The sequence below is a fragment of the Nannobrachium achirus genome (genome assembly GCF_963921795.1).
Source record: "Nannobrachium achirus genome assembly, chromosome: 3".
In the NCBI taxonomy this organism is placed as follows: domain Eukaryota; kingdom Metazoa; phylum Chordata; class Actinopteri; order Myctophiformes; family Myctophidae; genus Nannobrachium; species Nannobrachium achirus.
The window spans coordinates 15,270,169-15,342,257 of NC_137812.1; the positions used below are offsets into that span (position 1 = coordinate 15,270,169).

The 72,089-nt window shown below is 42.2% G+C and overlaps 4 protein-coding genes across 4 annotated transcripts; 1 reads left to right on the plus strand and 3 right to left on the minus strand.

Moving 5' to 3' along the window:
* Nucleotides 1-19,036: 19,036 nt before the first annotated feature.
* LOC308282006 (GPI-linked NAD(P)(+)--arginine ADP-ribosyltransferase 1-like) lies at nt 19,037-20,334 on the minus strand (the record flags this gene model as incomplete). Its single annotated transcript, XM_080722355.1, has 2 exons — nt 19,037-19,786; nt 20,260-20,334. The coding sequence occupies 2 exons, from the start codon at nt 20,332-20,334 to the stop codon at nt 19,037-19,039; spliced, it is 825 nt and encodes a 274-aa protein (XP_080578481.1).
* A 14,220-nt stretch (nt 20,335-34,554) lies between these two features.
* LOC308281667 (lactose-binding lectin l-2-like) lies at nt 34,555-36,513 on the minus strand. Its single transcript, XM_080721900.1, has 2 exons — nt 36,425-36,513; nt 34,555-35,308 (listed from the first exon to the last, which is right to left on the minus strand). Exons 1-2 carry the CDS (start codon nt 36,468-36,470, stop codon nt 34,863-34,865), a joined length of 492 nt encoding a protein of 163 aa, XP_080578026.1. The 5' UTR covers nt 36,471-36,513; the 3' UTR covers nt 34,555-34,862.
* Nucleotides 36,514-40,353: 3,840 nt separating this feature from the next.
* Nucleotides 40,354-47,048, minus strand: LOC308281270 (uncharacterized protein). The gene is made up of 5 exons (XM_080721408.1): nt 46,890-47,048; nt 44,823-45,011; nt 44,134-44,208; nt 41,954-42,112; nt 40,354-41,005 (listed from the first exon to the last, which is right to left on the minus strand). The coding sequence occupies exons 2-5, from the start codon at nt 44,992-44,994 to the stop codon at nt 40,815-40,817; spliced, it is 597 nt and encodes a 198-aa protein (XP_080577534.1). The 5' UTR covers nt 44,995-45,011; nt 46,890-47,048; the 3' UTR covers nt 40,354-40,814.
* Nucleotides 47,049-58,723: 11,675 nt separating this feature from the next.
* LOC308282008 (stomatin-like protein 2, mitochondrial) lies at nt 58,724-59,851 on the plus strand (the record flags this gene model as incomplete). The annotated part of the gene is made up of 1 exon (XM_080722357.1): nt 58,724-59,851. The coding sequence occupies one exon, from the start codon at nt 58,724-58,726 to the stop codon at nt 59,849-59,851; it is 1,128 nt and encodes a 375-aa protein (XP_080578483.1).
* Nucleotides 59,852-72,089: the final 12,238 nt, after the last annotated feature.

The following is a 72,089-nucleotide window of genomic DNA, read 5'->3' on the forward strand; positions in this document are numbered from 1 at the left end:
TAGTGAATTATGCTATTGACTTTTCTTTTTTATAGATTTTACCAATAGGCTATTGAAAGTATATTTTACATGTTATCCTGTCAAGAAAGGACAGAATAGATGAATGGAGGGTGGGAAAAAAACAAAACATTTAGATTAGATTGGACCATTTTTTATTGTCTGGTTTGAACTTGTAACTGAACTGTAAAAACAAACCCTCCAAGTTGAATAAAGCTTCTCTTGATCCGGGCGGATGAATAGAGAAATGGGATGAGGTCGTCGTGTTTTCCGTTGTCTTCTTTACTATCCTCTTGTACTCGGACAAGAGCACGTTTGTTATTCTCAAGTGCACAGCAAAATGCAGAGTGTTAATCATAATAATAACCCTTGCGGGGCCATTTCTGCACTCTCAGAGTTGAACCAACACTCTGGGTTTTGACTGTGTATGGAGTGTGTGAAGCAGACAATGTGTCCATTCAGACAGTCCTGACTAGGGATGGAGCTGGAAACAAGGGCCGGCTACAAACTCGATAACACATTTATTGAGTACCCGGTATCAATAAGCTTTGGGCTTCTCAAGCTTGTTATCGAGCATATAGCGGCCCATGACGTCATGTTTAAACAATCGAGACAAGAGGCGTTCAAGAAATTATTAAAGTACTATTCATGAAATCCATTTAACACTTATTGCACACAAATCTTCATAGATGGTGGTCAGCCACAAACTCACGGTCACAGTGTCATACATATTCTGAAGAAAACCTGGAGACTGACATTCAGAAATTGGGTCTTATGATCAAAATAAGAACATTTTAATTATAATGTTATGTAAAAACTGGGGCTGGGACAATGGCATTAATTTGAGGCTTTGTAATTACGGTAATTAATTGAAATTAATCACATCTTTACAACCTATAACAATGCATTTTGGTATACAAGTGAATCAAAATCCATTTAACACTTTATTGGACACAAATGAATGATTGTTTTAATGATATTTAATGATAATATGTGTTACTTTTGTCAATTGTCATCTTCATAGATGGTGGTCAGCCACAAACTCACAGTCACAACAACTGGCCATTAGAAAAAGATAACAGAAACATCTGAATTTGTCGTCTCGAATTTCCACAAAATATTAGAAAACGCTCAATTGCGGGCTCAATAAAAGCCCGGCTCAATAAGCAGAATTGATAAGGTGCTCATTATCATTTATCAATAAAAATCAACGAGCTCCATCCCTAGTCCTGACCACTCTTCTGAGAGGAACGTCTGTCTGTCCATGAGCAGTAATTTATTTTATGCTTTCGCTATTGAAAAACAGCAGATCTACAAGCTCACAGTGCTGCACTCGGTGCCGCGCAGCGAGCTTGTAGATCTGCTATTTTTGAAAGAATCTTGAAAAGTTTAGCAAAAAAATATATATATATTTTCTTCAAAGCAAACCTTTGTATCTCAAATCTCTGCTTCTGGGGGGTCCTTGGAACAACATATTTTGAGACAAAGTATAACGTTGCTGTTAGGCAGAAACCTCTTATCTCCATATTTTTAAGTTTTAAGTTTTTTCATAAATTAAACGCCCTACTTGATCATACAGCGTCACACAAAAGCATCGAAACAAAAGTATAACACATCTGCGTGCTCGTTCTGAGCTTGTCGATCTGCTGCTTTTGCTATCTTTGAAAAGTAACAGTTCTTTGGACACATAGGTTTCCACTCAACAGAAGACGATAACTCAGGCTTAAAATGTAAACACCTCAAAAAAATAAACGCACGAGTCATAAAAACCGGTAATGGCCAGATTCTCTCTTAATGTTCCCTGTGTCAGTCCTGGCCGATCTCCAGAAGTGGCTACAGTTTCAAAACACAGAGATAGCATTAAATGTTCTTTGTCGCGTGCAACAATAGGATTTTAACGCCCGTACAGGACCCGCCTCGTAATGTGACACGCATGCGTTCACATGCAACACCGCTGGACAATAATGCCCTTTGTACCAGGATCACTTTACAGCTGGTTTGGCGGCCACAAGGTTCACACTCTACCACGGTGTCACGTCCGCAAAACAGTTGACCTTTGACAATTGTGGTTGATAAATTTTTTGTTATGGTATTTGTTTGTTTCATTCTGAAAAATGCATAATGCATAAATTGCGTGCTGCAGCAGTCACACAGTTTCCGCAACGCAATCACTTGGGAAATGGACACATAGCACGAGGATGACGGCAAGCAAATACAACTTATAGAATATTTAGGTATTTCCACTGTCTTTAAGAATCGAAAGAGCTCTGAAAAGAGAGATGAAAACTGCACCAAGCAAATGATGGAACATGATCAAGGAAACATATGTAACTCACTGCCAATATATTAAACCTTACAGTATATAAATACTTCAGTTCAGTGAAACTCGATCTTGTTACACACTCTTTATTTTTATGTTTTCACATGGTCAAGGTTTCACCATGCTGGCTTGAGGTGGACATACACATGAGCGGACAATAATAGGCCTGTTACCGTGTCCATTTGGTTCCATTGGAACACTCTCAGAATGATGGGGATCCTTGAAAAGTCTAAAAGGTCTGTAGTAGTGGACACCTAATGTGCCAGTGCCATAGTAGATCAGTATCATAGGCTACATATTCTGAAGAAAACCTGGAGACTGACATTCAGAAATTGGGTCTTATGATCAAAATAAGAACATTATAATTATAATGTTATGTAAAAACTAGGGCTGGGACTCCATTAAAAAAACAATCTAATTCATTTGAGGCTTTGTCATAAATTAATTGAAAGTAATCACATCTTTAAGACCAACAGTATTAAAACTAATTTTGGTATAGAAGTGAATCAATGAGTGAGTTTTTTTTATCTAAATTTACCATCCATTGGGCTAAGCAAAGCGGTCTGATTGGCGTCTTCACCCGTTGCGTGCACTGGGGTTTGTTGCCTGTAGGTTGGTGCACCGCTATGATCAGTATACGCCTGAAACTCATCCAGTGAGGAAAAAAAAACTAAGCATTATTAAAATGTGTTTTATCGCTTTTTTTTCTGTAATTAAATAATCAAAATGTATCCGTCCCAGCCCTGGTAAAAAACTAAATCTAACATTTGCCACGGACATTTGACCGTGTACGGACATATCGATGACCCCTGCTTATCTCTCTACTCTATCTGTACCTACTGTGTTTCATGTTTACTGCTGTTGCTACCGGTATATGACGCCTGCATTTCCCCATGGGTATCATCACTAATAAAGGTCTATCTTATCTCATGGTGTGGGCTGTGAACTATATGGAAGAGGACACCGTGGCTACTGGCTATTGTTATTGTGTAAAGTAAAACATAACAAAGAGAGGCTAATATCCAGAGCTTTACATGTCCTAGATTTATTTTTAATAAACCAAATCCCTCTGAGCTTTAAACTGGCTAGGATGTAGCTGACAAAAGAGGATTTCCATCACCCTGCTCAATCATCATTAGCCTAATTGTGGATCTGCACTTCTCTTAAAGCAATATATTTTTGAAATATTTAACTGTTTCCCTGCACAATTTTCTAAAAAACATTCCAAACAATAATAAAACTAGAACTACGTCACTCTGGCAAGGTGCCAACTTGCGTCCTGCACGCAAGCAGAGCGCACCATGAGGTGCGCAAGCAGAATGTGCCGCGCAAGTAATTAAGACTAGAGAGATGCAATTCTGGGAAATTGCAAGTGTGGTTGCCTTTCACAAGGAATCCGCTGGAAAAATGCATTTGTCCCTTTCATGCCCATATATGGATATCTCTGTGTCTGTCTGTCCTTGTCCCTATTTGAGCGGTGCTAACCATTCCGTCCTTGTCACTTTTATGCCCATATATGGAGATCCCTGATGTCATCACTATTAAGCCCATATCTTGGAATGTCCATATATGGATGGACATACTGTGTCAGTCTCATGTAATGGATGACGTCAGACATCTATGATATCAACCATGTCCATATTTGGGAAAAGTACATTTTTTGCATTTTCCCATTCAAGTCAATAGAGAAAATTAATTCACAAATGAGTTAATATAAATTAAACTAGAACTGCAAAACTTGCTCCATGTGCACTGTCGCACAAGTAGGCCTGGCTGTTAATTTTTTGTATTTGTATTTATTTATTTAGACGGGACAATGCATATTAATGAACACTACATGAATGCAATGTAAATACACCGGAATTAGCAAGAATGCTAAATTTCATCCGTAGTCCCCACATGAAGACAAAAACAAAACAAACAGGTTGATTTGATGATGTTGCCAGAAATTCTGGTCCCTGACTGGGCTACGGGCTTAAACAAAGAACCGACATACATACCCAGCCGATCGCAGTACTTGCATGCTCTGCTGCAAGTCATTATATAAAAAGTATCTCTTTGCAAAATGCAAGCAGACAAGTCTCGATAAAGCCGGTCGATTTGACCATAATATGGCCCAAGTGCGTGCATGCCACCAAAACTGTAGTAGCGTATGTCTGGAGGTCAATTTTAGTTTGATACCAAATCCAGGAGAAATAACAATCACAGAGACAGTCATCACATCGCACAAGCACAATTTAACTCTGACACGTGTTGCCACGATAAGCCATGGAAATCCCCCAACACAGGAGAAATTCAGGAGAAATGACAATTTAGGAGCACCGCAGGAGATGAGGTCAACATTCAGGAGACTCCTGCTGGAATCAGGAGGGTTAATTGGCAGCCCTGCAATATTCCCTGGAATAAATAATATATGAACTGTACTCTGTAGAGGTGCCAACTTGCGGGTTGTGCACAAGTAGGCCATGTATGGCCTACTTGTGCGCCAGCAGAGCGCGCCATGAGGTGTTTGAATGTATGTGTGTGGTCAAGGTTTAATGCATTCCTGGCATCACCAGGAATGCTGGTCCCTCATTGGCTGTTAATGGTGACGTTACCAGAAATGCTGGTCCCAGATTGGCTACGGGTTTAAACACACATGGCTACCTACAGTACCTACGCACCCAACCGCAGTACTTGCACGCTCTGCTGGCGCAAGTAAAAAGAGAACACAAATCTTTCAAAAGGTGCCCCTAGTATAGTCTAAGGAAAATATATGTACAGGTATATTTAAAAAGAATTCCTGCAAGATTAGGCATATTTGTGAAACTGTAATAAAATTGTCTTCTTTAACATAGGATATTATTTTGCATATTTCTTAAAAAATAAGATCCACAAGCTGACAACATGTTACATTGCATGATGGATTTTGAAATGTTTTGAAAATGTGTAAGCATTTTGCATGTCATAGCAACACTGGGTTCAAGTGATCAACACACAAACACACACAAACACCTCCAACACAAGCAGGTTCACATCACTCCACATCACGTTGCTCTAACATTACAAGCCTTTCTGTCCGTTCATTGTTGGAATAAAATCCCAGATGGAAGTGTGGAAGGGAAAGGCATCTTTTTTACGATCCATACCCTTTGTCCACCAAAGTCCCTGAAGTTCCCTGCCAGTGTATAACTTTCATCTCTAACACTAGACTGGCATGGCATGTCTTTACCCTATAATGTCCCTGTTTGACTCACATGACTGCACGTGAGATCCTTATCGGAGGAGGACAATGTGCCGCTCTGCCCGGCTTTGATGGCAGTTGGATGATGATGACGTTGTTGGTACAATAACACATGGATGTGAACGTTAAGCACTTAAACCACAGCATCCGTGTTATTCTGGGGGGAAATCTCGCAGGAAAATAACAGATATTTAGAGTAGAGCTTAAAAACCTTGGGGAACCTTGCAGTCAACCAAGTATGGGGCTTAAAGGAGGCATCCAGACCAAAACACAAATAGGGTTAAATCAGCCTTTTATCAGATCCCGTCATACATGCTGCAGTTGTTTTTTTCATATACATGCCCCTGTTCTGCATTCTCCTCACTCCTACACAGCTAAAACGGGGGTATTTGAAGAGGTAGCTACTCGCTAAAGCGGCTATTTCTATCGCTCCAAACTTTTTTTTATGGATTGCGTATTTACCGTCTCATGAGACTCACAGATGCACTGTTTGTCCCTCCCTAGCAGCCGTTCATGCAGAACACGTTTTAGCTGTGTATAGGGTGGGGTGAATGCAGAACAGGGGCATGTATTTAAAAAAAAAATTGCAGCATGTATGAAGACCTGATATAAGGCAGATTTAGCCCTATGTGTTTTGGTCTGGATGCCTCCTTTAAGTGGTTTAGCGGTCCAGAGATTGCACACGCACTCTCGGCAATTTATTCTATTCTAGTCTATTCCTACTTAGATTTTGTTCATATTTTATATCTTATGCTTATCTCTCAACTCTTACAATACCTGTACCTATACTGTATTTCACACTTGTAATGTTACTGCTATGACACACCAGGTAAATGGTGCATTTATATAGCACCTTTATCCAAGGCGCTTTACAGAGATTGTGCATTACATTCACACACACATTCATACACCGATGTCGGATGATCTATCTATCTATCTGCACCATCTTTAAACAAACCTTCCCTTCAGAAGCAAGCAAGCTCGCATTGTTCCAGACGTGACAAAGGTTTCCTCAGATTTCCTTATTATTCCAAGACAGACAAAAGTCCAAGAACATGCATGGACGACACAAATCCCCCTCACGCCCCCACACCTCAGCTGACCCCAGAGAGGTTCCGCTGGGATGGCCGTGCAGGATTAGAGTGACAATTGGTTCCAAGCACGGAGGCTGATGTCAATCAGAAGTTGTCAACTGATGGTATCGGCCAACTTGACACCACTGACCTAAAACAACCTAATACACACCAGAGAGGACATTCCAATCCCCTGCACTTCACACAGGGGGATAGATAGATAGATACCTTTATTATCCCAAGGGGGAGGATATTCTTCTCACACTGTAAAATCCAGAGTGTTAAGTGAGCTCTGACAGGGTAATAAAATGGACCTGTCAGGACTTAAACTGTGCAGGGTGGGTCCTGCATGCTCTCACCTTCCACACACACACGGATTGTTTTGGTTCTAGAGCCCCAGGGGGGAGCATGCATGCACGCACGTTCTGGGCCCTGGGTGCAAGGATTCACAGCGGGCCCCTCATGAATGTTCTTCATGGGGGGAGGGGGTTTAACCCATTTAGACTGGGAACACATTATTTTGTGCTTTAACTATTGAAAAATAGCAGATATACAAGCTCACAGCCAGCTTGTAGATCTGCTATTTTTGAAGACTCGTGAACATTTTGTGCATTATTTCAAATCCTTCTATGGTTTTTTGAAAAACCAATGTTTCTGTCAGTGGTGCTCAAGCCTTTTCATGTGAAGGACCACCAAAATGATATGTATTTGGCCACGGAGCTCCATCTCAAAATATTTAGTTCCAGGGACCCCCCACCCCCAGAAGCAAAATTTAAGTTACAAATGTTCGCTTAAAAAAAAAAAAATCAAAGATTTGCACACATTTTCACGACTTTCCAAAAATAGCCAATCTACAAGCTCGCAGCCGCGCTGTGAGCTTGTATATCTGCTATTTTTCAATAGCTAAAGTACAAAATAATTAAGGCCCCTCCACCTTGGGCCCTAGTAACTCAGTCCCACTCCCCCCCGCCCACTTGTGACGCCCCTGGGAGCATGGGCCTGGAAGTGGGAAGGAACCTCTACTAATAGTGAACAGACTGATTGGTCTGTCTGGTCTGTCTGCTTCTCCCTCCCTCCCCCCATGGCTGCAAGGTGACCACACCTGTACAGCTATAAGTGACCAGGGAGGAGTCCGTATAGAGGCAGTCCTGACGTTAGGTTCTTCTTCTCTGTGGTCCAGGCTGGACTCTCTGCTGCAGGAGCCTTGGTTTTCAACGTGGATCCATCGGAACTTTCACAGTGAGTCCACTATCAGCTAACCTTCCTCCTCACAGCCCCCAATCTGCTGTGTGTGTGTGTGTGTGTGTGTGTGTGTGTGTGTGTGTGTGTGTGTGTGTGTGTGTGTGTGTGTGTGTGTGCTTTTTTTTTTTAACTAATAGGCCTACTAATAATTATTGCTAATAATACTACTAACAATAACCTACTCAACTGGGTTATTTTTTGGTGATCTGGCCTTTCATCACCTGTCACTTGTGAACACTCCCTAATAATGCCACTACCTCTTGGTATAAAATTATGTATGTTTGATAATTTGGGGGTACAATGCAGTCTCAACGTGACCCATCTTTGAGGCATTCAACATATAACATAATAATTCATTTATAAATATCATTCAGCAGGATTATAACTGTAGGGCTTGTTGGCACTTGGCAGGTCTAATTTGATTAATTCATTAGTTCATTATTATTCATTCATTTATTTAGATTATTTTTAATCAAATGATTATCTAATATCTATGATGATACATCATCATTTATCAGTTGATTATGTTTTGTTCTAATATCTAGAACGAAGTTGTCCAGAACAAACACATCTAAATCTGTTAAATATCTAGTCGCTCAATCTGTCCAATAATAAGAAAAGGCAAGACAAGTAAAAAAATCACACCCGTGTGAACAGAGCGGTGGTTTACCCCCCCCCCTTCCCCCCTGTGTGTGTGTGTGTGTGCGCGTGTGTGTGTGTGTGTGCCTGGTCTGGCCTGGCCTGAAAACAGCGCCCCTCCCTTAACATGTGTGGTCAGAAAAGGTACTACACCACAGGCTTGAGGCTACATACGGACGCACCCACCCACCCACATACATACACGTACGTCTACACACACGGCCACGTATAGGAGCGGCGTGACCACCGCTCAAAAAAAATGCCTCTGAGATGTTGGAGTAGAAGTACAAGAAGTGTGACTAATTACTGTACAGTACAATTGTTAGTTTTTTTTTTTACTTGAGTATTTCCAATTGTTTTTACTTCTACTCCACTCTCAGATGGAAATATTGTACTTCTACAATTAAAATTAAAACTTTAATGATTACTTTAATTACCCTACTTTGTAGATTTCGATTATTATTCCAAAGCATATACATTAACCACTTGGTGGCCTCCCCTAAGAAGAATCCCTATATAGATCTTGGCCATTTGAAAATAGCAGATCTACAAGCCAAATTTTCAAAAGATTTGTCATACAATTAAAACTTGTGAACTGAGAACTTTTACTTTTGATATTTTTATTTAAGTACATTTTGATGTCAATACTTTTGAAAACGGGATTCTACTTGTACTTTGCCGTATTGAGTATCGATACTTTTGCTAAAAGGACGATTTCACCACTTCATATAATTGGTCCTCACTATAATGTTCATGATAAAATAGCATCATTTATTTTTTTCTACTCGGCCTGTGCCTCAGAGGAGGGCTGTGGGCAGGTCAGAAACCCATCATCTTGTGACATCATCGATGGGGAATCCAAGCTAATAGAAAATGCAAGCTTTCTATTCTTGAAAAGTTGTAATGTTAAAGTGATAATAAAAATAAAAATCTAAATATTATTTTTTTCAAAAAAAGAAAAAAATCTGTCAAACTATGATGTCACAAGATAATGTATTTCTGAACTTCCTACAGCTCGTCTAAGACAGTGGTTCTCAACCTTTTCAGGCCACGACCACCAAAATAAAGTTAGAGGTATTAAAAAGTCCTCAAATTGTCACTTTAGAAATGTGCAGATACCCTCTATATATTCAGGAGCACCAGAGCCAGTGAGCTCTTTGTTTCATTGGGTCTCACCACCTTCATGGCTCTGTTGAGGAACCTGACTTACAAGTTCACTTGCAGACTGGATCGCTCCTTGAATGGATTAATTGGACAGATGACAGACCCTGGACGTAGCTCAGTCAGGTACACGTCTTCCATTAGAGGACACTGGCATGAGTGCCTCTTTAGCCCCAGTGGGGCTCGGTGAACATTGACAATATGAGTGCCTCTTGTAGCTCCGGTGTGGGCTTGGTGAATGTACTCTTTTTTTTTTTTTTTTTTTTTATTATCTTTGTAATGTGTTGTCTCTACCCTGTGGGCCCTGAGCCTGTAATAAAGTTTATATATTCTATACACTTAAACTTCAAGTTTAAGTTCGCCATCTGGGGACCCCCTAAAATAATTTGGGGACCTCCTGGGGGTCCCGACCCACAGGTTGAGAACAACTGTCCTAAGAGACATGGACCCAGAAGAAAGAAATTGGGTATTTTATTATGAACATTTAAGATAGGTTGAAAAGTGGCAAAGTCGTCCTTTAAGTAAAGAAATGTAGTACTTTTCCCACCTGTGTCCATGTGTGCAGGCTTCCATCATGTCTGGTGAGATGACCATGCTGGTTGTCCTGGGGTTCCTGCTGGGTCTCAGTGTGAAGCAGGTCAGAGCTGAGTCTCTGGGTCAGAGTCAGAGCTTCGACATATTCGCCTACCACCAGGCAGCCGGTAAACATCCTTCACCTCAATATTTTAGCAGTGTTGGTTTTGAGAGGACTTTTTGATTTGGTTTTAGCTCTACTTTAGTCATCTGAAATGTATTAGATTTAGTCTAGTTTTAGTTAAAAAAAAAGGAAAAAAAAAACACTTCTGGGAACTCAGATTACTAGTCACAAGATTTTAGTCGACTATAAATCTACAGTTGGTTTAGTCGACTCAAATGTATATTTGGCAGGCCTTGATGGCATCCTAATGGCTGATATTACACTTGGTTGCATGCTGACAATAGACGATCTACAAGCTCACAGCGTGTCGTGCTGAGATGCATTGTGAGCTTGTGGATCTGCTATTTTATCAGTTGATATGTTTTGTTCGAATATCAAGAACAAAGTTGTCTTGAACAAACACATCTAAAGCTATTATTAAATATAATTTGCAAGTGTGACTCGCGTCACAACAACCACACTGGTTATCATGAGAATGACACGATATGTCATGGGCACTCCCAGATATGGGCTTAACATTGATGACATCAGGGATCTTGGCCATATATGGAGGGTGACATGAGACGTGGCATGAGGCTTGACATGAGGCGTGACGGAGGCATATGATCTGCAGGTTTTCATACAAAATGCGACCTACGGTCACAATAAACATTACATTAGGCTACAGTACGTCCATGCATGTGTATTCATCAACATCTCTTTCTTCCTGCATCGTGACAGTGGCCCACGAGGGGGAGCTGCCGTGCGCGAACATTTATGACTGCGGCTGCGTGTTCAACCACCAGCGCAGCTGCTGCTGCGCTGACGGCCAGTTCCACGTGCTGAGGGAGGGCACCTTCAACAGGCTGCTGGACCTGTGGAGGACTCTGGTCACACTGAGCGACAGCGTGGAGGCACTCATAGGTGCGTACACCCAGGGGTGTTGCACCAAACTCTGGGCCCTGGGTACAAGGATTCACTGCGGGCCCCCCATGAATGTTCTTCATAGGGGGGAGGGGGTTTAACCCATTTAGACTGGGAACGAATTATTACGCGTTATTTTGTGCTTTAACATTCATTCATTGCCTGGCTCCAGCCCATAGACCCGCCCACTTTCTGAGCGGACTGGTTCTCTTGTTCTGGTGTTGTCATTATGACGCTTAACTTGATATGGTATCAATGCCAGACGGAGGAGGGGGTGGGTCTAACGTTTGAAAATCAACAGAAACAGTGGAGGGGGGGAGCTCAGCCAAAGCTCTTAATTGCTCCCTTTGAACTTCAAAGGGGGTTGTGCACACCTTGTTAGCATCAAAGACAACAACCTGTTTGATGCCTGTCATAGAGGGGAGGGGGGAATGTTTTTGTGTACACAGAAGTCAAACACAACCCCTCCCACCAGATCTTGTGATTGGGTTGAGTCTGAAATCAGGCTAATTCATTCATGGCGATAGGAAACAATTCAATTCAATGATTTAAAATCGATATAGTAGCCTAACTATTTAGTTAGAGGAAATAAATTAAATCTGGGTGAAACGTGTCAGATAGTGCATGTTTTTTAAGGGAAAAATCTATTATTATGGATAGAAATAAGTGATTCTCTACAACACATATGGACAAACCCGCACCTTGACGTAGAATAGAGATTACACACATTTATCGATAGACCAAGAGTAGCTATATGGAATGGAAAAGTAATTAGACCACATCTTTTTCATTTTCCCTCTTAACATTGCTAAATACAACGACTGTTTGCATTGCAAAACAATTCGATACCGATTATCTGCACTGTAAAACGATACGAAACCAAAGCGGTTCGATATTTTGCTTTTGCAAACGATATAGTAGATCATTGCAAATTAAAATAGATCTTTCGATTAATTTTCGTTACACCCCTAATAATAATGCGTTTCCGGTCTGTTAACCTCCGTCTCTCTCTGACACAATGCAGGTGACACCCACGTGTCGTTCGCGGCCTCCTTCCAACTGGACACCAGCAGCATGGTGAAGCCGGAGCGGGATCTGGACGGAAACATTACGCAGCAGTGCTTCGGACCGTTCAGCTGCAACGTCACCATTCCCTACAACCTCGTCACTCTCAACCACGGCAACGCCTACAACCCGGGCCTAGGTAATGAATGACGAGCTCGCTGCGCTGCGCCGGCCGGTGCCGTCAAAATGGACAACAGAACACAGTGTAAAAAGTATCAGAAAGAAAACAACTGGGTGTGCTCGGAAGATTAAAAAAAGTGTGATGAAACTAAAAGTGCTCTTTGGTAGGGAACTAAAAGTTAAAAGCCTTTAATATATCATGGCCAGTTAAAATTTGAAATTTTAAAATGGGATAACCCACCCGTTTAGGTCTTGGCCTTCTCCTACCATGAGGAAGGTTTTTAACTTTTAAAGAAGAGTGCCTTGGTTTCTATTATTCTTTCACAGTGTAACGTATATACGAAGACGATTTATTTTCATATCATGGTCGCAAATATCCAGGGGTGGGCCGACCATTAGTGAGCCAGTGGGCCGCCCAAAGAATATCAGCTAAGGTCTCCTTGGTAACCTGACTCCCCCAGATGGTGGCAGCAACGCGTAGCATCCTGCCAAATATCTGGGACCGCTGAAAGAGAGTTGATATCCCGTAAAGTCCCAGTCCGGACCAATCAGCGGCAGCTACAGGCGGGCTCTATCAGCACTGTAGCGCTGAGACTGGCCAGTGCCTGTGATAGACAGGCAGCCCCATCGAATCACGTGCTAAATAGCTTGAAAAAAATGGACACGCCTCCTAGATGGGAAGCGAATCCAGATGGTGCAGCTTGCATAGCAATGCTGCCACCATCTGGCAAAGTCAGGTTATCTCCTTGGTGGTCTCCCTGTTGAAAGCACCATTCCTACCCGGCACGATAAAGATAACCATAATAGCGATACTTATCGTTCACATCAGTTATTATGTCAGCGTTATTGTTGTGGTGTAGACGATTTTTTTAAAGCGATATCTTTATCCTTACTGTGACGCTGACGCCCCTCCTCTAAACTCTGAGCCCTCCTCCTCCATCAGTGTTGATTTTGTCGACTAAAACTATAATGAAAAATGTATGTCGACTGCGTTTTTTTCACTGACGAAAAGTAAATAAAAAGTAAATAAAAACTAAGCAGTGATGACTAAAACTAAGACTAAATATATTGACAATTTCGTCAACAAAATAAAAACTAGGCTAAAACGTTAGGGAGGGACTAGTGCTGAAAGAGTCATTTTATGTTTGGTTGCTCTCAGGTGTTGCGTGCTGAAAATCTCAGATCTACAAGCTCACAACGTGTCTCACTGCGACACGCTGTGAGCTTGTAAATCTGCTATTTTGACTAAATCAACTGTAGATTTAGTCGCCTAAAGACATATGATATTTAGTCGACTAAAATTAGACTAAAACTAAAACTTTTCAGGTGAGCAAATTATGACTAAAACTAAATAAAATGACATTTTATTCAAAAGACTTTGACTAAAACTAAATCAAAATTTGCTGTCAAAAACAACACTGTCATCCATGCAGGCACCTTCACGGCGCCCCGCACGGGCATCTACTTCTTCACCTTCTCGGCGTACTCCCACGTGGGCGCGGCCAGGGAGCGGCTGTACCACCAGGTGCAGCTGATGCGGAACGGCGAGGTGATGGCGAGCGTCTGGGAGGACAACATGGAGGACTCGGAGGACAGCGCGTCGCAGTCCGTCATACTGTCCCTGGACAGAGGGGGGCAGGTGTACGTCCAGCTCATGTTGGGCCGGCGGCTGTGCGACCTGTGGGGCCTCAGCACCTTCTCTGGCTACCTGATCTACCCCCACGACCCCTAGCGTTAGCACGTTAGCAGGGGCGTCACTTAAGGGGTGGGGGAAGTGGGACTGAGTTACTATAGGGCCCAAGGTGCAGGGGCCTTAATTATTTTATACTTTAGCTATTGACAAAATAGCAGATATACAAGCTCACAGCGCGGCACCGAGTGCCGCGCTGCGAGCTCGTAGATCTGCTATTTTTGAAAAGTCGTGAAAATGTGTGCAAATCTTTGAATATGTATTTTTTAAGCAAACATTTGTAACTCAAACTTTGCTTCTGGGGGGTCCCTGGAGCTAAATATTTTGAGATGAGGGTCGGTGGCCAAATACATATAATTTTGGGGGTCCTTCACATGAAAAGATTGAGCACCACTGACATAGAAACATATGTTGCTCTAAAATTTAGAAGACATTTATAGAATCGGGTCAAAAATATTCAATTGCACAAATGTTCACACTTAAAAAAAAAAGCAGATCTACAAGCTCGCAGCGAGCTTGTGAGCTTGTAGATCTGCTATTTTTCAATGGTTAAAGCACAAAATAATGCGTAATAATGCATTCCCAGTCTAAATGGGTTAAACCACCTCCCCCTATCAAGAACATTCATGGGAGGCCTGCAGTGAATCCTTGTAGGGCCCATAATTTGGTGCGACACCCCCTGCAAGTTAGCACAGCGGCTATAGCAGGACAGCTGGTTCAGTATAGCCCACTCAAGGACCTCCAGGGCAGCAAGAGCCGCTGATACAAACGACCTACGGCCTGGTCGCGACTTAGGCCACGACTTGGAGGTCGTAGGTCCCGGTTCTGGAGGTTTTGCGCGATCTCGGTCGTAATTCAGCGACCTGGGAAGTCCGCGATCGAAACTCTACGCTTGCTAAGGGAAGGGACGCGAGTTTAGAAACTCTACGCTTGCTAAGGGAAGGAGCGCCGCGATCGAAACTCTACGCTTGCTAAGGGAAGGGACGCGAGTTTAGAAACTCTACGCTTGCTAAGGGAAGGAGCGCCGCGATCGAAACTCTACGCTTGCTAAGGGAAGGGACGCGAGTTTAGAAACTCTACGCTTGCTAAGGGAAGGAGCGCTCGTTTTCAACAGCGTCGGCAGGTTAGCTACTCAGTGTCGGCAGGTTAGGGTTAGGGTTAGGGTTAGGGTTAGGGTTAGGGTTAGAGTTGGGGTTAGGGTTAAGGTTAGGGTTAGAGTTAGAGTTGGGGTTAGGGTTAAGGATAGGTTTTGGTGCACCTCGCGCGGTCCAAGTGACTACAATGGAGCGCTTCCTACCTCCGGTTCAGCCAATCACAAGCTTCAAAAGGTTGAATAGCGCTGCTGCTCTAGAATATTCTGCAAAAAGACGGCCCGGGGACGACCGAGGTGGCGCAACCACGGCCGGGGGTCGCGAAACTAGACCGGCCGCGACCTAACAAGTATGTACCGCGAACTACGACCTCCAGAACCGGGACCTACGACCTCCAGGTCGTGGCCTAGGTCGCGACCAGGCCGTAGGTCGTTCGTATCAGCGGCTGTCTCTCCTCCAGGGGTCCCTTGAGTGGGGTTCCAGGGGAGGGGGGTCCCCAGCTACATTTGTTGACTGCTTGAACCCTGGCATCCATATCTTTTATTGACAAGTAAAACTATCGACCAAGAAGCTGCAGCCGCGTTGCAACGTAGCACGTTGTGAGCTTGTTGCAGTGAGCTTGTTTTTGAAGAGATTTGGTGCAGACTTAAAACATAAGTGGACCGAGTACAGAGCCAACTGATGTCCAGTTGACTAAGTCTAAAGGGTTTAAGTGGTTAATATAGCATCAACATCAGTTAATAACAACTTTAACCCATATAATTATACCATGGCTATAAGTAGTATCAGATGTGGCCAAATACTAATAATTAATTATGGGGCTCCTTGAAAAAATGTTAGGAGGACACACACACACAACACACACACACACACACACACACACACACACACACACACACACACACACACACACACACACACACGCGCGCGCGCACGCACACACACACACACACACACACACACACACACACACACACACACACACACACACACACACACACACACACACACACACACACACACACACACGCATGCACAGTACATGCACCCATTTCCACTCATAATGCATGTTTGCGTCTTTCTTCTTATTGAAACTTTAATCACTAAATACATATTTTATAATGTTGTGTTTTCTCTTCATGTTATTTGGCTGCAGTTAAATAAAGATAATTTCTGTGGCACATCTTTAGCCTGCTTCCAGCCCATAGACCCCGCCCACTCTCAGAGTGGACTGTTAAAGCATGGAATCGGGCTAGCACATCTTTGTACGTGGTTTCATTTACGGCCCTTGAGGGAGTTCCAGGAGATCCCCAGCTAAATGACTGACAGTAACCAAATGGACCCTTATGGGTCGTAGCTCAAAGAGTAGGCCACCTTTTTGAACAATAATCACAAAACGTATATGGACTGCATATTTTGAATAGATAATCACATAAACGTAACAATATATCATTTGTATAGAGGGTATACGTGTGACGTCATCATCATACCCGGAAGTTATGCGGGAACGTCTACTGACTGAGTGGTAAAAAAAAACATCTTTCTGGCATTGACAGCCCTTACATCCAAAAAGAAAAGTCCTATCTGATTGCATTAAATGACGTTTAACAACGTTAAACTCAATTTGCAACTCACTTTGCCACTCGATTTGCCACTCACTCACTGCATGCACATAATCTCTATACATTGCTAATTCTAATAGAAACAAAAGTTTGTTATTCTGACAACCAGATCATTACTGTAACCGTATGGAGATGTATATTTTTAGAATGGAATTGCTGTCATGTTTCAAGGAAAGTATTATGTCCTACACTGAAACCTTGTATGCAATAAAATAACTAAAAATAATAATAAAAAAAAGAATAGGCCTGTGTCTATCAAATCAAGTCAACAGAGGGTGACTGAGGGCTTCAGTTATTTTATCATGAGGATTAAATAAATGATATACTTGGTGCAGACGTGCTTCTACAACAGATTCAAGTTTAACATATAAATAATGTATTAAACACAATGTGCACAATGTTCACCACTAGAGGACAGCATTGATTATCCCACTTTGAGTCAGATGTTTATATCACATCTAGAACAGTAAAATAAATGAGATAATTGTGGGAAGTAAAGAAGGTCATCTAGTAATCTGACATTCACGCGGAAACTCTGCTCATTTACATGATCACCACGTTGTTACCGAAGCCTTTTGATGGATTTCTTTTTGGGAAATGGTTAGTAACGAGATTGATTTGATATTTTGGTGCCCTGACCCCTTTACAGCCACTATATATAATAATTGCATAGGTATATAAAATAATAAAACAAAAAATATGTAAAAAACATAATGTTCTGTCTTTGATTTCCATGCCTTACAAGATCTGCCAAAATGTGGCACAGCAGGCTTCCTAGAACAAACTACCAATCATTCTGGTGGTGTCATTGTAGATACAGTGAATATGTTGACAAGAAGTGCAACTATGCCTTATGATCAGTTTATTGATTAAAAAAATACATATTCAAGCACAAATGTTCATTGCATAGCTTCAGCAAAACTATTTCCATGTGCACAATATATAACAAAGAATTGGTTTATGCCGCTAATTCTGTAATTGATCATCAATGCTACAACAGCTCAGACCAGATAAACAGAAACAACAGAACAGAACAACGTTCTAAGTCGTAGCATTGCCTGAAAGCACATTTAATAATTCATTATACATAATACTAAATACTACAACTACAGGGTATATGAATGGGTGCTGAATGAGGCATGTTTTAGGAGAGTTCTCATAGTCAACAGGAAGAGTGTGTTATCTGTCTTGGCTTTATAGTGAGACTATTGACTCGATTTGAGTCTCAGGCAGAGGTGGAAAAAGTAGAAATACTCTGTTACCAGTAAAAGTCTGGAATAAAACATTATTGGAATCAAAATGTACTTAAATTACACAAAGTAGAAAGTACTCGCGATGCAGAATGTCTAGCTTCACAAATTGTCCAATGTTTAACATGTTTAAAAATACAAGCTCACAATGTGTCGCAATGTGACGCATTGAGAGCTTGTAGATCGGCCATTTTCAAATAGCCGATACTTTTCGGCCTGAAGTGATTTGTAATTATAATCAAAATCTACAAAGTAACTAGTAACTGCAGATGTGATATAATAGCAGTGGAGTAAAATTACAATATTTGCCTCTGAGATATACTGTAGTTAGTAGAGTAGTTCAGGTAAAAGTATTCATGGGTTGCATTTGTAGTCCTAGATGGCCATGTTGAACACAGGTGTTTGAATTTGTCTGATTGGCATAGAACTAATGTTCTACGCCAATAAGCCCTATTCACGGCCCGCCCACTCAGCAAATTTCTCAGCAACTTCCTGGTGCTGACGTCAGTTTAGAAGGGTAAAATAACACAGAAATCGCTGGACTTAAAGCCAACAAATCATTATTTCGAACGGTAAAGTAAATTATAATGCTTTGTGCCTTTTACTATCTTGTGTTCTTGATCATGCTAACTGTATTTTATAATTTACTATATGGAAATTGCATTAAATTTGCGATTTCTGTGTTAACTCTATGGGCTTTTAGCAGGTTTTACCCTTCAAAACGTGACTTCAGCACCAGGTTGCTGAGTTTGCGGGCCGTGAATAGGGCTAATCAGAACAACTGTGTTTTGGTCCTCAACATGGCTGGTTTAGGACTACAAATGCAACCCATGAACTGGAAATACTCAAGTACTAAAGTACAAATACCTCAAAATGTTACTACTTAAGTAAATATACTTAGTTACTTTACACCACTGGTCTCAGGTCACTGTATCATGTAAACTTATGCAGCTTTGCAGTTCAGTTTGCTTTTCTCAGCTTTAGTTTTCAATGTAAAGACTTTATCACAATCCATTGTTTCCCTCATTTCCTCCATTTCCTCTTTTTGCATCTTGACTATCTCGAACACCTCATAGGGAGGAATGAGCACCTCTTGCTCCTTATCCCCTAATGTTGGATATTTCTCCAGGTAGGCGCCGTAACAGGTGTCGATGACGAAGCAGGTCTTTCTCCCAAAATGTCCCATATTTGGATTTTTAGAGCTGGAAGCAAACGAACCGAATCGTATGAGTTGCTTGGGTTGACCAGTGAAGTCCTCTTTCGTTCTTCGGTAGGTGGTCAGACAGCTTCCTCCCTGACCTTTTTTAAGGGCCTGTATCGCTTCGGTCAAGTAGAAGTGCAAAGCGTGGTACTTGAAAGAGGTGGTGTAGGTGTTCTTGCCGTCCATGACTGCTATGTTGAAGGCCTTGTAAAGATCGTGGGGGCCACCGGCTGTATACGTGCAGATCGCTCGAATTTGCTCGGGGCTCAGTTTTGTATTAGAACGTGCCTGCTCTTTCTTTCCTTTATCTACACATTTGTTCACAGATTTTCCATTCCAGACCGCTCTGAATACTTTATCCTCAAGCTCCTTAGGCAAGTACGTATTGTCGACTTTGTTCTTCATCTGTTCATAGCAACCATCGTACATGTCGTCCACAGACTCTTCCATCATGGATAAGGGAATGGCGTTGCTGGAGTGCGGTGGCTTGATCTGGATGGCGTGGAAGAAAATACATGATTTTGTTACGTTAATACAAAGTATGTGATGATGACAAACTTGTCATAGGCTAGAGAGGCAGAGGCTGAAATTTCTAAAAAGGCCTTTTGGTGAAAATATTGAAAATAGCAGACCTCCAAGCTCACAATGCGTCGCGCTGCAGCGCGTTGTGAGCTTGGCTATTTTCAGATATGTTACTAGACACGTTTACGAACACATTGGTGAAGAAATCGTTTGGTAAGGAATTTATTCCCAGCTTTGACAGGTATTTTGATAATATTTCCTGACTACTTGTATGTTTACATTTTTGTCTATTGTCCTGCATTTTTGTGCAGGAACACAGGCTTGGCTAGAACCCAAAGACACATTCACTGTCTGATGTGTCCGTGTTGGAGAATTATCTGACGCTTTGGGGGGTGAGAACGGGTTGTTGAGGTGGACATTAGCACCACCATGTTTCTACTCACCATCCTAGAGTCTGCAGGCAGCATCCAGAAAGAGAAGAAAGTCAGCAACACGATGGTCAGCATCATCTTCTTCATCTCCTCAGCAAGGAACACACCTACAGTAGACACACATTTTTTTTCATAGGGGTAAAAGTTTGGGGCCCATTCACTTAATATACACCATACTATAAAGGAAAGAAAAATACCCCCAACAGATCTGCTTTAGGTAGCATGTGAGGGGTCAAACTAGGGTTTGTAACGATTCTGAATCAATTGCAAGCATTTGTTTTGCATGAAAAACATTCCTCGGGCTAAAAACAGCCCCACACAACTATGGTTTAGTGATGAGTCGTCACTTTTCACAGTCCAGTCATCACTTTTCACAGACAACATTTTAGGCCAATAAAAATAAAACTATATTCCAAATGTCATACTCAAGCCCAAAAAGACCTGTTGGCAGCTGGACTATACAATTACCGGTATGTCACGTTCATGTGAAAGTGTGATATTCTCTCTGTCGGGTGAAAACCTCATACAGTATGTCCAAAACATGATCGAAAGCTTTGGAGCATGCTCTGCTATGTTTTGTGTTATAATGCATTACAAATGCAATTACAATGCATTATAGAGGTGACCTTTAAGTAAAGGTTAAATAAAGGAGGTTTCTGCCAACAACGCTATATGTGTATCAAATATAAAAATTGTAATAGCAAATTTTATGACATTGAATTTGTAAATGATATGCTGCCATTTGATAAGCAGATCAACTCACCAGGTTGTGATGATAGAAGTTGAGGTGTCAGTGATCAGCGATCGGTGATGAGATCAGTCAGTGTCAAGGGGTTTTTATACATCAAAGTAGACAGAAGCGACCGCCCACATAAGCAGACACATGCAAACATGAGCACATTTCCTAAGAATGATGACTCAACCAGTCAATCCCTTCTAACTGCTTTTTCTGTGGAAAAAATACCCAGTTATTGTGAAACTTAAACAACCATCTGATACAGAAACCACGTAGAGAGTTTGATAAGAACAATGTGTGCATGGAAATATAATATAAATATTATATTGCGACGCATTGTGAGCTTGCAGATCAGCACAGCAGTTAGCATGGTTAATGGTTTCCAGTGGAAATAAGCTTAGTCTTTTCATGGATCTCCTTTTAATAGACCTTGTACCAGTGAACTGTACCGTCATGAAACTGTACCTTTTCCTATGCAAACTTCTAATAAAGTCTTCAATCAATCAATCAAAAGCATGCAGCACGGCATGCTAACCCCCTTGTGTGGGACAGTCCCACATTTCCATGACTTTTCAGGCGTCCCACAAATTGAGACACTGTCCCACATTGTGACTGCCAGACTCCAGTAATAATCAATACGCAGGTGTTGATAGGTGAGCAAGCTAGACTGGACCACACTGGACACGAACAGTATTGCTAGGCTAGCAGCACTTGAATAAATTATAGGAGGATATCCTCCTAATAATTGGCTTTCCATTGTAAATCTCTCTCATTGTCTCTTTTCCTGCAAGATGTTTTTAAACCTGTTAAAATAACATGAGAAATATCCCCTAGGCTACAGCAGGTTACTAACAAAACGATAGGCAGTATCAAGTGACCTCAAAGCATTTCATAGCAACTTAATAGCCTAAGTTGCTATTAACCCCCCCCCCCCCCCGCCGCCTGCCTGTCCCACATTGTCCCACACAAACAATACTTCTGTCCCTCAAATGAACAGTTTGGATCTGGTCACCCTAGCTACATTGGTTGACCACTTGAACCCTGGATTGACAAGCTCGCAACCGCGTTGCAATGCAGCAGGTTGTGAGCTTGTTGCAGTGAGCTTGCTTTGAAGACATTTGTTGGAAACAGTGGACCAAGTACAATACAGAGCCAACTCAGGTCCAGTTGACTATTGGGTTTAAGTGGTTAATATAGCATCAGCATCAGTTAACAACTTTAACCGTATATACCGTGGCTATAAATATTGTCAGATGTGGTTATCGTTTGGGTCTGAGAGGCACACACACGCGTGCGTGCGTGCGTCTGGCCTCTTCTGGGGTTGTGTTGACCTCAACCCTGACCGATTGACCCCTTGTTGTGTCATGCTGTGGTGTGTGTGTGTGTGTGTGTGTGTGTGTGTGTGTGTGTGTGTGTGTGTGTGTGTGTGTGTGTGTGTGTGTGTGTGGTCAGGAGAGGTATTGCCAGATATATTGACAGGCTACAGACACAGTCCACCGGCCAGCCCGCCGGCCACCCACCCACCCACATAGCCACGGACGTAGCCAATCACAGGAGCGGCTTCCACCGCTCAAAAGTGTTCACACACCAATGTTGGTATCATTCTTCTCAGGACAACCTCAGCTATAATAAGCTATATAAAGCTTGGTGATACTTGGTGAGCTCCCCTCTTACATTTCCTACAAATTCGAATTGGTCAGGAATGGGCTAAATCTCAGATCAAATCTACGCTGTGAAGTACCTGCATTTACATCTGAGGGAGGCAAAACATACCTCACTTTCTTTGGTCCCTGGTCATGGAATGACCTTCAGACCAGTCTCAAATTGGCCGTGCTAATTCCTCCGAGAAGCTTTAAGAGAATCACTCTAGATAGTTAGTCCTAGTAGTCCATATGAACATGGAATGGTTAAAGTGAAGTAAAATAAGGATATATATACATATTTTTTTCTTTTCTTTCAAGTAGATAATTAGGTGTACTATATTGGGACAGGTAATCCGTTTTTTGACAGATAATCATTCAGTCTTTATGTCCCATACTAGAAATTGGGAGATTTTTTTTTCTTTTTATTTCAGAACAACCCTACCTATATGGAACAAGTATTTATTTCACCTTGACCTACTGTATCAATGCATTTTACCTAAGCTTTGCTTTGCCTGAGAGCTCATTTAATTATTATACACAATACCAAATACTACAATAACTACAGGATATATTAATGGGTACTTTATGGGTGCTGAATGAGGCATGTTTTAGGAGAATTCTCGTAGTCAACAGGAAGAGTGTGTCACACTGTCACTGTATCTGTCTTGGCTTCATAGTGAGACTATACTCGATTTGAGTCTCAGGTTACTGTATACCAGGGTTCCCCAATAGGCGGCCTGCGGGCCATTTGCGGCCCGCGGGGGGCTACTCTCTGGCCCCCACCAACCCCAGTAATAATGGTGGTATAAGAGCAGCAACAACACTAGTATATCGTCATTGTTGGGTGGAAACCTTGTATCTCAAAATGTGTACGTTCTTTCACAAAGTAAAGCCCTGCTTCATCATACGAGGGGGTCACACAAAAGTAGTGAAAACAGCAGATCTACAAGCACACGTGCTTGTAGATCGGCTGTTTTCACTAGTTTAAATCGTTTTTTAAAATGATAAATGCAAAATGAACGGTTTTGGACATACAAGATTTTTACCCGACAACGACGATATCTGAACTGTCGCTGGAGTAGCGGGAACGCCACCGTCACCCACTGCAATGTTGTGGCCCTCGGCTTGGTACCCTAGACATTATTCGGCCCTTGGGGAAAACTAATCGGGGAACCCTGCTGTATACTGTAAGCAGGGGTCATCACCATGCTGACTTGTGGTGGACATTTTTGTCAAAATGATGTTTTCTTCCACAGACATACAGACAGTACAAGATGACTTGACAATAATATTACCAGAAACACATAAAGAGATAGCCCTGCGTGACCACAACAGGTCTCTAACACTGAGAGTGAACAAATGGAACCAAATTTGGTTCCATTTGGTTCCATTTGTAAACTCTCAGTGTTATGGGGGTCCTTGCAAATAAAAGGTTTGAGAACCACTAGTACCAGTGGACTCCTAATGTGCCATTAGTGTCATCGTAAATAAGTGTCATACGAGTTCTGAAGAAGACCTGGACACTTGACATTCAGTAAATAGGTCTTATGATGAAAATAGAAAAAAGTATAATGGCCCTTTTTTTGCTCCCAAACATACTGGAGTTCAAATTTGGATCTTTAGAGACGGAAGGAAACTGACCGAATTGGTTGGGGTGACCACTAAAGTCCTGTTTGGTTCTTCGATAGGAGGACAGCCTCCTTGAGTATTTTTAAGGGTCTGTATCGCTTCGGTCAACAGGAAGTGCTACGCATGCCAGTACTCGAAAGAGGTGGTGGGGTAGGTCTTTCTGTCGTTCTTGACTGCTGCGTTGAACTTAACATAAATTAGATTTGCCACCGGCTGTATAAGCGCAAATCGATTTAATTTGTTTTGTCTTTGACCCTTTCTGCTACACACGTGTCTTGTCTGCTCCTTTATAGCCTATAATGCATGTCAAACTGGGGGTCCTTGAAATTAAAATGGTTGGGAATCACTGCTAGAGCCATATAAATCTTCTCTTATGGGATATCTTCTCAAAAATCCCCACATAATGTCACCGCATAGGGATATAGGACCTCAGTGTTTGATACAATGGAAAAAATCTTGGACATAATGAGTTCAAGTTAAAGAGAGAACTAACTGTGAACAAAAAGAGGAACTGGCTGTGCATAACGGGAAAACCACAGGTAGGGTGGAAGCTCTCTCTCTCTCTCTCTCTCTCTCTCTCTCTCTCTCTCTCTCTGTCTCTCTCTCTCTCTCTCTCTCTCTCTCTCTCTCTCTCTGTCTATCTCTCTCTCTCTCTCTCTCTCTCTCTCTCTCTCTCTCTCTCTCTGTCTCTCTCTCTCTCTCTCTTTCTCTCTCTCTCTCTCTCTCTCTCTCTCTCTCTCTCTCTCTCTCTCTCTCTCTGTCATCCTCAGATTATGCAAGAATTCAACTCTTCTGTAAAATTCTGAAAATGTCACTTAGGCCCTTAGTGCACCAAGCCCTCTGAAGACAAATAGGATGGTTGTGAACTGCAATTGGATTAATGTAAGTGATAAATAACATAATGATGTGTGGAAAGCAACAGTGTTATGAAGCATTGTTATATTTGTTATGCAAAACTTGTTTTTGTTTGGCATCCTTCAGACAATGCAGTGGTAACAATATAATAACAACTAGAAGAATGTGCGATTCTGGGAAAATGCAAGTGTGGTTTCACAGACGGCAGCCCTGTTGGGCAACCACATTAAATTAAAGTAGTTTGTTAATGCCCCCTACTGGCTCAGAGCAGGCTTCGGAAATGCGGGGCTACGATTGTGTTACGTCACGGCCGTGGCATATATTTTGCACGCTAGAGGAAGCCTTACATTCAACAGTATCGGTGGCCCAACCTTAGGAGTCAGACCATGTATAAGGAAGCCTACCACCTGACGGAGCACAATGTGAAGGTGTACAAGGAGCAGATGCTGGAGAAGCAGCAGCGCTGGGACGAGGAGCGCACGCAGCTGGAGGACAAGCTGCGGACGCTGGCTCGGACGCTGGCTCGGAAGCTGGGCTCGGCGGAGCGGATGGTGGTGGCCATCGAGAAGCAGAGCCTCTCCAAGCTGCAGGCGCAGGGGCAGCTCCACCAGAGGCTCCGGGACAAGGAGGTGGAGATCAGCGGCCTCCGGAAGGGCCACGTCTACTGCGTCAAGGCCGAGGACACCAGGGCTTACAGGAAGGACCCGGCAGAGGACCCCAGGGCCCACAGGAAGGAGCGAGGCCCGGACATGAGCGGCCACCTGGAGGCGCTGGCCACGCTGCTCCACAAGCTGCGGGGAGCCCCGCAGGCCTCGCAGGCGCTGCTGTCCATCCTGCAGACGCTGCTCATGCTGGGGCCGGAGTGCGTCCACATGTGGCAGGCCCTGGAGGCCGTGGCGATGCGGGCCATCCTGCTGCCCCAGGACTCCCCCGCCGACGCCCGGCACAGCGACAACCAGCTGGAGGTGTTCGCTGCACTCGTCACCAGGCTGAGCGGCTCGGCGGCCTCGCTGCGGCTGCTGTCCATCCAGCAGACGCTGCTGCTGCTGGGGCCCGAGCGCTGCAACGTGTGGCAGGCTCTGGGGACGCTGGCCGTCAGGGCCGTGTGGCTTCCCCAGGAGTCCCAGAGCGAGTCCTTGGACAGGATCCTGCAGCGCCTGATGGTCCCCAAGGGCAGGGCGATGGCGGACCAGGCCACTCAGACAGAAGGCCCCAGGATGCCCGCGGGCCCTTCGGTCTCGCAGCCCGGCCAGAAGCCCCAGACCCCCGGCCGGCCCGGCGCCATTACGGGCCTCTCGGCTCCCGGCCCCGCCCCGCCCGGAGCATGCCTCGCGCAGCCGCGAGACTTCAGCGGTGACAAACCCGGCGGCGACCGGGCAGACAAACACAAGACATCCGACGGAGAGAGGAAGGCGCCGGTTCCTCCGCCACCACCGCCTCCATCCCAGCATCCGCCGCCACCTGGTGGCTGCCAGCGGCCTCACAGCTGCTCTACCGAGTACCCCGGAAAGGCGGGCCGCTATCCCAGCAAGAAGATGAAGAAGCTCAACTGGGACAAGCTGTCCGCTGTCAGCATGAACGAGGATCAGTCCATGTGGTTTCAGAAATACCACCCCCTTCTGGAACTCAACTACAACAGCATCGAGGATCTGTTCAAGCAGAAAGAGAGGCGCAAGATTACTTTTATTTGTAACGATAAGATGCAGAATCTGTCCATATTGCTGAAGCAGTTCAAATGCTTGCACGAGCACCTGGTGGTGTCCATCCAGAAAGGGGACAGGACCCACTTCGACGTGGAGGTGCTCAAAGAGCTTCTGAAACTCCTTCCGCAGAAGAGCGAGATCGAGAGTCTGAAGTCGTACCAGGGAGACACGGACAAGCTAAGCAACGCGGACCGCTTCTACAGGTCTCTGGTGGCGGTGCCCTGCTACGAGCTGAGGATGGAGTGCATGCTGGTGTGTGAGGAGACGGCCTCCATGGTGGACATGCTGACGCCTAAAGCCATGCTGCTGGACGACGCCTGCAGGTCCGTCAGGGAGAGCCACCTGCTGGCTCGCTTCTGCAAGTTCGTCCTGGACGTGGGGAACTTCCTCAACTACGAGAGTCACCTGGGGAACGCCGAAGGCTTCAGGATCAACTCTCTGCTCACGCTCACCGAGACCAAATCCAACCAGAACTGTGTGTCGCTGCTTCATTACATTCTGGACGAACTGGAGCTGAACCAACCGGAGCTGTTGGCACTGCCGGGCGATATAGAGATCTGTGAGAAGGCGGCGGGAGTCAACTTCAAGCATTGCCAGTCGGAGACCAGTGCCTTGCTGAAGCGGCTGAAGGACACCGCCAACATCGTCTCCAACTCTGTGGAAGACGTCACCAAGCAGTACGCCATCGTCATCAAGGAGAGCCTCCAGGCGTGCAAAGCTCTGGACGAGAAGCTGTGTGAGATCGAGCAGAAGAGGAGGGATCTGGTGGCGTACCTGCTGGAGGACGCCTCCCAGCTGTCCCTGGAGGACCTCTTCGCCACCATGAAGACCTTCCGTGCGCAGTTCATGAACGCCTCGCAGGACAACAAGCACAGGAAGGAGCACGCGGCCAAGAGGGAGAAGAGGAAGAAGCAGAGCGCAAAGGACGCGGCAAAAACCGGAGAACGCAAAAAGGACCAAAGAGGCCCTTCGCGACGATCTCTTAGCGGACATTAGGAAGGGCTTCAACCCCAAGAAGGCACGACCCAGGTGCAGCTTCCCCAACTAGTTGAAACATAGAGCTGCTAGACCCACTTTGGAACACTCCTTCAACTAGTTGAAACATAGAGCTATAGACCCACTTTGGAACACTCCTTCAACTAGTTAAAACATAGAGCTATAGACCCACTTTGGAACACCACTAGTCTTACAATGAATGCGAGAAGTCCCTGTGGGTCTGTCTGTCTGTCTGTCTGTCTGTCTGTATGTAATCCGCGTATCTCGAGAACCGTTCGTCCCAGAGGCTTCAGATTCGGCACGCGCGTTCCCTGCCGCAGTGAGTTTCTGGAACCGGCACATAAGGTTCGGATTCTGATGTCTGACATCAGGGTTTTACAGAACCGGCACTGTCTGCATAGATATCCATACAGTATATGGGCATAAAATGGATGCAGACAGACAGATACAGATATCTCCATATATGGGCATAAATGGACACAGGCAAAGAGATGGTCAAAACGGGTCCTATGACAACAGGTATAATGGGGTTTGCATTAACGGGGGAACCGGCACTGTCTGCAACACAGTCGGAGGCACAGACAGATACAGAGATCTCCATAATGGGCATAAAGGGACACAGACAAACAGATACAGAGATCTCCATATGGGCATAAAATGGATGCAGACAGACAGATACAGATATCTCCATATATGAGCATAAATGGACATGGCAAACAGATGGTCCATACGGGTCCCACAGAGATCTCCATATATTGGCATAAATGGACACAGGCAAACCGATGGTCAAAACGGGTCCTACAGAGATCTCCATATATGGGCATAAAATGGACGTAGACAGACAGATATCTCCATATATGGGTTTAAATGGACACACGCAAACAGATGGTCAAAATAGATCCTATGACAACAGGTATAATGGGGTTTGCATTAAAGGGCGGGGAATTCATTCCCTATTTACATTGTTCCCAAGTTGGCCAGGTCGCCGACTAGACGATTTGCCGCCCGAAGGGCGGCTGAGCTCCTAGTCTTTAAAATGATGCAATGTGTTATATTTAACATGATGTCATGTGTTTTATCATCTTTAACATTATGTAATGTATTATATTTAACATGATGTCATGTCTTTTACAGAATACAAGAAGGAGATGGCTGAATTGAAGAAAGGGAGGGGACAACCTGGTCAAAGATCTAGATCAGTTGAGGTCCAGCTGCAACAACCTGACTGAGCAGAAAGGGAAGCAGTTGATGAGCAGTCATCACAACCTGACTGAAGAGAAGGACCAGATGGACTCCAGTCTTCAACAAGTAACAGTTCAGCCACACCAACCTGTCAGAACATTATGACTTACAGTCCGGATACAATGACCGATTTCAACTGAACAGAAAGGGCAGCTTCAGTCTGCTTTAGACCAGCTAAAGATCAGTCGTAACACCCTCCAGTCCAGTTATCAACACCTGCACGCAAACCAAGAGTAAAATCTGCCGTTACGATGCCATCAAGGCCCGCCAAAATACATTTTAGTCGACAAACTCAACTGTAGCTTTAGTCGACTAAAATCGTATTTTTAGTCGACTAAAACTTTTCAGATGATTAAAATATGACTAAACTAAAGGGGGTTTTACTCAAAAGACTGACTAAAACAAAATCTAAATTTGCTCTAAAAAGTAACACACACATACAACACACATACAACACACACACACACACACACACACACACACACACACACACACACACACACACACACACACACACACACACACACACACACACACACACACACACACACACACACACACACACACACACACCTTTCTCTTGGCTGTTCATGATGAAAAGGTCAGCTTGTTTGTCTTTCAGCCCAGTGATGTCTCATAGTCCATGGGCCATACGAGTTGTCGGTATCAAAAAGGTGGCAAAGGTTACCATGCATTTTTGAAAAGCTCTATATCTGTAGATTATATTTTGGTATGATAACCCTTTCTTAGACACAGCTAAATTGGTGTTATCAGCCGCTGGAGTTGGTGTCCCATTAACTTTACATTACAGGAAAAAAAAGCTAAAAATGAATCTGCTTTAAGTAGCATGAGAGGGGTCAAACTAGGGGGTTTTCATGATGCTGAATCCATTGCAAGCATCTGTTTTGCACGAAAAACATCCGTGGGGCTAAAACGGCCCCCACAAAAGTGTGAAAAGTGATGACTCATCACTTTTCATCACTAAACCATAGTCTTGTGGGACAGTTTTTAGCCCAAGGAATGTTTTTTGTGCAAAAAAGATGATTGCAATGGATTCAGCATCATGAAAACCCCATAGTTTGACCCCTCATATGCTACTTAAAGCAGATTCATTTTTTGCTTTTTTTCCCTGTAATGTAACGTTAATGGGACAACAAATCTAGCGGCTGATAACACCAATTTAGTTGTGTCTAAGGAAGGGTTATCATACCAAAATATAATCTACAGATATAGAGCTTTTATAAAATGCATGGTAACCTTTGCCACCTTTTTGATACCGACAACTCGTATGGCCCATGGACTATCACTGACCACAGGGACTTGTGGAGTTCTACAAGCTCACAGTGAGCAGCATGTACTGTAGATCTGCTATCTTCAGAGCGCAACAACTGAGTGCAACCAAACATAAAATGACTTTACTTTGTTCTGCTGGATCTCTTCTCTAGTCCCCTAACATTTTAGTCTAGTTTTTTTATTTGACAGATATATTTGGATATATTTGCGCGGGGACATGGGGAGGCGCTAGGCCTCGCCTCACTATTAGCTATAGTAGTCTATAGATAGTGGTGGGAAAATTAAGTAAAAATATCAATACTATACTGCAATGTAGAAATACTCTGTTAAAGTCCAGAATTAAAATAATAATAATAATAATAATAATAATACCAAAGTAAAAGTACTCATTATGTGTAATGTCTCATTTCAATTGTCAAAATGTAGGCTCTAAAATATATTTATAATATACATATATAATATATATTATCAAACATCTAACAACAATATGAATTATAGTGTGCCTACAGAGTATATCTTATTGTATTTTTTATTATTAATGCAGGGTAATTCAAATGAGTCAAAGGGACAGTGAATATACAAATGACCATAACTTTTTTTGCGATGTTTCCAGCAGAGCAGGCCTCTCATTCTGTGTTAATAACCAAACTAATAGAAACAAATAAAAAATAAAAATAACAATCATCACATGTCCTCTCAAATTCTGGGCCTGTGGCTCCCCGACTATACTAAAAGTCACCTTCAGGCGGCTGCTACTCGAGACTTGTAAATAGACTAAGCCCCCATGTTTCCACCCCCCCTTTTTTTCTCCACCTTTTCTGCTTTTGAAATTGATGTTATCCTATGTAAAGTACTATGTTCTATCCGTCTGTCTTTCAATGTTAATGAGATGCATACAGTGGTTCCTGTGTAAATAAGCCGTAAAGCTTACTAGGATCTCCTTTTAGTTGACCTTGTACCGGTGATGTGTGCTGTCATGAAACTGTAAATTTTCTTCTTTACCAACTGCTAATAAATTCTTCAATCAAACACTTGGAAACTGCAAGACTTCTCACCACCACAAGAGGGCGACATTACTCTGTGATTTTATCAAAATGATCTAATACATAAATTGCATATGTACTTCAACAGCAGATTCAAGTTTAAAATAGAAATAATGTATTAAACACAGTATAATCATAACCAGCAAAATGTATACATTTTGCTGATTATTATGATTAGACTGTGTTTAATATATTAAACACTGTCTAATCATAATAATCAGCAAAGTAGGAGCTTGCTGTAGGCCTTTGCTATTTAATACTCAGTCACAGATCACAGTCCATGCTGTGCATATTGTTAACCACTAGAGGACAGCATTGTATCCACTTTGAGTCAGATGTCTATCACATCAAAATAAATAAAATTAGATCACTTTTGGGATGTAAAGAAAGTCATCTGAGGAGTAATCTGACTCCATGCATAAACTCCATTCACATCAGAGGTTTTCAACCCTGAACATATCAAGGTAGCCTATATTATTTATTCGGCATTGATTTGAGCCACACGGACCCCCATGTGAGATTTAGCCTCTCAGCCCCAAAACGTATGATAGGCCTACCGGTATTTCATATATTGTTGTCGTTGGATAGGATTTTGTCCACAATTCCAAAATGCTGTGTTGATGTGGTGCCATAGGAGAGACAACAGGCACACGTTGATTTTCTACAGCAGCCTATAATGAAATAAAGATCAATTATTCTAGTTTCACTTATAGGCCTACTTCAAAATCTGAGCCTCTGTACAGATCTTATTAATTCAGCTAGCTATGGATGTACATAATTAGTTCAACTGGAGGGTCTCACAGCACCTCCCAGTGGGCTGCGGCGGTACTGCCCAAATAGTTTAAACAAAATGTAGTCATATTATCTTAATAATATTTTTAAATACGTGCTAATTAAGTATAACTAGAAAAGAAAATTTCTAAGAAATTTTAAGTGTGCCTGCAGCTCGCTAAGTCTGTGCAACCTTGTGTAGCGGTTGGTGTTAGCATTAGCGTTATTAACATTAGCATTTTTGTGCATAAACTTTAACATTATTGTTCTTCATATGACACCACCCACATGTCTGTACGACAAACGGTTCACGAGAAAACGGGTCACTTCCTGTTTGGTGAGGGGCACTTCCTGAAAAAAAAAATTGAGAAAAAAAAATTTTTGAGAAAAAAAAAATTGAGAAAAAAAATATTGTGAGAAAAAAAATATTGTGAGAAAAAAAATTTGAGAAAAAAAAAATAAAAAAAAAATTTGAGAAAAATAAAATTTGAGAAAAAAAAAATTTGAGAAAAAAAAAAATTTTTAGAAAAAAAAATTGAGAAAAAAAAATTCGAGAAAAAAAAATTTGAGAAAAAAAATTTGAGAAAAAAAATTTGGGAAAAAAAATTTGAGAAAAAAAAATTTTTAGAAAAAAAAATTTGAGAAAAAAAAATTTGAGAAAAAAAAATTGAGAAAAAAAAATTTTGAGAAAAAAAAATTGAGAAAAAAAAATTTGAGAAAAAAAATTGAGAAAAAGAAATTTTGAGAAAAAAAATTTGAGAAAAAAAAAATTTGGAAAAAAAAATTGAGAAAAATGACACCAGCCGCGAGTCTGTACGACAAACGGTTCATGAGTTATAGAGGCACTTCCTGTTTGGCGAAGGACACTTCCTGTTACAGAGGGGGCGGGGCTTAATCAATCATCCCTATTGGCCGGAAAAAGACCAAAGTTGTGTGTGCATTTTAAAGTTTAAATCACGTTGCTAGGCAAAAGAATGGCAGAGTTATGTGGCGCCAAAGTTTCTGGTTTTTTTTCGGAGTCCCCCATTCTAAGTCAATGGGGTTTTTGGGCGTCGTTTTTTGCGAATTACGTCGCAATGGTAACGCGGATCGGAAAGAAAAGTAATAGCACACCATTCCCGGCCGAGCCGCACGTTTTGATGGATATATTGCGGCGGTGGCGTAAATCGTGCGGCAGTTATTACGTGCCGAAATTTCCCCCATTCTAAGTGAATGGGGTTTTTTGGCGTCGTTTTTTGCGAATTACGTCGCAATGGTAACGCGGATCGGAAAGAAAAGTAATAGCACACCATTCCCGGCCGAGCCGCACGTTTTGATGTATATATTGCGGCGGTGGCGTAAATTGTGCGGCACTTATTACGTGCCGAAATTTGTGGGATCATTATTATTATTATTATTATTATTATTATTAAGTATGGCGGATTACAATAAGTGTTTTGCTATTGCATAGCAGGCACACTTAATTAGCAAGGTACAACACACTTAAATTAAGATTTCATTATTTTAATATTATATTAAGCTGTTCAAATGGCTGTTATATAGGCCTACTCTCAATCTTCTTTTTGATGGGGAGAGTGTTTTCTGCTGGTGATTCAGTCCGAGTGTATCAAAGGGTGCGTTCGGAAATGTGCACCGGGTGTGGTTAGGGTTAGGTTTAGGCATAGTTTTACTGAGGTTAAGGTTAGGGTTAGGGTTAGGTTTAGGCATAGTTTTACTGAGGTTAGGGTTAGGATTAGGGTTAGGTTTAGGCACTCACTACACTGAGCACACACCCGGTGCACATTTCCGAACGCACCCTTTGATACACTCGGACTGAATCACCTGCAGAAAACACTATCCCCTTTTTGATGAGGTTTGTCCATTTTGGCTGATTTTCTGTGTAAATTTTAGACTAGTCATCCTACAGAAAAGGTATACCTTTATTTATTTTATCCATCATATTATTATTATTATTTGTCTTTGTTTTATATGAGTATTACATGCATTTAATATATTTTCTTCCAATATATATCAGTATAACATTTATTTATTCATTTTCATATATCAGTATTTCTTTGGCTATTATTCATGACAAACTCAAGTGCAAATTTGACTGAGGAACCTTCACCTGTTACTTGAGTAATATTTGACCAGGAATATCTATCACTTTGACTCAAGGACACAACTTAGTGCTGATAATACGTTTGAGTTTATCATATGAATGTCTATGAATGTTCTTCACAATGGAGAAACACTGAAATGATTGAACCAGAAAACACATGGATATATTTAGTGTACTTTTATTATGGAGACCATAGTAGAGTACAAAGTCAGTGGTTGAATCAGACAAACCACCAGGGACGTGCAGAGAATGTTAGAGAGGCAGGGGCTGACATTTCTAAAAGGGCCTTTTGGTGAAAAAGTCGAAAATAGCCGACCTCCAAGATCACAGCTGTGACGCGTTGTAAGCTTGGAGGAAGGCTATTTTCGATGCTTGATTTCTACACATTTCTTGATTTCAACATAAGATTCAAGTTCAGGAGAGTTACCGGCCGGACTTTGGCACTCGCCCTCTCTCAGAGTTTGGACAAGGCAATTCTCTTGAATGCTGCCTTCAGGTGTGGCATGAAAAGGAGGGCATTTGCGTTTCTTTCACCAAGGGCAGGGGCTCAAGCCCCCTTTGATGTCTATGTGTGCACGTGCCTGGCTGCCAGCAAACCACTGATCAGGGACAGACTGTGCGCAGTGCACACACAGAAGGAAAAGACATGGAACATGCCCAGTCATTCCAATTAGTTCCATAGACTATAGACACACAGTTTATACTGGTGCCACCGTTTGGCTCTCCGCTATACCAGGCGGTGTAGCTCGCTAGTCTGGAGCCGTCAGACCAGATCCAGAAACGCTCCAACTGAGTGTCGCTCAGGCCAACCCAGGTGTATCTCTGCTGCGGGTCAAAGTTCTGGATGAGGCCTCGGACGAAGTCCTGCTCCTCCTGGCTGTGGATGGAGACCAGGTTGGCGTCTTGACCCAGGCAGTTCCGCTCTGCCTCGGCCCAGGAGAAAGGTGACGCCACGTACTTGTAGCAGCGCCCTTTGAAGTTGTACCAGAACGGCGGACAGGACCCACGCTCTAGTTTCACCTCGGCCCAGGGAGCAGCGTGCACGGTGCCTACACACACAAGAAAATAAAGGTGACCAGTAAGACTCCCTAATCGGGAGATAATCAACCGTCAGGTCGCATGTACAGTATACACAAATTTTCCTGTAAGTATGTCTGTAGGAGCATTGTCCATTAATGTTGTCTGCAAAAAGCAACCTCATGGTGGCTCTAGAAGAGGGGCATGTGATAAATCAGGGCCGGAGGTTGTGCTTTGGCAGCCAAGGAGTGTGTGTGCAAAGTTTGGCATGGATAGGGGCAACGGTGCCGTATAAGAGTAGGGCCAAAAGTGTGACGTGACGTGACGGACAGACAGACAGACAGCCGGTGGAGCTTTTCATAACCTAATGGTCACAACAAATTGAACTGACACTGATACTTCAGACTCAGAGTAACCAGGGAAACTGATACTTCACATTGATAGCATAAGCATAGCTCTACTCTATACTTCATGGGATGCACCCCTCTTCAAATCTCTTTGTTGAAAATAGATGATCTACAAGCTCAGAATGTGTCAAAATGCAACACACTGTGAGCTTGCAGATCTGCTATTTTAAACAAATGATCACCTTTTAAGACAAATATATAACGTTTAAGTGGTTGAGAGTGCCATCAGAACAATCATGGTTCTTTGAATAACAAGAACTTTCCATTCACTAAATGAAATGGTTCTTCAGGCCGGACTCACACATATGCGTGAAACATCTTCTCCGTATCGTCTGAGAATGAGGGGGGGTGGGGAAGGTCCAAGGTTGTTTGTTTTTTTGTCGTTGCCGTGTCTCTTGGCCAAAAGACAGCCTTCGGTTGAGCAAGAGACACGGCAACGACAAAAAACCAAACAACCTTCCATTGACAATGCATTGGATCCTCCCCTCTCCCCTCAATCTCTGACTACACGGACACGATAGCTGTCACAACTGTGTGTATAGGGCGCCTGAGTAGGTAGTAAGTTTATGCGCACGCACGTACGCACGTGCACACACACACACACACACACACACACACACACACACACACACACACACACACACACACACACACACACACACACACACACACACACACACACACACACACACACACACACACACACATTTTAAGAACCATTTTAAAAGCTTTTCCCTTTACCTAGCACCAGCCCCAGCAAGCATAGGAGTTGAGCAACCAGCAGCATGTCAGCCTGAGGTGGTCTCTGTGGCAGTGGGTGTTGTGTTGGGGTCTTCTTGGAAGGTGTGTGTTGCTGTCTCTGTGTCTTTATATGTACTCCACACAAGGGCGTCTTCACTGCTGGCATCATTTGATTGGTCCTCATGCATCAACAGCTGTGGTGTTCACATAATCCTCAGTGTCAGGTGGAAACCTTGTGTGACCAAAACTGTTACTATTTGGGGGAAAAAAAAGAAAGAAAGAAAAAAAAAGAAACTGTGTTCCAATGATCCAATACTGTATGTGGGACAAGAGATATGGTGTAGATTGGAAAAAGAATTGCACCAAGTGCAACTCAGGTCTATTTAATAGGGGGTCCAAGACAAAGTGCAAGCAACCTTTCTATTTGCCCAGAAATAATAGCTTTGTAATAGGGTGCAGGGTCACCTGGTATAGCCTCGGAAACCCAGACTTTAATTTTGGCGATAGGAAGAAAAAATAAACCCTGGTAGATGACTATAGAAATGATTATTAACCCAGTAGTTGTCCGATACATTTTACAGGTTTCGTAATATATGAATATTCAAATATTATATTATAATATTTATATGAATTACTATAATATTAGTTTCAATTTAGATTTGTATGGCATACAGCTCATGAATATCAAAAATCCATATATCAAAATATTACATGAAACCACTCAAAACAAGGAACACTTTTCCAGTGTTTGGGACCCAATCCATTAATTTATAATGTAGCACTTGTGCTGTTCACATTGCCCCCCCCCCCCCCCCCACCCCACACACACACACACACACACACACACACACACACAGAGACACACATCTACAAGCTCACAACACATCACAAGACACAGCAGAACATGTTGAGGGCAGCTGTACGACACCTTTGCATGCAACTAAGTAGAATTCAAGCATAACTCCAACACCAACCTAATAATCTCAAACATGTCTATAACCTTACTAACTATTCCAACTGCTCCAGACGACTATAACAAGAGTCTGAAATCCGAGTAACAGAAGCTGGCATTTCCGTTCACAAAAATATGTTCAAAAATATAATTTCTGCTAAGCAGCAAGCTTTTGCCATTTTATTTTATTTGTGCCTGACCGTAAAGACTAAACGGAAGTGGTGATGAGGCTTCACATTTCATATGTTTACCGCTTTATAATTTACTATTTGACTTTATGTTACTCATGATCAGAGCCTCCGTGCTCCAGACTGTATGACGGAAGCATTTGAAAACCTGAGCATTTACCTAATTGTAAGCCTGTAACTCCCCAAAACCATAAAATAATCATTCATCTTGAGATTAACAGGAAAACTCTCTTTCTCAATACTTGTGGGGTCATTTGGACCTAACCTACACCAAATCAAAATGACAAGGGATAACTAATCTATTCTATACCCTAATTCAAAAGATGTTAAAAGTTACATGTCATGACGCTGGAGCTGTATATAACCCTGGCCACAGCTGTATTGTGGTTGACATTTAAAAGTGAATCAGATCAAATACAGATCTAAGAAAGCTTAGTTTCATAATGCCATAGTTAAACTAACGGGTTCATGAAATAAACAGGGGGGTTCAGGACCGGAATACCAAACATTCAGTTCCCAAAGTATGGCTCAAGACTCAAACGGACAGTGTTACATGATGGGTAGCATGCAGCACTCTGAAAAAGCACCTGAGACTAGAGGTATTAGGTGTTTAATGTAGTACAATATATGAAGCAATATAAATTCACAAAATACATTCACAGTGTATGCATACTATCATAATATTGCCCCCCTTCGTCCTAAAACGAAAAACACAAAGAAAGTGAAAGACAGTGGGAAACAAAGATCTGAACCCACACCTCCACTCAGAGATCATTATTCAAACTTATAAAAGGAAACCGGGTCATTTAAGATGATAATAAACATTGACATGCTAACAAGATTGGCAATTTCAGGCAATCAGGGATGGGCGCGTAGTGATGTTTCGATGTGCCGTTGTTTCGAGCAACCATTAGTTCGAATCGCCGGTGAACGCTAACCTGCTGTTGCGGGTGAATAAGCCTAAACATTAACCCTAAACCTAACCCGTCCCTAACCCTAACCGGAGTACTGGGGATTCGAAACAGCAGGACATATAGGGGCGAGTATATACCCACTTATCGGTTTCAATTTTATAATGTTCCAGCCAAAATGGTAGGCAACTGTTTTCATTTCAACTACTCTAACTCTACCATCCCTATTCTGGACATGGTAATAATAGGTGAACATCCAGCAAAATTGCAGATCTACAAGCTCACAACGCGTCACTGCATTGTGTTGTTGTTGTGAGCTTGCAGATCTGATATGCCCCTACTCCCAAGAATAGGTTCATGTGGTTGAGAGAGTTGTTTCTGTCAAGGGTTTACAGAGAAACCATGGTAAATTACACTGGTTTTACACTAACAGAGACTGATTTCCCACTGTGTGAACATTAGTGTTTTAGGTACAGTATGTAATGTCTGATAGCACGTGTGGGTCGGGACCCCCAAATTATTTTGGGGGTTCCCCAGATGATTCGCAAAAATGTTAACATTATTTTCTCACTCAACAGTAAACAGACCAACATACAGTATACGGGTATACAGGGTATCTGCACATTTCTAAAGTGACAATTTAAGGACTTTAAAGACCTCTTTAGTACCTCTGGTCAAACATTGGAAAATTTTCAAATATTAGAGACAGAAATTGTGAAAATAGCAGATCTACATGCTCACAACGCCTCGCAACGCGAGGCATTGTGAGCATGTAGATCAGAACAGAACCCATGCACATTTGAACAATGTATTAACATACAGTAGCACACATTAGCAGCATCTTATTCCACACAAATGGAACAAACATAAGGACTCTCTGAAACTGGTTTGATTGGTCTCACTATAGACTTTCAGGGAGCTTCTTGAGGACACGCGTTTCATGTAACACTATATATTCTGTATTTTGTTGTGATGTGGTTATTCAAATGTTTGTTATTGTTTTTCATTGTCTGTATTGTGTTTTATGTGCTGTGATCAGGACGTCTTGAAAAAGAGAGCTTGCTCTCATTGGGCTCCCCTGAATAAATAGTAAGAAAGAAAAATCAGGGCTGTAGAAAGTAAAATAAATTAGTAGTAATAAATAATAATAATAATGATAATAAGTTGATAAGAGCGGTCACTCTCCTGAGCCACTGATTGATAGTAGTGAGTGATGGAGGACGTCAAACTAAATTTGTCTTTTACAAACCATCGAAAACAAACAGTCAACAGTCGAGTCCATATCATGAAGGAGTGCATCTCTCCATTCCGACATGTCTCCTTTCCAACATGTCTCCATTCCGACACTAACCCTATCTCTTACCCTAACCATAACCTCAACCTCTATGGAAGTGTTGCCACTCCGACAATAAGAAGTCACTGTCGGAGTGGCAACATATCGGAAAGGAGAGTGCCCCCCATCATGAAGATGAATAGCCTACAGTACGTTAACGATCATCACTGGTCAGAAGACGACTGAAATGTCATATTGAAATCATAACGGCATAATGTTTGTGCAAGTAGGATCTGTAACAGTCCACCTTTACACAGTCATTGTCAAGGCCACACAGGTGTAATCGGGGTAAACAGACTTGCTCGGACAGAAACATGTTGACCCGATCCCGGCTCTAGACAGGACTGCTGTGTGTCATTCCCCTGTTCTATTTCCACGTCTATCTTTCCGTTTATATCAAAATAAAGCAGAAATGATGAAGGAATGTATATTTTTAACACATTCAGAACGGGTACACATTACTGTGTATTATTATTATTTTATGCTTTAACTATTAAAAAATAGCAGATATACAAGCTCACAGCGCGGCACCGAGTGCCGCGCTGCGAGCTTGTAGATCTGCTATTTTTGAAAAATCTTGAAAATTTGAATTTTGACCTGATTCTATAAGTGTCTTTTGAATCCTTCTAAGGTTTTTTGAAAAACCTATGTTTCTATGTCAGCAATCTGGCTCGCCATCGTCAAAGAAAAGGTCCTTTACACTTAACTGGAGCTCAGTTAGTCTGTTCTTGAGAGACTACCATGTCAGTGGCTCTCAAACTTTTTCATGTCAAGGACCCCCAGAATGATATGAATTTGGCCACGGACCCCTATCTCAAAATATTTAGTTCCAGGGACCACCCCGAAGCAAAATTTGAGTTACAAATGTTCGCTTAGAAAATACATATATTCAAAGATTTGCAAATATTTTCACGACTTTTTTCAATAGTTAAAGCGTTAAATAATGTTAGGCCTAAATGGGTTCAAAGAAAATGACAAGACTAACAAGACTAACTTGACATGCGGCCTAATTTCTGATGGTGTCCCTCAACGCAGCGATGACCCCCTCCATCCCTGTGATTTCAAACAGGCTGTCTGGGAAGGCCTCGTTCCTGCATTTGGGGCAGGTTGGTGTGTTTCTGGTCCACTGGGCCACGCAGACCCCACAGCCGATGAGACTGCGGCAGCACGGTGCCACCACCGGGTTCCTCATCACATCTGCAACGTTCACAAACACATAGTTTAGTGCAGGGGTCTTCACAGTTTTCAGGCTAAGGACCCCTTAGTTGAGAGAGAGAGTTGAAGCAGGGACCCCCACAACCTGTTCATAGATCCCATTATAGTTTAATCTTTTGATCATAAATGTATTTTCGATTCATATAAATTTGTGTTATCAGATATTTAACCACTTGAACCGTCAATACTTAATACATTTGACTTCACTCGGTACTTATTGTGCTCTTTTTTTCCCCTCTACACCAAACCTCTTTGCCGTAAATAGCCGATCTACAAGCTCACAACACCTCGTGCTACGAGTCTATAGTGTCTATAGTGTCTGTTTCCTAAATGTCTTTTTATACAAATTTCCCTGTACTTAAACAGGATATCGCCTCTGTCGGGTGGAAACCTCATGTTCAAAACTGTTACTTTTCAGGTTTGAAAAAAGAAAAAAAAAAGATTTGCGATATTTCTATTTGAATCCTGAAAGGTAACAGTGATGGTATCAAACACGACACATGCATATCTCCTTGTATGGGTCGTTCTGTCCTTGACATCAGTCGGTCTCTGCGTACTAATTAGTTTCATGTGACGATAGGGACACACAAAGCCAGACGTAGGATCCGTTGGCACCGCTCAAAAACAGAAAAGGTAGCAGATCTACAAGCTCAAAACGCAACACGTTTCAAGCTTGTGGATCTGCTACTTTTGCTGTTTTTGTAAGCCGCTGTAGTATGATCAAGTAGGGCATTCATTTACCCAAAAAACACGAAAAGTTAGAAAATGGAGATAAGAGGTTTCTACGACAGTGACGATATATTTGTTATCTTCTGAATAAACCCTGGGATCTGCACCAGAACATAAAGTAATCTTTGTGGCTTTGAACATATCTGAATATAGGTTTCTTCTGCATTATTATAGAATGAGTGTGTGAGTTACAGTACTGACCTTGGCATATGATGCACAGGAATGTAGACCTGATGTTGGACAGCTGCTCGTGGGTCAGGGTGACAGTGGTGGCTTGGTTAGCGATGGCCTCCTGGGCAACATGCTGCACAACTTGATGCACTGCGGGCGGCTGTTGTGCTGGCACTGGCAGAACCGGCTCTGTAGAGAGAGCAGTGGCGTCAGTTCAGCAAAAGCTAGGGTATGGCAAAGATGGGAGTCCTCATGGAAAAGAGGTGTTACATTTTGTATAACACGGTTCTATTGTGAAAATAGCAGATCTACATGCTCACAACGCTTCGCAGCGCGAGGCGTTGTGAGCATGTAGATCGGCTATTTTCACAATGTCTGAAAAAATATATATATCTTTTTCAGTTTTTTACACAGGTTTCTACAGTTTCTTGGGCTGGATATGGCAGCCTGGAAGGGTTGCTCAAGTGCAGCTAAACTTAGCATGTTAGTAAACGTGCCACAATTAACAATAATGCATTACACCTGTGCAGCTGACCTGCGGAACTTGGGAATATACCATTCTGTCAAGATGGGGAGAATACAAGTCTGGAGAATATAATCATAATACCTTGTTTAAGTGACCATTTTGTAAAATTTTGCATTTTACTGTAATTTAACAACATAATAACCAGCGCAGATTGACAAAGAGACATTCATGGATTTATATTTAAAAGTAACTTTTATTTTCCCCCCTGGACCCAGGGTATGGCAGCTGCATACCCCTGCCATACCCAATTCACGCCCCTGAGAGAGAGAGATGAAAATAATAGTTTGAACACAATTCTATATATGGGTTATCGCCTGGCTTGTGTTGGACACTGTTGTCAAAATTCTTTTTTTTCTCCACAGACATACAAAATGAGAAAAACATAAATAGCTTAGCCCTGATTGACCATAACAGGTCTGTAACACTGAGAGCGTTCAAATGGAGCCAAATAGACCAGGGGTGTCAATTGGGTATGGCAGGGTTATGCAGCTGCCATAGCCTGGGTCCAGGGGGGAAAATAAAAGTTACTTTTAAATATAAATCCATGAATGTCTCTTTGTCTATCTGTGCTGGTTATTATGTTGTTAAATTACAGTAAAATAACTACAAATGCAAAATGTAACAAAATGGTCACTTTAACAAGGTATTATAATTATATTCTCCACACTTGTATTCTCCACATCTTGACAATGGTATATTCCCAGGTTCTGTAGGTCAGCTGCACACGTGCAATGCATTATTGTTATCGTGGCACGTTTACTCACATGCCAGTGTAGCTGCACAACCGTTCCAGGCTACCATATCCAGCCCAAGAAACCGTAGAAACCCGGGGGAAAAACTGACAAAACCCGATTTTTTTCACGCACGCCGGTGCTCAGGGCGTGCACATGAGAACTCCCATCATTGCCATACCCTAGCTTTTGCTGAACTGACGCCACTGAAATGGACCCAATTTGGTTCCCTTTGAACACAATCAGAGTTAAAGAGGCCCTTTAAAATAAAGATATTTGAGAACCACTGGTGCTAGTTATTACGACACTGATGTGCCATAGTGTCGTAATAAATCAGTGTCATACATATTCTGAAGAAAACCTGGAGACTTGACTTTCAGTAATTGGGTCTTATGATCAAAATAAGAACATTATAATGGTGTGTAAAACAAAAAAAATATTATTCTTTTTTGCCACACTTGACACATTTGTCTTGTATGGATGGACATATTGATTATCCCCAACACTGAGTGCCGCGCTGTGAGCTTGTAGATCTGCTATTTTTGAAATCGTAAAATGTGTAATCTTTGAATATATCTTTTTTTAAAGTTAACATTTGTAACTCAAACGTTTGCTTCTGGGGGGTCCCTGGAACAACATATTTTGAGATGGGGTTCCGTGGCCAAATACTACTACTAATAATAATAATATGTAATTTTGGGGGTCCTTGACATGAAGAAGTATAAAAACAACTGACATAGAAAGGTTTTTCAAAAAACCTTTGAAGGATTTACAAGACATGTATAGAATCGGGTCAAAAATATCAAAAGACTTGCACAAATGTTCATGATTTAAAAAAGAAAAAGTAGATCTAGAAGCTTGCAGCGGTGCCGCATTGTGAGCTTGTATATCTGCTATTTTTCAATAGCTGAAATATAAAATAATTTGTGTTCAGTCACCATCTCTTCACCCACCTGTGCGTATGCTGGGGAACATCCTCACTAGATCATTCCTGTGGATCTTCTTCAGCACATTCACCATGATCTGACCTAGTGTTGATTTTGACAGCAAATTCTGATTCAGTTTTAGTCATAGACCTTTGAATAAAATGGCATTTAGTTTTACTCATATACCGGTAGTTTCAGTCATCTGAAATGTTTTAGTTTTAGTCTAGTTTTAGTCAACTAAATATCACAAGATTTTTGGCAACTAAATCTACAGTTGATTTCGTTGACTAAAATGTATTTTGGCAGTGCCTTGATGGCGTCATAATGCCTGAATTTACTCTCTACATAATCACAATTATTGTAATAATCGTCATAATCGTTTCCATGTTGAAAGATTTTCAAAAGTAGTGGAAAAAAGCAGATCTACAAGCTCACAATGCATCGCATCGCGACACGTTTTGAGCTTGTAGATCGGCTATTTCCACTATCAAAGTTCTTTTTTAAGTATAAAGTTGTCAAATATGTCAGTCTTTTCTTTTCTTTTTTTAGGTTATGCCTCATATCTGCCATGTGCAACTTCAAAGCCTAAAAGCCAAACAGAAATGTAACTGTCAACGACAAAAACACAATTAAATTGTTAATCGCAATTATTTGAGAGACAACAATTAATGGTCATGTAAAATGTCATAATCGTGAGGCCCAATTATTATTAATACCTCCGTCGCCGGCGTAGGTCTGAACGATGCGATCAGCGGTGTAGGTCCGCGTGGCTTGGCGGGGGGCTTGTTGGAGGTTGACAGACTGCTTCAGATACCATTTGAACGTCTCAAACTCGTCATTCCCCAGCTCCTCCAGGGTGATCACGATACGTTCCTGAAGGGTCGCCATGGTTGGATGATTCCTTCCTGGCACAAACAAGAGAAACGTTAACGTTCCCTCCCCAGGCCAGGTGTATCTGTATGTGTCTACGTACAGAGTTTATCTCACACACTTAGACCCATATGGAGGGCAAGACTAGTGTAAGAAATGTCATTGTTAATTGCAGAAACATTAATTTATTTATTATTTTACCAATTAACTATTTTGCTTCATGATCAGTCATGTGACAATGAACATCCGACAGGGCACACAATCACACAGGTGGTGTGATTAATTACCCCGCGTCAATCACAACAACGCACCTGTCAATTGTGTGCCCTGTACGTTTAAAATATCTAAAAACCAAGATTGAACACAAAAGAAATACTGTGTCCCAAACAATAATAAAATAAGATCTGGTTGTCTGAGGCCGCAATCACATATAGGCCTATGCGTGAGACATCTTCTCCGTTTCGTTTGTGAATGAGGGGGGGTGGGGGAGGTTCCAATTAATTTTCTATGTAAGTCACAAGGTTTCATGTCGTTGCCGTGTCTCTTGCTCAACCGAAGGCTGTCTTTTGGCCAAGAGATTTGCAAGAGACAAAATAAAACACGTGACCTTCATTGAGAATGAATTGGAGCCACCCTCCCACCCCCCCCCCCTCATTCTCAAACGACACGGACACGATAGCTGTCGCATATGTTTGGACGGCGCCCCAGAGGTGAGGTGGTCCTTTAACCTGTGTTGCCATGTCTGCTTATAATAAGCAATTTGTGTCTTTTAACAAAAATAGTGTAGTTGCTTATTGGGCTGCCTTACTTTCTAATATTTTTTAAATCAGTGGTTCCCAAATCCTTTTATATCAAGGACCCCAGATTAACATAGTTGTCGACAGTCGCAGACCCCCACCTGAACATATATGGTGCCAGGGACCTCCACACAGATTTATTTATTCAAATTATTTCCTCAATATTTTTTAAATAGCAAATATAAAAGCTCACAATGTGTCGCAGTGTGACACATTGTGAGCTTGCTGATCTGCTATAATGTAAATGTAAAGTAGTAAAAACTGAGCCTAGTTGCTTATTGGGCTTATTTCTTTGGCAAAATCTGGCAACAGACAATTCCGTGTCACTTCCTTACTTGGGAGGAAGTGCAAGTGAAGTTAGTGAAAAGAGGTTTTTGAAGCAGCACACAGAGAAAAACTCTCTAGCGCCCTTTGTAAAAGGCAATGGCAGCCTCCATAGAGAGGACCAGGAATAAGGTGAATATCCAGTCCAGCAGTCATTCCGGGCCCGGGGCCCCTCGCCTGTCTGTCGGAAAGTCGCCCGTGTGGAAAGCTCTTGGAGAAGTGGAGATATTTGACAAAATACACGTTTTCAGCCAGAACTTTCAAAGGGATATGACACTACAGGACAATATCTGTCTCCAAGGCTGAGGAATACATTATTGGGTGAGTAGTACACAAGTAACGCACAGCACTTTAGTGCCGTGCAGATTCTCTGCTAACCAGAACCACCGCGCAAGGGGACCGATCTATGGCTGTGATTCATGGAATATTGACAAAGTCATTCCAGGGCTAATTACTTTGTAGATTTTGATTATTATTACAAAACATATACCCCCCCCCCCCCTTCTTTTTTTTTTACATTTGAAAACTTGTGAAATGGGACCTCACTTATTTTTTCACACATTTTTGATCCCAATACTTTTGTTAACTACTCAAGTACATTTTAGATCAACTTCAAACCTTTGTTATTTATTTAGTAAGTGTGGCTGTTGTTGGAGATCACGTGACTTGAAAACCAGCTGGCTTGACAAAAACACACACACACACACACACACACACACACACACACACACACACCATTGCCACCATGGTCAACAACGTGAATAACAGCTTGTTGTGTCCATCATCACAAACCTAGTGTTGTTGTTGTTGTTGGTTTCTGTGGCTGACACTCATTTCTTGCCAATATCTCCCAAATAGGACGATAAAAAATAAGTCGTTATGTTTCATGGTGTTCAGCAGATCAAACCAATGTCTCTGGCATTTAAATGCCTGCCTGTCTGAGCGCGACGCGTCCCTGGTAAGTAAGTATGGAGTGGTTGTGTGAGCTTGTAGATCAGTGTTTCTGATGATGACCGTTACTTCCCTAAACATAACAACTGGAGGTGGGACGTTCGCAAACGAATCGAGCCTTTTGAACGAATCTTTGAAATGAACGATGGGATCCGGTTCGCAGTAGTTAGCCGTTCCTTTCTATTGAACAGTTACAGTGGTGGCCGGGAATTTCGGGAAAAGTACTCAATTTCTTCACTTGTACTGCAAATCAATGTGGAAATACTCTGCCACAAGTAGAGGTTTGGAGTGAAAGTACAAAAGTGTTGTTGGTATCAAAATGTAGGCCTACTTTAAGTACCAAATACCAATAGTAGAAAGTAGGCTACTCATTATGCAGAATGTCCCGTTTCACAGGTTTTCCAATGAATAAAATTAAAATGTAGAAAAATCATTTGAAAATAGCAAATCTACAAGCTCACAATGCGTCGCAACACGACACATTGTGAGCTTGTAGATCGGCTATTTTCAAATGCCTGAAATGTAGGCCTATATATGGCCGAAAAGTATATAGGGTTGAAGTGATTTGTAATTATAATCAAAACCTACAAAGTAACGAGAATGAGACTTTTGAAAGGCTCTTTTTGAAAGGAACGGATCCCAGAGATCCATCTCACTTCAAAGAGCCATAAATCCCATCTCTAATAGTAATAACAACTGCTGCGGCTTCCTCTGAACTGCAGGAGAGGTGCAACACCGCCATCTTGTGCTCGGGAGTGGGAATCACACTCCACACTTTACATATCAGTGCTTTTCAAACTTTTTCATGTCAAGGACCCCCAAATTGACATGTATTAGCCCGCGGACCCCCCATTTGAAAAGACATAGCCTACTAAGGACCCTCATAAGAGATTACTTCTATGGCTCTAGCCTCTAGCAGGGATTCCCAACCATTTTAAAACTCCCAGTTTGACATCCATTAGGGCTACGGACCCCCATTTAGGCTAATAGCATTTATATCGCTGAGACCCTAATTTATATTGTAAAATTCATAGCCTTAAGGGTCTATTTTGGTATATGCTAACTATCATTTAGCTGAGGACCCCCTGGAACTCCCTCAAGGACCCCTGGGGGTCCCCGGACACTTTGAGAACCACTGATATAAATCTGATGAAGAAGCAGAATTCACGCACGTGGCTATTCTCTCCTCGTTTATCTCTCCGCTGTGACTGTCAAATAAATGCTTAAAGGTGCTCCAATACACATATTGTTCTGAATTTATGCCAAATATTGGCCCAAGGACACCAGGTGGAAAGTGTAAAATTCCCTCCGATTATTTTGATGTATTATTAGGAAACCAAATCTCACACTTTTATTGATGCCACTTACAGCAGGCAAGAATTAAGTCTATTCCTTAAATAAAAAAAGTTGGCACGAACACATCAAATTTGAGCAATTTATTAAAACAGTTTCATATACAGGCAGGCTTATAATAAGTTACAGTAAGTTAAATTCACAGATTCAATTTAAATTCAACAACGCTTAAAGTGATAGTTCACCTATTTTTGACATAAAGCTGTGTGAAATACTTGCCATTAAAACAGTGGTTAAAAATGTATTAATTGATTACCAGAGTCCTGTGGTCAGTTCTGGTCAGTTAATGAATATTAAGTAGTTCCAATGGGGTGGGGGCCATTTGGCATGGCCCAATCATTGAAAATAGATTAATCCACAAAACTAGCGTCATTTGTATTGTTGGCCTATTTCTACCATATAGACGGAGGTTTCGTTCTGATCAGCTGCCTGCAAAGCACCTTGTTTTGGGGAAATACGTTGCAGCGGCGTAGTGATACTGGACACAAAAAATAGTACCATGTGACAGAGGGGTCAAAGTTGAACGAAAGTTGGTCTATTTGGTAGAAATAGGTCAACAATACAAATGAAGTTAGTTTTGTGGATTCATCTATTTTTTTATGATTGGGCCATGAGCCCCTGCCAAATCACCGGAACTACTTTATATTCATCTAAAACTGACCAGAACTCTGACCACAGGACTCTGGTAATGTATTAATACATTTGTAGTCTCGCGTGGCCAGACGGTTGCCTCCGCGATTTGGTCAAATGCTCCCAGCATACAGTCTGGCAAAGCAGAAAGATAAAAATGAGTGCGAGATGAAAGCGGAAGTGAAGCCCCCACGTCACTTCCGTTTCAGTCTCACATCGCACACATTTATCATTATATAAATAAAAATCATATAAGCATGTTTAGCTTGCTGCTTAGCAGAAATGACATTTTAAAATATATTTTCTTGAATGGTAATGCCCGTTTCCATTACTCGCCGTTCGGGAGCTGCTGTTCCAGACTCTATATAGCATTCAGAGATTGTGGAATAGTTGTCTGGCTACGCGAGACTAATACATTTGTAACCACTGTTTTAATGGCAAGTATTTCACACAGCTTCATGTAAAAAATAGGTTAACTATCACTTTAACCACCTTACGGCAGACAACTACGTAGTTTTCACACCTCTGACGGTGTCCCTCAGCGCAGCGATGACCCCCTCCATCCCTGTGATTTCAAACAGGCTGTCTGGGAAGGCCTCGTTCCTGCATTTGGGGCAGGTTGGTGTGTTTCTGGTCCACTGGGCCACACAGACCCCACAGCCAATGAGACTGCGGCAGCACGGTGCCACCACCGGGTTCCTCATCACATCTGCAACGTTCACAAACAGTTATCCATTTATAGGCCTGAACATAGATTTAGATTTAGATTTGAACCACTTTAAATATTATTTTATGCTTTAACTGTTAAAAACCTGCGGGCCCCCCACGAATGTTCTTCATAGGGGGAGGGGGTTTAACCCATTTAGACAGGGAACACATTATTTTGTGCTTTAACTATACTGAAAAATAGCAGATATACAAGCTCACAGATCTGCTATTTTTGAAAAATCGTGATTTTTCTTTTTTTTATATATTTCAAATCCTTCTAAGGTTTTTTTGAGAAAAAAAAATATATATATATGTTCCTATTTCAGTGGTGCTCATACTTTTTCACGTGAAGGATCCCCAAAATGATAATTGATTGATGAAAAATGTACTAACAAATGTTCGCTTAAAAAATACATACATTCAAAGATTTGCACACATTTTCACGACTTTTCAAAAATAAATAGCAGATCTACAAGCTCGCAGCACAGCACTCGGTGCCGCGCTGTGAGCTTGTATATCTGCTATTTTTCAATAGCTAAAGTATAAAATAATCAATGCCCCTCCACTTTGGGTCCACCTATAGTAACTCAGTCCCACTTCCCTCCCCCCCTTGTGACGCCCCTGACTGTAGCCTACCTAAGTCCAATTTTGAGCATTTGTACTTTTTGTACTTTACTTTCCCATTATCAGTCATTTTACTTCTACTCCAACACTGGCTGCGGTTTACTGGCTGCGGTGACCATGCTGCTCTGAATTAATTAATATCTTTGTTTTAATTTGTATTATTATCTTGGTCTATTTGAATTCTTCCAGTTTTCCTTTTAATAGCCCTTTGAGATTCGTTTCAAAAGTAAAGTGCGTAATGTATAATAAATGTAATATTATTATTATTATTATTAGTTACTAACCTCTGCATATAATGCACATAAACGTAGACCTCATGTTGGACAGCTGTTGGTGGGTCAGGGTGACCTTCTGGCCAGCCTCCTGCAGGTCTGTCTGTAGGCCTGCTTCTGTCCGTTCCAGCTCTTCAACCTTCTCACGAGGTTCATCATCTGTGCGACTGGGGAAAAAAAAAAATATATATATATAGGGCTGTCACGATATGACATTTTACAGGACGATTAATTGTCACTCAAATAATTGGCGATTAACGATTTAATTGTGTTTTTGTCGTTGATAATTACATTTCTGTTTGGCTTTTAGGCTTTGAAATTGCACATGGCAGATATGACACATAACCTAAATACACAAATAAATTACTGACATATTTGACAACTTACTACTTAAAAAATTACTTTGATAGTGGAAATAGCCGATCTACAAGCTCACAACGCGTCGCGATGCGACGCGTTGTGAGCTTGTAGATCTGCTATTTCCACTATTTCGGAAGTTTTTCAACATTCACGATTATGACGATTATGACAAAATAATTGCGATAACGTCAAATAATCACGATTAGACGATTATGTAATAATTGTGACAGCCCTATATATATATATATATATATATTATATATATAATATCAAACACGACACACATACTACATTATGTGACCGAGGCTGGAGAAAAGGTCCATAGGTCTTTTTTCAGATTTTTGCAGATCATGAAAGTGCAAAATGTAAGCTTTCAAATGACGTCTCATTCATTGGATTGTGAAAGTATTTGAAAAAAGATATGCTTATTTGAATGTAGTTAAACCCCGAACCAAGAATCTGAGTGACCTCTCAAAGTTTGTCACACTACTGGCAGTCAGTTAAGGGGTGTGAACAATGGATTGTTAACTCCACCCCTCACCCGCCCTAACCTATTGGTGGTGTTCTGCAGCTGAAACCTGAGAACAACAGCAACACATTAGCCAACAGAAACTGCAGATGTAAATGTTGGCATTGACATGTCAATGAGTGTCTCCACCCCCCAGAAGGGTGTAAGGAAACACAAAAACACAGTTCTCTTTACAAACTAATTTGAGCTGTTTAATGATTCTAAAATGGATATCTGTTGCAATGAGAAGGTTCACAAACATAAACTCTTGGATAATATGGGAAAAAAAGGACGAACACCAAAAATCCAAAATCAAACCTATTTTGTTAATTTGCTGTGCTTCACTATTGCCTACTTATGGACCTGCTCTCCAGCCTCGGTCACATATCTCCTTGTACGGGCCGTTCTGTCAGTGACATCAGCTGTGGTGATGTCAGTTTCTGCGTACTTTCTATGACGTTAGTCTTGTACCACTGACATGCACACAGAGCCAGACGTAGGAGCGGTTAGCTATTTTAAATTGACTTCACTTGCCAAATCTCAAGCAAGTCATGAAGTATATTGAGTAGGTATATGAAGTATATCGACAAATCTACATCTACCAAATTGCTTAAGCCAAGCCCTAAAGTTGTGCGAAGATTAACGATAATAGTTGAATCTACACATCTTGTAGTATAGGTGGGACATTTTCGCTCATTTCACTCAGAAGACTGTGGTCTGTGTATTTAAATGTGTCTTGCGTTCAAAAATAGAACACTAAGGTGCTCGGGTGGCACAGTGGCACAGTAATGCACACAGGATGCATATCTTCACTGTCGGGTGGAAACCTTGTATGTCCAAAACCGTTTGTTTTGCATTTATCATTTTTAAAATTATTTAAACTAGTGAAAACAGCCGATCTACAAGCACACAACACCTCGCACCGCGAGGCGCTGTCTGCTTGTAGATCTGCTCGTGTGTGCTTGTAGATCAGGTTTCTGCTCGACAGTGATGATATGCTTCTTCTTACCTCATCCTCCTCTTCCTCATCAGATCCTGGTAGGAGCTCTCACACAGGGCAGCAATCTTTCTGCCATTCAACCTCCAGAAGCCTACACCTATAGGTAATAATAATAGAGTTTAAATTCTACTACACACAATGGTAGTATACTTTCAAACTTAACAGCAGTAGCTTTTTGTCAGTTTTAATAGCTTCTTCTTGTTCAGATCCCATGAATGGCAACAGATACAATCAAATCCCAGGCCTTATAATAAAAACTAAACAAGTTAAACAACAAATTCAATATGTTCGCTATTAAGTCCAGAACAAGAATTGATATTAACTTTACAATGACATACCAGTTGTCCTGCTCCCCTGTCCATCACATAGGACCACATCTTCACTTCCTATTGCTATTATGTTCCTTTTGAGCGAGAGAGACAGGGATAGGTGGGAGACACACAGACAGGCGACAGAGAGAGACATAGGAAGACAGGGACATGGAGAGAGAGAGAGAGAGAGAGAGAGAGAGAGAGAGAGAGAGAGAGAGAGAGAGAGTTGTTTTTGTCATTCAGGCTTTTAACATACAGGCACAATGTACAGCAGGGTTCCCCAATAGGCGGCCCGTGGGCCATTTGCGGCCCGCGGGGGGCTACAGTCTGGCCCACACCAACCCCAGTAATAATGGTGGTATAAGAGCAGCAACAACACTAGTATATCGTCGTTGTCGGGTGGAAAGCTTGTATCTCCAAATTTGTACGTTATTTTGCAAATCATAGGCCATCGCACAAAAGTAGTGAAAACAGCAGATCTACAAGCACACAACGCCTCGCGGTGCGAGGCGAGGCGTGCTTGTAGATCGGCTGTTTTCACTAGTTTAAATAATTTTTAAAATGATAAATGCAAAACGAATGGTTTTGGACATACAAGATTTTCACCCGACAACGACGATATCTGAACTGTCACAGTTGCTGGAGTAGCAGGAACGCCGCCGTCGCCCCCTGCAATGTTGTGGTCCTCGGCTTGGTACCCTAGACATAATTTGGCCCTTGGGGAAAACTAATTGGGGAACCCTGATGTACAGTATTTATGTTTATGAGAACACACGCACGCACGCACGCACACGCACGCACGCACGCACGCGCACGCACGCACGCACGCACGCACGCACACACACATCAAATATTTGGGTTGGTACAAACCTTGTGGTTTGGAGTGCAGGTCCTCCGTGACCACCAGAAGCTGCAGGCCCCGTACTGAAGAGGAAGGGCTCTGGTGGAGGCTGGACAGGCCGGCTGGCTGCTGATAGGCCTAAGGACAGTGTGGGGGCGTCTGGGAGACCATGGCAGGCACATGCATTAAAGCACAATCGTTTAGTCAATCGAATCGAGTTTGTTTAATTTATTATTTCAACTTTATGGTAAAGTTGATAACACTGGGATTATTTTTATGTAGAATGTTGTGACATACACAAGTTTCAGTGCCATGATTTAAATATTACTGCAGTCTTTCAACGCAGAGCAGAATACTGTAATTGTTAATACCATTTCTTTTTATAGGGTAGCCATTATAAAAGAATAAAGTGATTAAAAGGATTGTGATGCTGTTATCAACCACTTTCCCTGGACCCCCACTTTAATTAAGCGCTTTCGACCGGCAAAGAACCGGTTCGGGTTCTTTCTCCCGCCTATGGGATGAGGTGAGCTTTTACACCGATAACCGAGTTGGCAAAAGTTGGTTCGGAACGGAAACCACAAAATCCTTGTTTTTTTCCAGTGAACCACCATCTGAACTGGGGGACAATGGCTCTGGTATGGGGTAATTAATTATGGCACAAAGATAACCCCATACTCTGGTTCAATTGGGTGGAAACGCAAGCCGGTTCACAGCTAGTTTGCAAGAATTAACCAAGGTTCCAAGAAAGTTGAACGGCACTGGTTCTTGAACCAAGGTTATTTTGGTGGAAAAATGCCCCTTTGAGAATCACTCACCAGGGACGTGCTGGCCATTGGGAAAAGCGGGACAACTCCTGAACGGCCGGTTAATTCCCGGCCGGTCCAGGCCGGCCATTAGGAAAAAAATTAAAATAAAATGTCGGCCTTCGTTCCATTTTGGTGGCTGGGCGGCCAACAAAGTAAATCGTCACTGTCGGGCAGAAACCTCGTATCTCCAAGTTTCAAATGTATACATTTTTTCGCAAAGCAATGCCCTGCTTCATCACACAAGGCTGTTGCACAAAAGTAGCCAAAACAGCCGATCTACAAGCACACAACGCCTCGCACCGCGAGGCGTTGTGTGCTTGTAGATCTGCTGTTTTGGCTGCTGTTTTCACTAGTTTAAATCATTTTTAAAATGATAAATACAAAACAAACGGTTTTGGACATACAAGGTTTTCACCCGACAACGACCAAATATAAATCATGTACAGTAATTGGCCCACTGGCTTGTCACTTGTCATGATCTGAAATGGCAAATCTTTGAGTAGCAGCAGCAGCGCTATAGAGAGAGATCTCTCTCTATAGCGCGCAATGAGGGCCTCTCCGACTCTTTTTTCCCCCCGGGCTGAATCAGGGGCCCAGCATGTCCCTGCCACTCACTGATCCACCCTTGCATGCGTTCACCTCACCTGTGCTGCGCGTGCTCGGGAACCTGCTCAGCAGATCTTTCCTGTGGATCTTCTGCAGGACGTTGCACATGATCTGAGCGCCGTTGCTGGTGTAGGTGTGCACGATCAGGTCGGCGGTGTAGGCCCTGGAGGCGTCGCGGAGGCCGTCGACGTTCACGCACTGCTGCAGGTGCCACCAGTGCTCAAACTCCTCCTTCAGGTAGGACTTGAAGGTCTCGAACTCCAGTTTGCCCAGCTCCTCCAGGGTGTCCACGATGCGTTCCCTAAGCGACTGCATGGTTGATTTCTTGTACGAAAAGAAATAAGAAAAGCTTATTAAGACCTCAAGGTTCAAGTTTCAAAGCTTGTACTTTATTGTCACGTCTTTTGTACAGGCACATAAGAGTAAAACGTATTTGTGTTCTGCTTCCTTCAGACAATGCAGTGGTACATATAAAATAACAGAATAACAACAAAAAAACAACACAGTAATAGGCTTAATAAGTAATAATAACATAGGAAAGAAAGAGAGTGCAAAAGGCAAAAGAGCAAAGAGAATGAAAAGAGCATCCTCAGCTGTACATGTGCATAAAGTTGGTATGTTGTATACACACCAATGGCATTATTTTACCGTAGTAGCTACTGTACTTTTTGCCAACAACTTCACAGTGCGTTCTATGTGCAACAGGTTGGTATATTTAAAAACTTCACAGTATATATATATATATATATATATATATATATATATATATATATATATTAATATATATATATATATGTGTAGGTGCAATTCAGCCTCGCAGTATATATTTGTGTACTGTAGGTGAGGCTGTAAGTAATCAAACCAACCCTTGATGCTGAATGCCAAGCAGGGAGGTCTTTGGTGTGATCAAAAGGCCACAGAGCTGGTTTCTAATAAATGTGGAGTAAAAAAGAAGTACAATATTTGCCTCTGAGATGAAGTGGAGTAGAAGTATTACCATAGTTATATTTACTCCTGTACAGTCCAAGAGTAAAATGTACTTACTTACTATACACCACTGCTATTCCCCCAAACCACTACAAAGCTATTGAACTGACTTTCTGTTGCCTTCCTGGTTTGATTGATTGATTGATTGATTGAAGAGTTTATTAGCAGTTTGCAATAGAAAAGAGCGCAGTTTCATGACAGCACAAATAACTGGTACAAAGTCAACTAAAAGTAGATCCTAGTAAGCCTAACGGCTTATTTACACAGACAGCTATAGGCTTGAAAGACAGACAGATAGAACATAGTACTTTGCATAGGATAACATCAATTACAAAAGCAGAAGCAAAAAATCTGAGGTGATCTCCAATACTCCAATAAGTAGAAGTACAAGTAATTGTCAAAGTAAAATCTCTCTTAGTCAAAGCCAAAGTAACATTTCAAATGATTTAAGAAAGCATGAAGTGTACTTACACAAGTGTAAATGTCGCCTGTGAACTCCACACTATAACTGACAGCAGTGGTCTCCTCAGACAAGCTTTATATGAGTGAGAGGGGAAGACAGAGAGACGGAGAGAGAGGGAGGTGACAACGATGATTGATTGAGTTAAATGATCACAGTACTGCTCTCTTTGATTAGGACAAAAGCATGCATACAGAATTAGTGCCAGTGGTTGGATAGTAATGTACTCATTCAAGTACTGTAGGCTACTTTTGATGTACTTTTACAGAACTTACTTACAGTCTTCTGCTTTTCATCATCAGTCCAAAACATTATTAATTTCAATATTAAAGAGAGAGAGAGAGAGAGAGAGAGAGAGAGAGAGAGAGAGAGAGGACATTTTAAATGGTAAATGATCAATGTATGATTGTATCGGGTGGGGGTGGGGCTCACACCTATTGTCCAGTTTTACACATAAATTAAATACATGGCTAAATGGGACCAATCACTTTTTCCAACTCTCTCTCTCACACACACGCACACACACACACACACATGCACACGCACACGCACGCACACGCACACACACAAACAGACAGACACACACACAGACAGACAGACAGACAGACATACAGACAGACAGACAGACAGACAGACACACACACACACACACACACACACACACACACACACACACACACACACACACACACACACACACACACACACCAGTGGTCCTCAAAGTGGGGTCCAGGGACCCACAGGGGTCCTTGAGGGGATTCCACATGGTCCGCAGTTGTTATTGTTATTAATGAATTAGGAACCAAATGGACCGTTACAGATCTGTAACTCTGAAAGAGAACAAATGGAATGGTAATATGTTACAACAATGGGGGAAAGTAAAATAATAAGACAAATATCACTTAAAATATCACCTTTAAACAACCCATTTAGGCCTAGAATTATTGAATGCTTTAGCTATTGAAAAATAGCAGATATACAAGCTCACAGCTGCGAGCTTGTAGATCTGCTATTTTTTTAGAACTGTGATATATATATATATATATATATATATATATATATTTTTTTTTTCTTTTTTTTTTGGGGGGGGGGGGGCAGTCTTTGAATTATCTTTTTGAAAGTGAACATTTGTAACTCAAATATTTGCTTCTGGGGGGTCCCTGATGGGGGGGGTCCCTGGAACAACATATTTTGGGATGGGGGTCTGTGGCCAAATACATGTAGTTTTGGGGGTCCTTGGCATGAAACATTTTGAGAACCACAGACAGAAACATAGTGGAAAAAAAAAAGAAGAAAAACTTAGAAGGATTCAGAAGACACTAATAGAATCGGTCAAAATAGTCAAAGATTTGCACGAATTTTCAAGATTTTTCAAAAATAGCAGATCTACAAGCTCTGAGTGCCGCGCTGTGAGCTTGTATATCTGCTATTTCTTTAATATTTAAAGCATAAAATACTGCATAATAATGTGTTCAGGCCTAAATGGGTTAAAATAGTGAGAGAGGGAGACAGAGAGAGGATGTTGAGGATGATAATTGATGTCTTTAAGGCCATCCCATCACACAGTGTCACATTGTGTTAATTAATGATGAGACTGACACTGTCATTGAGTGTTTTCCATTTGAATGCGTACACAATGTCATCATGATCATGTGACTTGTTTTGTGTGTGTGAATAAAAAATAAAAATAGGCCAATCTGGCAAAGAATCTTAATACAACACATTCACGTAGCTGAGCCACAAGATCACAATGTGTCAAATGACACATGTACCCACCAAATAATTGGTACTCCAAGTATGGAGCTATCCAAAATATCTAGCTAACCTATCTACGTATGACATCACAAACTCCATATTTGGAGTGTGGTTGATTTAGAGCTCCATATATGATGCTAGTGCTGACATCATCATGTTAACTTAAAAAACTTTGTCATATACTGTATCTAGCTAACCTATCTACGTCTGACATCACAAACTCCATATTTGGGGTGTGGTTGATTTACAGAGCTCCATATATGATGCTAGTGCTGACATCATCATGTTAACTTAAAAAATGTCGTCATATATATATAGGTGCGAGAGGCGATGACACGTTACAGAACAAACCGGAGCTTGTGTTTGTGAGTTCGTGACAATAAACCACAGTAATAATTACATATTTGCTTCTAGTATTTAAAATTGTTCTTACATATCCATGCATTCAAACATGCTGCGGGCCTTGGGTCGAGCCAGCGGGGCCCTCCTCCTGAAGCATTCCCAGCGGGCCGTGCCCACGGTGCCCAGGTGGGCCGTGCCCACGGTGCCCAGGTTTGGGGCGATGGCAGCCCAACAGAGATGGGCTTCCTCTGCCTCTCTGCCCATGAACACGGTCATCACATTCGTACCACAACAGGAAGCTTGGGTAGTGGAGACGATGGGCCGCTTTAATCGTGTCCTAGAACCAGGCTTGAACTTCCTCATCCCCGTATTGGACCGTATTAGCTATGTGCAGAACCTTAAAGAGATTGCCATAGACATCCCGGAACAGTTGGCTGTGTCGCTAGAAAACGTGGAGCTGCATATTGACGGAGTCCTTTATCTGAGGGTTTTGGATCCATACAAAGCCAGCTACGGCGTGGAGGATGCTGAGTTTGCCGTCACACAGCTGGCTCAGACCACCATGCGTTCAGAGCTGGGAAAGCTCACCCTGGACAACATATTCAAGGAAAGGCAGTACCTGAACTCCCAGATAGTCGACTCCATCAACGAAGCGTCGGCTGCCTGGGGGATCCGCTGCCTCCGCTACGAAATCAAAGGTATCCAGGTCACGCCTCGCGTCAAGGAGGCCATGCAGATGGAGGCGGAGGCCGAGCGCACGAAGAGGGCCAAGGTGCTGGAGTCCCAGGCGACCAGGGAGGCACACATCAACGAGGCCGAGGGTCACAAGAAGAAGGCTCCGAGGGAGAAAGTGGAGCAGATCAACAGAGCAGCCGGTGAGGCCCAGGCCATCCTAGCCAGGGCGGAGGCCAATGCCAAGTCCATTTGTCTCCTGGCAGAGGCCGACGCCAAGGCCATTTGGCTCCTGGCGAACGCTCTTACCGAACAGAATGGAAACGAGGCGGCCTCCCTCCGCGTGGCCGAACAGTACGTCGCTGCGTTCTCAAAACTGGCCAAAGAGTCAAACACCATCCTTCTGCCCACCAACACTGGCGACATTAGTGGAATGGTCGCACAGGCTATGGCCATTTACAGCAATTTAGCCAAGCAGAGCCCAAAGTCAGCGATCTCAACACCAGACATAGAAGAGCCGCAATCCGGCCTGACAGAGCGTTGTGGGTTTGAGTCCCGATCCTGACAACCTTTGCTACGTGTCACCACCCATCTCTACCCCCATTTCCTGTCAACCTACTGTATCAATCTGGGGACTAATCCCACCATTCATCTACAGTATGTCTAAACGTAGTCATTTTACTTCAACGTGTTGGGTCTGAGCTGTTTTGTTGTTGTTGTTGTTTTGTTTTCCTGTTTGTCTTTCCTGTACGTTATGTTTGTTGTTTATATATTATGTCAAAAAATTTAATAAACATATTCTTCAAAACAAAAGCTACTAAGTATCAATAAAGGCATACAAAGCCCCAAAGAATATCTAAAAACAAACAAACAAATGAAAAGAACGCACCTGTGTGCTTTGCATGGTATCAAACACAACCAGGGGCGTCACAAGGGGTAGGAAAGTGGTACTGAGTTACCAGGGCCCAAGGTGGAGGGGCCCTAGTAACTTTAGCTATTGAAAAATAGCAGATATACAAGCTCACAGCGCGGCACCGAGTGCCGCGCTGCGAGCTTGTAGATCTGCTATTTTTGAAAAGTCATGAAAATGTGCGCAAATCTTTGACGTGTATTTTTGAAGTGAACATTTGTAACTCAAATTTTGCTTCTGGGGGGTCCCTGGAACTAAATATTTTGAGATGGGGGGGGGGTCCTTCACGTGAAAAAGTAGGAAACATAGGTTTCTTGGCACACATTTTCACGATTTTTTCGCGCTGCGAGCTTGTAGATCTGCTATTTTGCAATAGTTAACATTCATGGCGGGAATCCTTGTACCCAGGGCCCAGAATTTGGTGTGACACCCCTGTCTCCTTGCATGGGACGTTCTGTCTGTGACGTCAGTTACAGATGTTTCCTGTTGAGATTGCCACATTTCACCCTGGTTTTTTTCATCTCACTCACTTCACTTTGTCTGCTGACCTCACTCAGCAACAAAACTAGTAAGACACCTAAGGGTGACTTGCGACCTCAGGGTGACGTGCGCCAATTCTTGGCCATCTGGCCAGTGATGTATATGGGACCAGTTACTCATATATGGAGACCCCTTCATGATAGTTATCTTATGTCAAAACATGCCCATATATGGACATTACCAAATATGGGCATTCCCATATATGTCCTTAATATTGATAACATAATATCCTTAATAATGTCCTTAATATGGACAATATAGGAATCTCCATATATGGGCATAAAACGTACGTAAGTAATGCCAAGCAGGGCCTTGGTGAGTTAGGTCCTTGGTTTGATGCCTGTGGATCTCCATATATGGGCATAAGGGGGTACCCTAACATTCTCATTTTCGGCCTGGGATTTATGACATCAGAAATCTCCATGTATGGGCATAAAAGGTTTTTTTCTTTTTCTGGGAATGACCATATATGGACTTTTTATTTTATTTTATCCTTTATTAATAATAATATGTATCCATATAAATACAATATATGTTATGCCCATACATAGAGATGGGCATAAAAAAACGTACGTTAATTAGTAATGCCTAGCATGGCCTTGGTGAGTTAGGGCCTTGGTTTGATGCCTGTGGATCTCCATATATAGGCCATATATGGTACCCTAACATTCTCATTTTCGACCTGGAATTTATGACATCAGAAATCTCCATGTATGGACATAAAAGGTTTTTTTTTCTTTTTCTGGGAATGACCATATATGGACCTTTTTATGCCCATATACGAGTCATTCTGTACCACATCACTGTGACTCACTGACATCACACTGACATCACTTCCTGTACGGACAGTCAGACAACCAACAAGGTTTTTCAGGGTATAATGCGACCTTCGGTCGCAATAATAAACAGAAAATAAATAAAAATAAAACAATTCACAGGAGGCAAGCAGTTGATCACCCCATGATGTGCACTGCAATGTAGTTTAAAATGCACTACATTGCAGGTGCTTTTTGAGAGTGAAAAAATAAGAAGACCCATGTGACATGTGTGATCTGGGCAGCTTACCCCAGGAAATGTGCCAATCTCAATCGCCTTTCTTGTAGGAGTTAGGCCCACATCTGTAGGAGCCTAAAGTAATACAAAAACACAAAATGCCAGCAGAGAGAGCTGGCTCAACAATTCAATTTAAACAAATAGCAAGCTGAAGCAGCAGACCAAAAGGGCAGGCTAACAGCCATTCTCAATTATTTTTCTCCTGGCGTAGTGGGTTGGTGAATTGATCTAAAACTGTACATGGGAATTGACCATTGGCATATCCAGGCTGGGTTTTGTTTTTTGCTCACTTTTCCCAAATTAAGTTGTTTATTACTTGCATGTGTGCCACAGGCTGCAGCAGCTGTTGTTGCGGTCTCTGTTTGCTAGCATATATCCTGGACCAGCATACTGTATATTATTTAAAAACAGTTATTCTACTGTCAAATTTGCACTTTGCCTGACCTGACCATCGGCCACATAATCACCACGTTCTGCAAGTCCTTGTCTCTCGCTGTCGGTTTCCTGTCTCTTTAGTACTATAAATAAAAACAAACAAAATAAAACGTTGCTACTCCGTGAGAACATCTTGCACCCCACTGAGTCACTGCAGGTGAGGAAGGGTTTATACCACAGCGGATGGTGAACGGGGAGGGCGAGGAGTTTCAACCTTTTGGAAGCGCAGTATGCAGCCGAGAGAGAGAGAGAGAGAGAGAGAGAGAGAGAGAGAGAGAGAGAGAGAGAGAGAGAGAGAGAGAGAGAGAGAGAGAGAGAGAGAGAGAGAGAGACCATGCTTGCTGTTTTCTGTTGTTTTACATCCTGTAAACTTGTCAGAAGACATACACTGCAGCACATGTTATTTTGAGTAGGCCTATGTACGATGGCATCAGAAGCAACTGAATGTGGGCCCTTGTAATCTAATTTATAAGCGTGGACTCAAATAAAGGATTTAAATCAGTGATGCTGTGTGTGTGTGTGTGTGTGTGTGTGTGTGTGTGTGTGTGTGTGTGTGTGTGTGTGTGTGTGTGTGTGTGTGTGTGTGTGTGTGTGTGTGTGTGTGTGTGTGTGCACGCGAACGCGCGTGCGTACGTACGTGCGTGCATGCATGCGTGTGTGTGTGTGTGTTTAATGATTTATTTATTGAACTGAGGCGATGCAAAGCTATTGTAATGAGCTCATCTCTTGATCTGTGTGTGTGTGTGTGTGTGTGTGTGTGTGTGTGCGTGTGTGTTTGTGTGTGTGTGCGCGTGTGTGTGTGTGTGCGTGCATGCTGCAATTTAAATTCTGTAGGACAGAGTAATTCAGCAGGGTGTGATGTGTTTGAAAATAGGATGAAAGTACAGCAGCATACACCAGCACATACATTATGACACACTAAACAGGAATGTACAGTTCACAACTATATGATGGCCTGTAATGTTGCAGCACATTTTGCAGAGAAATATATGTGCTTTATTTTTGACCGTGTGGACTCAATGTGACGTCTAGAATTCTTGTCCTTTGTTCTGGTCATGTTAATAGTTGTTCATTTGCACCAGATCATATACAGGGTATGATGTCATCATGGCATGACAAATTACGTTCTCAGAGGAGATATTAAACAGAATTGATTGATTGATTGATTGATTGATTGATTGATTGAGGACTTTATTAGAAGTTTTGCTTAGGAAAAGGTACAGTTTCAAGGTCAACTAAAAGAATTCCTCAGAAAAAGCTTTTGGGCTTCTTTCAATGGACCCTATTCACGGGCCACGGCCCACCCACTCAGAAAATTTCTCAGCAACTTCCTGGTGCGGACGTCAGATTTGAAGGGGAAACTAAGAAATAAATCACTGGACTTAAAGCCGTCAAATCATTATTTCGAACGGTAAAGTAAATTATAATGCTTTGTGCATTTACTATCTTGTGTTCTTGATCATGCTAGCCGTATTTTATACTTTACTATTCGGAAATTGCATTAAATGTGCGATTTCTGTGTTAACTCTATGGGCTTTTAGCAGGGTTTACCCTTCAAAGCGTCACTTCAGCACCAGGAAGTTGCTAATTTTTTATTCCGGACTCCTACTTGTAACAGAGTGTTTCTGCATTGCAGTAGTGATACTTTTACTCGAGTAAAAAGTTAGGGTACTTTTTCCACCACTGCGCATAGACATAGACAGACAGACAGACAGACAGACAGACAGACAGACAGACAGACAGACAGACAGACAGACAGACAGACAGACAGACAGACTGACATACAGATTCGTTATAATAGTTTTTCACAATCACAGCTCAACTAATAAAAGATCAAATAGTTACCCTTATGAGATGTCTGCACAAAAACCCAGTGACAAATAGCTTATATAGGCAACCAGCACATCTTTATTGCTGGAAACTCATCTCCAAGGTAATGTTGTGTACAGCCAGTGAGCCAATTACTTGTCCACAGATTACCACGGCCACTAAACACACTATACTAGACAGGGGTGTCGCACCAAATGCTGGGCCCTGGGCACAAGGATTCACTGCGGGCCCCCCATGAATGTTCTTCATAGGGGGAGGGGGTTTAACCCATTTAGACCGGGAACGCATTATTACCCATTATTTTGTGCTTTAACAATTGAAAAATAGCAGATCTACAAGCTCACAGCGCTGCAAGCTTGTGTTTCAAAGCCTTCTAAGGTTTTTTTTTTCTATGTCAGTGTTGCTCAAACCTTTTCATGTGAAGGACCCCCAAAATTATATGTATTTGGCCACGGAGCCCCATCTCAAAATATGTAGTTCCAGTGACCCCCCAGAAGCTAAATTTGAGTTACACATGTTCGCTTAAAAAATACATACATTCGAAGATTTGCACACATTTTCACGACTTTTCAAAAATAACAGATCTACAGCGCGGCACTCGGTGTCGCCCTGTGAGCTTGTATATCTGCTATTTTTCAATAGCTAAAGTATAAAATAAATAAGGCCCCCTCCACCTTGGGCTCTAGTAACTCAGAACCCCCCCCCCCCCCCCCCGTGACGCAGTTACAGAGGTATAAAGAGCTCACCAAAGGTACAACGGTGACAAAAATGTGTTCGAGTACAACAATAATTACTTTGTTTATTTTACTTTTTTTTTACTGCCACCCTCCTGGAGTACTCGGTAATAAGCCCTCGAGGGCAGCATTACCAACGTAATGCACTCTAGCTGCTGCTCAACTTGCATATAACTCCCTCCCATAGTTCCTTATCAGCGGAAATAGTAACAAACTGCTTGATGTGGTCTTTAACAGAGTGCAGACTCTGCTAACCGCTTATGCGAAGTCGCTTATGAATATGTATAAATATTCATCTTTTTTATTTTATTTTATTTTTCTTCCCCCGCAATGACATTCATTCACGATGTTTTAGTTGGAACCATTTCCCTGCTTGGGACTTGCCTTTTTCTCCAAGGATATATATCGTCGTTGCAGGTGGAAACCTCGTATCTCCAAGTTTCAAATTTGTACGTTTTTTTCACAAAGTAAAGCCCTGCTTCATCATACAAGGCCGTCGCACACAAGTAGTGAAAACAGCAGATCTACAGTACAAGCTCACAGTTGTGTGCTTGTAGATCGTCTGTTTTCACTAGTTTAAAGTTATACCATGTAACTTTTTTTATAAAACAAATCTTAAAATGGTCCTAGCTGTTAAATCGCTAACGTTTTAGAACCCCCACTCCGTTATTTTCAGCTTCTAAAGCCTTCTCTTTATGTTTTCTATGATCCCTGCCCGGGACCGGTTTTCGCGGAAAAATTGCGTCATCACACTACCGGCCAATCACAGCGAGGGTTATACACTGCCGGCCAAACACAGCGCAGAACATACACTGCCGGGCTCTCTGGTGGGTTTAGGAAACACGCCTTCAGGAAGTACACTGCAGTGTTTACACTGGAGGAGTTTAGCATGTAACTCCCCAACCGCTGCTCGTAGAAGGACACGGGAGACCTCATTGAAAGCGTCTCGGCGAGGCGAGGCGGACGCGGTGGTCTGACGGCCCGGTCCGCGAGCGAAAAACGGACGAAAAAAGCAAACGCGACCGCGGTTTGCTATACTGCTACAGACCACCAGTTGAGCAACTTACACAGTATAGCTTTAAATCATTTTTAAAATGATAAATGAAAAACAAACGTTTTGGACATACAAGGTTTTCACCCGACAACGACGATATTATACAGACCAACGTCACTCCTAAATATCCTAAAGGCCTTGCGTAGCATACCTCCAACCAAGCTAACTTATTTACTGCTCAGAGAGAGAGAGCATCACTGATTTAAACACTCAAAGACCTGGAACGCGCCCGAGTCACGTTAGATTTTAACCACTTTAACCATTATTTTATGCTTTAACTATTGAAAAATAGCAGATCTGTAGATCTGCTATTTTGGAAAAGTCGTGAACATGCGTGCAAGTCTTTGAATTTCTTTGACCCGACCTTTGACCCGACCTCTAAATCCTTCCTCTAAATCAGTGGTTCTCAAACTTTTTCATGCCAAGGACCCCCAAAATTACATTTATTTGGCCACAGACCCCCATCTCAAAATATGTTGTTCCAGGGACCCCCCAGAAGTAGAGATCTGAGTCACAAAAGTTTGCTTTGAAAAATATATATTGAAAGATTTGCACACATTTTCACGATTTTTCAAAAATAGCAGATCTACAAGCTCGCAGCGCGGCACTCGGTGCCGCGCTGTGAGCTTGTATATCTGCTATTTTTCAATAGTTAAAGCATTCAATAATTCTAGGCCAAAATGATTTAAACACTGTGCTCCCAAGGACACTGACACAGCGATTTGCTTTTAATGCTGTGCGAGTTCCTTGCCTATTAAATACAATTTATTTGAGAATACCGCTTCCCTGCTTACATAGGGTCCCAAAAGGAAAAGGCGGTGTCTTTGTGCCAAGGATTAAGGACCACCAAATTGATATGTATTTGGCTGCGGACCCCCATCTGAAAATGTTTAGTGCCAGGGACCCCCTGAAGTTGTTTGTTTCTTTATAATGTATCGTTTTGTTTTTTTACATTTTTAGTTTTATTCAAATGTTTTAGAACCGTGCAATAAACTAAACTAAACTAAACTACGTGGTCACCAACATCACTAGAGGGTCATCCTGGAAGCTGCATTTACTGTACAGGGTTTATCAAAGTGGGTGCTGACCTTAAAATATTGTCGTAGCAGATGGCAAAATTGCAGACGCACTGCTTTTGATACGTTTGTGTGACGCTGTAATATGCTCAAATACGGTGTTCATTTAATAAAAAACACAAACATGTAGAACATGCATTGTAGATAAGAGGTTAATATTCTAGCACTCATGACAGTGCCTCAGGTGACTGGAGAATGTTATTAACCCATAACCCATTCGTGAAAATTAGAATTTTGACCTGATTCTATAAGTGTCTCTTGAATCCTTGTAAGGTTTTTTGAAAAACCTATGTTTCTATGATGGCAATCTGGCCAGCCATCGTCAAAGAAAAGGTCCTTTTCACTTAACTGGAGCTCAGTTAGTCTGTTCTTGAGACACTATGTCAGTGGTTCTCAAACTTTTTTATGTGAAGGACCCCCAAAATGATATGTATTTGGCCACGGACCCCCATTCAACATATTTAGTTCCAGGGACCACCCAGAAGCAACATTTGAGTTACAAACGTTCGCTTTGAAAATACATATATTCAAAGATTTGCAGAAATTTTCATTTAAAAAAGAAAAAAAATAGCAGATCTACAAGCTCGCAGCGCGGCACTCGGTGCCGCGCTGTGGGCTTGTATATCTGCTATTTTTCACTGGTTAAAGCATTCAACAATTCTAGGCCTAAATGGGTTAAAATATTCAAGGCCGGGTCTGTTATGGACAAGAAGCTATCCTGGGATCGCAAGTATTAAACTAGCCCCCCTTTTCTACCCAATTTAGTCATTATGCCAGATTCCTCCCCACACACAAGATCTACAAGCTCACAACGCATCACATGGCGCCGCGTTGTGAGCTTGTAGATCGTCTATTTTCAAATATCTGACGCATAATAGTTTTAAAGTGATCACTTGGTCTATTATGTATATTCTCTTCTTTTGCAGGCTCTGTTTTCATGCACCTGGTTGCTTATATTTCTATTATATTGCAAAAAAATCTTGCAACACTGACTGTCACTGGCAGGGGTGTCCCACCAAATTCTGGGCCCTGGGTACAAGGATTCATTGCGGGCCCCCCATGAATGTTCTTCATAGGGGAGGGGGTTTAACCCATTTAGACTGGGAACACATTACCGGTATGACACATTATTTGTGCTTTAACTATTGAAAAATAGCTGATCTACAAGCATGCAGCGCGACACCCATGAATGTTCTTCATAGGGGAGGGGGTTTAACCCGTTTAACCCATTTAGACTGGGAACACATTATGACACATTATTTGTGCTTTAACTATTGAAAAATAGCAGATATACAAGCTCACAGTGCTGCGAGCTTGTAGATCAGCTATTTTTGAAAAATCGTGAAAAGTCTGAATATTTCAAATCCTTCTAAGGTTTTAAAAAAAAACTATGTCAGTGGTGCTCAAACGTTTTCATGTGAAGGACCCCCAAAATGATATGTATTTGGCCATCTCCATCATTTCAAAATATTTAGTTCCAGGGACCCCCCAGAAGCAAAACTTTTTAAGCGAACAAATTTTAGCTTAAAAAATATTGAAAGATTTGCACACATTTCCACGACTTTTCAAAAATAGTAGATCTACAAGCTCCATCCTGAAGAAGCGAGGCTCTCATCCCCCAGTCAGTCCATGTTGCCAGATGTACGATAATTATCGTATTTGTACGATGATCTGACCCTCAGTACGATCAATAATTCCAGAAATTGCCAAATGTACGATCATTTTGCAATAACGCAAAAAAAGAGCGTGAATTTACTAAATTCCCAGGCTGCTGATCCGGGATCCGGTTTGGCTTCTCAAAATAAGTCAGGAAATCAATCAATCTGACCCCAGATCTGTACTCGGAGGCATTAAAAACACTGGTCACGTCTTTCCAGTCCATTTTCAGGCTTTTATTTGGGTAAGGTCCAGGAAGTTGCCTGCTACCATGGAGCTTATGTGATTCGTTTTTGTCACATAGGAGTCTCAAACAAGGTTGTTTCCAGTGGTGTCAGTTCAGAAAAGGCTAAGGTATGGCAACATGACTGGTGTCTTGCAGTCATGTTACCATACCTTAGCATAGCAACAGGCACGATACATTTATTTTAAGAAGTACATTTAATTCCCCCCCCCCCCCCCCCCCCCGTTTCTATGGTATCTTGGGCTGGATATGGCAGCCTGGAATGGTTGTTCAAGTGCAGTAAACGTGTGAGACTCATGTCTGTCTGTAAAATGTTAGTAAACGTGCCACAATTAACAATAATGCATTGCACCTGTGCAGCTGACCTGTGGAACCTGGGAATATAATATTTATTTATTTTCAAGATGGGGAGAATACAACCGCCTTGTTAAAATGGCCATTTTGTTAAATTTAGCATTTGTAGTTATTTTACTGTAATTTAACAACATAATAACCAGCACAGATAGACAAAGAGACATTCATGGATTTATATTTAAAAGTAACTTTTATTTCCCCCCTGGACCCAGGGTATGGCAGCTGCATACCCCTGCCATACCCAATTGATGCCCCTGGTTCTTTCTTGCACTAAATGCGATTGCCTTTGGTGAAATTACTTATTTACATGTGTGATTTGTCTTTTTTGCCTGTGTGTACCATAGTTTTCTTTCAAATACGATAACTCTGAGCCTCCGGTACGATAATTCCCATCTGGCAACACGTCCATGATGATGTGCTATAGTGGGGGGGGCGATGTGAGCAGCTACATTCTGAGCCACACACTCATCCTCTTCCTCCAGCGCTGAACAAAGCCTCTTGGACAGTCAGTCGGTCTCTCTGTGCCAGGATAGCCATCAGTTGTCCAACAACCAGGCCTGACCCCCATATGTTCCAGCTTGACTCCGGCTATAAGAGAGCCAAAGTGTGCACATGGACGGACTACACTGGCATGTGTGCACTGCACACCGCAGAGCCACAGCAAGATGCCACTTGAGGATGGCTTGTTGTGAGACTCGACTTATATTCACTCAAACATCCACTGTTGACTGTTGGCTACTGTACATGCATACTTATTGGGTGCGTTCGGAAATGCGCACTCAACACACCGGTCTGCCATGTTGTTATTTGTTTATTCGGTGCACTCAGTGCGCTGCGCCCCCCCCCCCCCCCCCCCCCCCAAGCCTTGCCGAGCCATGAGGCCCATATAGGGTAGGAGCCTATCTCCTATTTCCTTAGTGTGAGCCAGCTTGATGTACAAGTACACCCCCTGGACATGTACACCCCCTGGACATGATGCTAGTATGTCATAGGGACTGAGGCAGCTTGATGTACAAGTACACCCCCTGGACATGTACACTCCCTGGACATGACGCTAGTATGTCATAGGGACTGAGGCAGCTTGATGTACAAGTACACCCCCTGGACATGTACACTCCCTGGACATGACGCTAGTATGTCATAGGGACTGAGGCAGCTTGATGTACAAGTACACCCCCTGGACATGATGCTAGTATGTCAACCCTATGCTTGAATGCCAAGCAGGGAGGCACCCATGGCTGCCAGGTCCCAGGTTTGATTCCTGGCCCCGGCAATGTGTTGACAGACTATCAGTCAGTGCATGTGTAGTGTAAAGCCCTTTGCACACAGGCGCGTTTAACCGCACGGATAAAACGGACAATATAATTTTTTGATAAGAAAACAATGATTCTCTATGACCTCATGCACACCGGCTCCGAATTAGCCGTGCGACGAGTGGCTGCCGCCGTGCGTTTTTTTCTCGATCGAACCCAGTTCGATTCGTGCGTCTTGTCGCATGCGGTAAAAAACTCATCACTCCTTTTATGACTCCTTTTTGGATCCGCAGCGCCGATTCCGCACAGCCTTGCACACCAAATCCAATGCGTTGTATTCATGCCGCAAATGGAAAAAACGCAACTTTCCTGTGTGCAAAGGGCTTAAGACTCTTAAAATGAAGTTAACTTATTTGAATACACCTTTATTTTTCACTCCCTTGCCTGTACCTATGCTTGGGTTGCATGCTTACTGTGCTTGCTGCTATAACGACCTGCCATCACCATGAATGTTATACAGTTTTTTTGTTGTTGGATGAATTGCTTATAAGTACACACTAAAAAACGGCTGGGTTGAAAATAACCCGATCTGGGTTGTATTATAACCCACCCCTGGGTAACTATTGGACCTACCCAACAGTAGTAAATCTTACACAGCAAAATGGGTAGGTCCTTTCTACCCAGCACCGTAGTAAGATATTCTACCACATCCTGGGTAGAATTTTTTACTCACTCTGGGTCAACCACTAATGTTTAGTATATATTTTACCCACATGTGGGAAGTTTATTTTACTCATCGTAAATGACCATGCTAATATTATTTGACATATTAACATAAGGGTTTCAGGGTTTTTTTCTCAAACACTTTGTTCCAAGTATAGCAATATCAACATAAAGGTACATAATTGTAAATTATGCAACAATTTTGAGAAGCTATAATTAGAGTAGATCAACATAATAACCTCAAATGTATCATGAGTTCTACTCTTTCAGAACAGTAGGGGGAGGGAGCTCAAGCATAAGCTAGCAGCCTAGCAGTTAAGGTTAGGGTTTTGGCTCAAATACTGACAAATGAAATTCTGACATATGACAGTCAGCTTGCCAAGGCAGACACATGGATATGATACATTTAGCATTTTAGCTACCAAAAGCTTAGAAAATATCCCTGAAAACCTAGAGAAATGTTTTTCCCAGCATGCTTTGCATACCAGGTGACCAACTTAAGTTTAAAACTACCCATACTGAGTAAAACAATTTTACTCAGCAGCTGGGTAATTAATGTATGAGCTGTACAAAACAACCCATTATACATACAAACACCATTATAATAACCCATAATGGGTAAACCATTTTTTACTCAGATTTTGGGTAGATGAATCTACCCAGCAGTTTTTAGTGTGTACAGGAACTTGTCACTTGTAGTTCTCAGGTCTGAATGAATGCGTTTTAAAAACACACTAGGAAACTTGTCTGTGTTAACTTAGAAAAAAAATGATTGCGGTGTTGTGTTTTTTCCTTGATTGATTCGTGAATTCCGCTGACGCAGCCATAACAACGCCCTCACTGTAGCCTATACTGTACGTTTGGAGCAGTCAGCAGTGTGCGCGGCTCTCTTCCATTCATTACACCGCGGTGATTACCTGTCTTATAAAATGCATGTATTT

Excerpts from the sequence above, each read along its gene's own strand:
- LOC308281667 (XM_080721900.1), bottom strand. The coding sequence starts at position 36,470 with ATGCTGCTGGTTGCTCAACTCCTATGCTTGCTGGGGCTGGTGCTAG. Across the intron at positions 35,309-36,424 it reads CTTGCTGGGGCTGGTGCTAG|GCACCGTGCACGCTGCTCCC; the intron begins GTAAAGGGAAAA and ends TTGTGTGTGTAG.
- LOC308281270 (XM_080721408.1), bottom strand. The coding sequence starts at position 44,994 with ATGGCGACCCTTCAGGAACGTATCGTGATCACCCTGGAGGAGCTGGGG. Across the intron at positions 42,113-44,133 it reads GTTCCCCAGCATACGCACAG|AGCCGGTTCTGCCAGTGCCA; the intron begins GTGGGTGAAGAG and ends CTCTCTCTACAG. Across the intron at positions 41,006-41,953 it reads CCTGTGCATCATATGCCAAG|ATGTGATGAGGAACCCGGTG; the intron begins GTCAGTACTGTA and ends TGAACGTTGCAG.